Here is a 55,845-nt window from a genome sequence, read left to right as displayed (position 1 = left end):
CTTCGCGGGGTTGTCCTGCTTCCAGACACCCCTGCAGCCTCTCCCTCCCGACACATGGGGCCCCGCGGCCTTGTCACCTCCCACCCCTGCAGGAGGTCTCCACGGGCAGGCCCCACCGCTGAGTGCTGGGGAGGTAGGTGCCCTCGAGGACACACGCCCCACAGGGCACCGGGGAGGAGCACCACTTAACCTGCACTCGATCCACAAATAAAAACCACACGCACTTTTGGCAGACACGTCTTTTATTCAGGAATACGTCTTGCCTCCTGGTTCCAGCTCCGCCGGGAGCGATGCCGTGACCGGAAGCACTCTTGCTGAACACCCAGTGGGAGAACGGAGGAGCACCCCCCCGCCCCGCCTCTCTCAGAGCGTCCCCTGTGCACGGTCACGGCCCCGGTAGGAGAGGGCGAGCCCTCCGGCGTGATCACCCCTGCAGGTGCGCGCTTCCCACTGAGGGGCCAGGGGGCCTACTTTCCGTAGCCACACATCTCTATTTACTCTAATCATATTGTAGAAATCGGCTCTTCCACGCTAAGATTTACAATAAAAATAAAATAATTTGCTCTGTAAACTATAGTAGAAAGTTTGAAGTGTCTTAAAAACAATCTTCCGTACAACGGAAAAAGGCTTCTGTGTTCTGTTCTGGGTGACAGGGGACCCAAGTGGGCGGAGAGAAGCTGCATTGGCGTGTTGCTGGAGACACGGCGGAAGCACTTCTGGAACACGGAGACTTGGAAAGAGGACAGAGCCACTTTCTTCCCCTCGGGCTTGACGTCCAACTCTCCTCTCCCCGCGGGCTCTTCCAAGATGCTCAGGGCTGTTCTGCCGTTGCCTGGTCCTTGGCGGCGGCAACCAGCTCTGCGAGGGCGGGGAAGCTCTTTATGTCCTTTGTTGCCAGGCCCATCTTTTGTATCTGCAAAGGCCACGAGAGCGAATAAAGGCCCCTCGGTTTCAGCTGAATGCAAACAAAAGACCCTTATAAAGGACACTCAGAATATCCACCCCCAGCCTCTACGAGCCCAGAAAAAGGGCGCTCCCCAAAGACTGGCGGAGAATTTTTCCCTTCACAGCAAAGGACTGACTCATGGTCAAGATTCACTTTTTGGGATTAAACACTTAGCATTCTAAGGAGCCAGAATGTTCATTTATCTCAGTCCGTCACACCAGGCTCTTACCAGCATAAGAGCCTCTTTTGTGCACTGCAAAAGAAAATTCACACAAAAAGAAGAATAAAGTGGACTATTTTTTAAGTGGAGAGTTTTCAAAAAAGCATTGGCCTGAGCTCTTCATTTCTTCACACGCCACCAACAACCTTTTCTCAGAATCTGATGAACTGCAGATGCCGTGGCAGAGCGAGCACCGTGGATTACTGTGGTAACCGAGTCGTGGCATACCGTGTTCCCGCTTTTGTTAACAGCAGCAACAAACACCACACACACACGCACAGGAAAATCTGGACAGATCTACACCAAGTATATAGCATCTGTTGGCACGCTGCCGCTCATTCTGGGGACAGTGCCATTTCTGTTCGTCCCCCTGCTGCTACTCCCCCCACCCGTCCCCTCCTTTCTTTGGCTTCTTTGTTCTTCATTTTGCTATAACAAATTGTCTTGCTTATAAAAAGACTCTAAGTTTCTCTTGTGAAATAAAGAAACAGGGCAATGGACTTCTGCCAGATGGTATCTCTAAATTCGCCTCAAAGCAGCAAAATGTGGATCTCCAGTGATGATCCTGATGTGCAAGAGTCCTCAGTGAGCTAGAAAGCCAAGCATCTCCTGATGGAGATTTCAGGATCTCACTTCTTTTCCTCTAGCAAAAGACCTTCCTGGAGGACCTGCGCTATACAGCGAACCTAAACAGTTTAGAAAGCCAGCTTCTCAAGGGCGAGGAGTTTCAAGATCCTTGAGCAAGTCACCTCAGTATGAACAGAGGCCTGGCACAGAACCCGTATCTGCCTCCTAAGTGACATTATGTACAGTAATACTCATCCATCTGCTCTGACTCTAAAACCTGTGTTTGATGGAAAACAGAAAACTCAGCCAGGGAAGCCAAGAAGTTAGGCTCAGACGATTTCTCGAGGGCCACAATGAGAAATCCATGGGCTAATGCTTTTCTAGTTATTCTAACCACCCGATTACGTCTTGGGCACTTTCCAGGAGGTGGACAAATAGGACACCATCTCCGTCTGTGAGCTCACACTCGAGTGGGCCTCATGAACACAAGCGCCCCTGAGCCAAGCAGAGGTTGTCAGACCTCAACTGTCAATTTTTAGTATTTGGTTATCCTTTTCCTTCGGGTATTCTGGGGCCCTGACCCACTCTTCCAGCCCCAGGAGTGGATACCCCCCACCCCCTCGGCAACACGTGTGGGCTCAGGTGAGCCGCCAAGAGACCGCTGGGCCCGCAGAACTCTCGTCAGATGCACCAGGCTGATGATGGCTTGGGGCTTACCTGCTCTCCCAAGTACTCCACATCCAAGGCCAACTGCAGCCTGATTTTGTCATCATCGCTCATGCCGCCGCCACTGGGACCGACGGGGTTGGCGGGACTGCTTTTCCTGGCTTGCTTCAGCCTTTTCAGGCTCTCCTCCATTTTCCTCACCGAGCTCAGAACGTCTGACACGGTTTCGTAATACCTGGGGCATGAGACACACTCACTGGTGAGACTGAGGTGTTTGTGTGTATCCCCAAACAGGTGAACTGGCTTTGTGGACCAAAACAAGAGACTTTTAAGACAAAAATTCATTCCCAATTAAAAAAAAAACAGCCATGGTTAATTTTATCAATGTTTTTTAAGACTGAAAAGAAATAGGTTTTTTTTTTCTTAAGATTTATTTATTTTTGACACAGAGAGAGAACGAGCGCGCACAAGCAGGGGGAGGGGCAAAGGGAGAGGGAGAAGCAGGCTTCCCGCTGAACAGGGAGCCTGATGTGGGACTTGATCCAGGACCTCGGGATCACGACCTGAGACGAAGGCAGGTACTTAACTGACTGAGCCACCCAGGAGCCCCCAAAGGGCGGGTCTTGACTCTCTAGCACTGCATTCCCTCAGAACTGAAGAAATATGTACATGGACTTTGTGTACAATTTTACTCCCAAACACTAAGAGGAAATTGTGAGCCAAATGGTCTTTCTTACTTGAAGGATGAGCATCTGGAGCTCATTTCCCCAAGTGCAAGTAACAGATTCATTTATAGTCAGTTCTAGAAATAGTTCATCTTTTAAAGAATGGAAGCATTTAAATTTTTAAATAAAACTAATTACCTTCACAATATTCTCAATAAAATTTGCAAATTATAAATGAGTTGCATTTCAAAACTTTGTTTACAAGCTGGTTACTTGGCACTTGGAATGTATTTGCCCACAAAAGCAATACTGTAACTCATTGTTATGTTCTAAATTAACCCACAAATGTCACTTAATTCAGAAGCAACTGAAATAAATCAAATACTATTGCAAAATAAACAAAATTCAATAATAAAATTGAATAATATACTTTTGACATAACTCAATGCTGGCATTTGGGGAAGAGTTGATTAAATGAGAAACGAGGAGACACTGAACCACAGGGATGTTGAAGACCTCCTTATACTTTCAAGGGCTGCAGGGTTTTAGACATGAACACTTATCCACTGTAATGCTACTTCAGAATGTATGCTTTCTCTTCTAGACCGCAGTGGTCTCACCGGTACGAGCCTTTGATTACGTGGTGTGATCAGAGCCATTTCGGTCACAGCTGAGGAGAGAAAGGATCTTCAAAGAAAAAGTAAGCCTGGACTTGCAGAAAGACGCCTGCAGGAGGCGCATCACGGACAGCAAGGCCCGGCCGTGCCCAGAGAGGTACAGGACCAGTGTGAGCCCCGGGGAAGCCGGGAGGCGGTCTAGGTGGAGGCAGGCGGCCCGACGTGCTCTGGGTGCAGGGCGAGTGGAGTGAGCACAGCTCCACCATCAACGCAGACGGAAGGACTGAGTGCCTACGCCCGACTCGTCCAGTGACACACTTATTTGATGGGCTCACCACCTTGTCCACATGCAACCCTCCGGTGGCCTCAGTGGTCTCTGACTCAGGGCTTGTCTAAGAACACCTGGAATAACCTACTTCTCAGGTACTTACTTATGAGTGCTCTCAGAAAGTGCGCCTTCTAGCCACTGCTGAATTATTGCCCGTTTGAGCTTATCCTTGTGCCCACTCTGAAGCTGGTAAAATGGCTTCAGAGCACTGTCCACATAAGAGGAGGCTGTTGTTGGCACCTCCTGGAATAATGACGGTAGGGGTTAAAAAAATAAACAGAGTAAGTTACTCAAACTTCAAAGAGATGCTACTGATGTACTGGTTTTGAGACACGTACAAACTCCCTCCCTCCCCAAAAGCACTAATGTTGTCTACAGAAAGATACCTGGAGAACAGGAGGGGGTCAAATGGAGTAAAGCAAGGGAAAATCATGTTTAGAGCCAGAGACGGAGAGAGAAAGAGAACAAGCACTGAAGTATGCACCAGGGCGGACGGGGTGTGTTCTAGACTGTGCATTTCTAGATGCATTTCTAGAGCTGTGTTCTAGACTGTGCATTTCTAACGAGCTCCCACCAGGTGATGCTAATGCTGCAGGTCGACAGACCGAGAAGCAAGGATTTAGGGTGAGTAATTTGGCTTTCCTTAGTTTTAGTTTCTTCATCTGCAAACAAGGACACTGGCATTCACTTTATAGAAGAACAAATGAGAGTATCTGACCGACAAGCACCTGGTAAATATATTAACATCGTATTGAACAGACAGGGAAAGTTGGTAGGTTACTAAAAGAAAATTAATGTATTTGGGAATATAAAATAGGTCTCTCTCTCCCACTTTGAAGTGGGAGTTTCAAGTCAGACCAGAAAGAGAAAATCAGGAGACAAAGTACTCTTGCTGGAAGCAGCAATCCTATCGCACACCCCAGATTTTAAAAGGTGAAGAATAACCACAAAGGAGATTTGCTCCAGCTCAGTTCAGCCCTCACTGCCTCCAGAACACCGAGTCGGATGGGAAGGGCAACACAAGACGCCCACGCTTCGCACACACAGAGGCTGCCCTAAACCAGGGACGTGTGGCAGAAGCTCCAGGGACATTCCAAAACAGCACAACGTCTTAGGAAATTTTCATAGTTCTTGAAAATAATTTTAGTAGTAAACTGCCTAACATCCAACTCTACAATTGTGAAAAAAGAAAATTCGATGGAAAATTAAGTGACACGTAGCAAGAAGGAAACGAGCATATAAATGCCTGAAAATAAGAGTTCAGGAGGGGAAACTAAACCACTGGTCAAAACGAAGTCCCCAAATTGCCATTCTCTAAAGTGTGACAACAGGAGAATTCCACTTTGAACACCAGTGTGCGTGCATGCTTTTCCATCTCATAAATGCCTTCCATATTCTTAATGCAGCTTTTTATCAAGTTAAAGAACAGGAGAAAGCAGGTACTTGCTAGGACAATATGAAGGGAACAAAGGTAAATTCAATTTTTTTCAAATATAAGATACAAAGACCAAAAGAGTATAGGAGTTAAAGATATTTTATGAAAATGCTTTCTTTTGAAACAACTATCTTTCCTTAAGGCCAAAGGAATCCAGACAAGTCTGTACCGTCTGAGTCCAATTCCCAAAGCAGCTGACCATAACCATCCACCCGTGGGATCCCCTTCTCACAAACAGAGATTCCTTGGATGAGGCTGATTAGGTCGGCCTCAGGCTATCCCTTGGGAACCTCTCTCTGGGTCTTGCTCAACCACTCCCTCCCTCAGTGGCTTTCCTACTATATATTTCCCCACCTCAAAATTCTTTTCAGTGAGTGGTGCTGACCTTATTGGTTCTTCGGTAAAGCCTAGGGACCTCCAGGGCACTTTTCAGGTAACTGAAGCAAGACTCACTTAAGTCTTGGATGATCCTGTTACTCAAAGCAGGAACACAGGCTGCCAGAGACATCTGGGAGTCCTCCAGGGCTGCTGTTGAGACATAAAGATTGAATGTAACCACTTACTCAGGCCCAGATGTGAATCTTAATTTAGACAGTGTCATAGTATTTAGAGAGTGTACGACAATAAATCAAATCAAATCATTAGAATTAAACAAAATATCTCAGAGAAGTTAAGATCTCAGAACAGAATATAGAAACAACCAAGGATTTACAACTAAGAAGAAAAGGCTAAATATATCCTACAGTCTCTAAAGTTTTATTTTAAATTATTTCTTACCCAAAGATTTGCTGAGTCTAAAGATTGATTTTTACCTGAGATAGAAGAAAAATTCTTAAAGCCAATCATTTCAAGTTTTGGCTTGATTGTTTCCAAGAGTTCTGGAAGCTGAAATAAATATGCACTTTATATATTCAGTTACTTTTTATAAATCAAAGGAAGAGGCAATTCTATTTGCATCTATAAACTCTAAAATATTGTTAATAAATGATGAAACTAAACTCAGAACTTTCTGTCATTTTCATCAGAAGAAAGTAAAACTCCTAACGCTTTCACAGTAACATAAGCCAACAACATGGCAAACAGCCAGGGCACAGCTATTAACAGGCCCAGGGAATATGAAAACCATTACCAAAACAAGCTTACAATGAAGACCATGTTTTTGCTCAAAACACATATTTGTTCAAGCACCACAAAATATTTAAACGGGAGGAAAGCAGAATTATGTACTAGAGCACTGAAACACAAATTCGGCCCACAAAGCCCTCTTAATTAATGATAAAGGCCCCAAACATGGACCCCTATCCAGGGAAAACAGAGGGAGAAGTTTTAACAGTTGAGCACTTTCAAAGTACAGCTGACGAAGTATGTGGTCAAGTGGGGTGGAGACAATTAAGCTCCAACCCGTTAGCGATCATGGCGCACGGAATACACAGAGCTATCGAACTGTGGAGCGTGGCTCGCTCGGGGCTCGTGACAGCGCCACCGGAAAGGAGGCAGAGGCCCCAGGTTCACACAGTTCACGACACGACTGGTAAGCAAGAAGGAAGAGAGCCCACCTGTGGGGGGGGGAGGACACTAGAGAGACACCTCGGAGGGCAGACGAACACGTTCTCTCGAGGCACCCTCGGGCCCCACGATTCTAAGCCCCACGAGGCCAAATGGCACCAGATCTTTGCACGCACTGCTTTCTGTGGCAACACTGAAGCGAGCACCTGGGATTCTTCCGGGACACAGGCCTACCTGCTCCTGAAGCTTGTCCAGGTCTGCGACCACATATACAAGTTGCGTACTGGAAATGGAGACCACAGGCTTTGTTTCCGAAGGGGCACTTCCTTGGTCTTCACCATTTCCTTGGGTAACTGAAGGGTCTTTGCTACCAGTTACCAAAGGCTTTTTAATATCCTTGGCACTTTCATTAGAGATGGGCCTGAGTAAAAGCTGAAAAACCATTTCAATGATTATTTTTCCACTAGCAATCTCTCTGAGCTTTTGTTTTTGTGGGTCAACAACTCACCTAAAGTGATAGCTATCTACAAAGTATTCACTACTACCAATGGAAGCACAACAAGGAGAAACGAGGTCAAGCTACAAACCCGCATGTATTTATCCTCCTTAAACCTGTGTCTAACTTCTGGTGATAAAAAGTAACTGGCAAAAATAAAATAGGTCCCTAAACTGAACGAAAATTAATTTCTGGAACATCACAATTAAAAAAAAATTCATTAACTCTATTAGGTAAATCATTTACCAAGTGTGCTTGGGAACTTTATCATTATAATTAGTAAGGATAAAAAAACCAAAATCTAAGCCTCATTATGCTTCAAATAATACAAATGAAAAGTGTTACTTGTATCATGTATTGTTACAAGGGAAAAACCAGAGAGAAGTACCCTGGCATCAAGAAAAAAATGGAATAATGAATGTTCAAGGCAAAATAATTTATTAGAGACATAAGAATTACTGGCTGGTAAGAATGCATCAGGCAGCCGACTTAGACCTAACTGAAGAATCTCACCAACCCCTCTGTGCTGCCAGAACCGACTGCACAGTGGTCTTCAGAAACAGCCTGATGGGCAGGGTGGTCTGCTAAGACCCTTCTGAGCAGAGGAAGGCAAAAGGGAAAAAGGAAACTAGCTTCCACTGAACTCCCAGGATCTGCCAGACATTTTTGTCAACAATTGGTTGGTCAACAAATATCTCTTTATTCCTCACAACCACATATAGAAGCTGTTTTCCCATTTTACAGATGAAGAATTTGGGACTCCTAGGGCTAATTTTCCCAAGGTCACAAAATATAAAAGTGGCAGAACCTCAGTTTGATTCTGACTAAAGCCTGTGCTCCTTCCATTAGAACACTCAGCAACACGACGACATGCTCATCTTCTACTCCAGCTAGGACTGTATTCCTTCCCATACATGAGGCTTCTTCGTGCTGTCCTTCTGAGAGCCAACACATGCCTACACCTCTTTTCATACTCATCACACACAATGAACCAGCTGCATGTCTGTCACCTGAGACTGTCCAGGAGGCAGGGCCTCTCTGAGACCGAGATGCTGGTGTGGGGCCTGCCTGCGTGCTCAGCACTGAGCTGTATGAACGCTTTATACACAATACCTAATAAATTTTCATAGGCATGTAGATAGTCAATATATTCAACTACCTGACAAGGAAGAAAGTAGGATATTTTGAAATGAAAGAAAGGTTCATTAATTTTCCTACCTTTTAATCTCGACAATTGTATTTTTTAAACTTCCAAATATGATTAAAATGCGTGTATTTTTATTTCTACGCCTTTTCATTAAAATGAGCATCTTTGTTTTAATTTGGAGGCACCTCAAAGATTCTGGCTTTGAGGAGGGAAAACGAGCTCGCTTTCCCACAAGACGAAGCGCTGAGTATGGGATCGTGAACAGCCGTAAAGGCAAAGGGAAAAGGAAACCACCACTGGCTACGAACTGGAGAAATGTGCCTACTGTCGTCCTCCAGGTTAACCTCTCATGACAACAGGGCCTTGTAAAATGTGAGCACGTTCAGCGCCGGGTGTCGGGCACTCCTGACAGCTCGGGTCGGGAGGAACGGCGCGGCCAGCCCTCACCTCACTGACGAACACGGAGTACCGAGCCAGGACCTGCAGCGTGAGCCTCCACAGACGAGGCACCAGCACCGGCAAGAACATCTCGTCTGACCAGCACCTCTGCAGGCTGCCCCACGTCCTGTGCGAAGCCAAGAGGCAAAACGAACTGCCGGCTGCAAGAGGACACAGACACGGAAAGAATCGCAGGCAACTCAGGGCTCAATTCGAGTATTTTCAACGTGTAATTCAGGAGTGAAGAAAGTGGCCATAATCCAGCCACACTACCACAGCTTCCGTGGCAACGCGTTTTCTGATTTTACACAATTCCCCCTCCCAGGTGTTTGATAATTATTAAACACAGACAGCATTCAGAAATCATCAGTTAATAGGTATTTTATACCACATCAATAAACGTAAGCAGGGAGTGGCGGTCACTTGCGAGGGTTTCGACTTTGGTTTTGAATTTGTCCTGTTTCATTTGTCTGCTCTTCTGTTCCACTACCTGAACACACTACTCATATACAGGAAGTCAATTACATATGACCATGTTTGGCAAAGACAGGTGAAGACCAACTCTGAGGCTAAAACCGCACAGTCCACGCTGACTTAGCCACCCAGAAACGAGCAGAAGTCTCCCGGGGCAGCCTAGAGATCTGTGTGGCTACAGAAACAGCCGTACAGTATGTGAGTGGCCACCGGGAATGACTACATGACATGAGATTAATGAGGCTGTTGAGGAAAGCTAGCATGTCTGGAACCCACCAACCACTGTCACCTGCTCACTATCCAGGCCAAGGGCTCTGGAGGCCTGGGGCAGGAAGCCCAGCTGTGAATCATCCCCCAGGAGGGAAGGGCCATCCTGATGTTTTACCCCTGCCTGGGATGAAAGCAGATGGAAGCCAGTTTGCTATACAAAGAGCTGATCACCAGGGGCTAATCCCCCTGCCATGTTCTATTCAGAAACAAAAATAAGGTCTGTTTCCTATATTCTTAAAGCATTTTGTTGTTGTTGTTGTTTTGTTTTTTGTTTTTTTTTTAAATTTTATTTTAGGGACGGCTGGGTGGCTCAGTCGGTTAAGAATCTGCCTTCAGCTCAGGTCATGATCCTGGGGTCCTGGGATTGAGTCCTAAATTGGGCTCCTTGCTCAGCAGGGAGCCTTCTCCTCCCTCTCCCTCTGCCTCTCCCCCTGCTTGTGCTCACTCTGTCCCTCTCTCTGACAAATAAATAAATAAAATATTAAAAAAAAATTTTTTTTAATTTTAATTCCAGTGTAGTTAACATACAGTGTTGTATTGGTTTCAGGCGTACAATAGTGATTCAACAACTCTGTACATTACTCAGTGCTCATCATGTAAGTGTCCTCTTAATCCTCATCACCTATTTCCCTCTTCCCCCCTCCCCTCTGTGACCATCAGTTTGTTGTCTATGGTTAAGAGTCTGTTTCTTGGTTTGTCTCTTTTGTTCCCTTTGCTCGCTTGTTTTGTTTCTTAAATTCCACATGAATGAAATCATATGGTGTCTGTCTTTCTCTGACTGACTTAATTCACTTAGCATAATACTCTCTAGGTCCATCCAGGTCCTTGCAAATGGCAAGATTTCCTTCTTTTTTACTGCTGCAACAACATCCCATTATTTCTACCACGTCTACAAAGAATGAAGCTCTATAAAAATCTGATTTCTTTTAGCCTCTTTAAAAAAAAAAGAGGTTGAGTTAGGTCTTTAAGGTCTAACCTACTATATGACAGGACAAGGTGCAAGTACCCTCAGAATGGGACGGTCTAGGTGACTGGCTGAGCTTCAGTCACTGAGTGACATCCTGCCATTGATCACTTTCAGGAAGTTACCTGGAGCGTCCTCCAGTACATCTGTAAGTGCTGCTTCTAAGGATCCTGCGATTTCTCTGAATCTGAGACAAAAACAAGAGCACAGGTTAGGGTTTATGTAGCTGCTAGATGCCCTTCCCTACCTGTTCTCCCTCCTTCCCGAGGACCAGGGACTTCCTCCACCGGCTTGTCCCTTAGTCTGACGCTCTTAGTGATGCCCAACCAGCCCTGGAATGCCTATTCTCCCAAACGTTTTTTTTTTAACTGAACAAGGAATACATTTCTCTTGATTCAGGCGCTATTATGGAGGGTTTCTCTGTTATTTGCAGCTGACTGGAATCACGACTAACCCCGTGTTTTTCAAACTAAACAAACTGCCCATTAAGCCGCCATCAAGAAGCCACGCCCGGCAAGTCCCACCTGCCTGGCCTCGTGCCGTCCCCTTGTGGCCACGAGACTGTGGGTATCTCCACTCCGTCTCCATTCGCGCTATCACAGCAGAATAAATGTCCCCAAACTAAGGAACAGGGAGGCTGTATTCTGTATCTTTGTTTGCAAGCTTGAGAAAAGCCACTGCGGGTAGCCAGTTAGCACGACAACGGCTGGCCGCTCGCGCTCTGCGGCGCCCGCCCTGCTTCCGGTCAGTTCTCCTGTGTCTCAGCTGGCCCGCCGGCCATCGCGACCTCCTGTCCCCGACTCCTGTTTTAATAACTGATGCGGGCACATGTTTAGGACTTTGTGACAGGAAAGTGTGTATTTTTTAAACTAGCTGCTCAGGGAGCATTCTGGTTCCTGGCAGTGTAACTCCCCCCGTCGTACCTTTCCCAGTATGCTCCTGTCACCTGCCAGTTCCCTACGGCAATCGACTCTGACACACGCTCAGGATTAATTCACCTAATTGAGCAGTTTGGTTTGTTTACAGTACGTGTGTGCTTTTTAAAAGCAGTTCAGAGACGGAGCTGAAGGAAACTGTCTGAAGGGTGAAAAGAACAGCACGTCAGACGGAGAGCCAGCAGCTGTGCCCTCCACGAACGTGCGACATGGCCCAGGGCCAAAGACCCCGAGGCCGCCCTGCACCACTGGAGCTGGCCGGTCCCTGCAGCTTCCTGGAGGCTAGCGGAAGGAACCCTCCCTCCCACTGCCCAGGGAAGCCTGCAGAAGGCTCATCTCCCCGAGCTGCCGATGAGGGGCACGGAGGGGGAAACGTGTGACAGGCAGAAAGGTGGGGCAAGAGAAGGGAGCCCAGGAGGCGAGCCCGAGAATGGCAGCTAAAGGGTGCGGTGTGACCCTGCGTCCAGTGAAGGGGGAAGGGGTGCTCTGCAGCGGGGAGAGCACACCGGCCCCAGGTCTCAGCCTCAGGCCCCTCAAATCACTTTTTCCAAAATCTATACAAAATACAGAGTAAGCTCTGACGGGGAAAAGGCCTGAGAGCTAACCCGGCACTGTGTACAGCTAGGAAAACCCAGAAGCCAGCTCCACAGTCCCGAGTAAGGAAATGGTTACATAATGTGTGGCACATTCATTCTAGAATGTGGTATGGAAAGAGGTCGGCTTGAAGCTACACAGCAATAAGAGCAAATATAATTTAGTAGTAAGGAAAGACAGAGGACACAAAATGATGTGTACATTTATGCTAACAACGAGAACGCACCAGAGAAGGTGTGAGAAGGTACCAGAACCAAACACAGCAGGACCCCTGGCATCTCGCTGCCTTCACACAGCCCTTTGCCTGTGCGACCAAGTGGGAAGACCCGTGAAAGTACAACTGCCCAGGCCACTTGACAGAGCTGTGCCTCCCCAGCCAGGAGCCCAGCACCAGCCCCTCGTGCAGCTTTGCTGGGCAGCTAACTTCCAGGATTGAAGGGACAGGTTACAGTTCTTTTTGCAAAACAGCAAAAAGTGAGAGGTCACTTTGGTGAAACTTGAGAAGCCGTGCTGTAGTTTGCACGTGGACATGTGATGCCATTCTGCTCTTACCAGAATATTTGTAACAAGGGCAAACCCCAAATAAAACGTTTCTAAATTCTTAAATTTGGGTTTGGGGAGGGTCTCTGGACATATTCCTCCATGCATGCTACAGGTCTGCAAGCATCCAAAAAGCTCTTATATAAAATCGATGCGGCAATGAGACACCCCCTCTGCTCAGCAGGATCAGAAACGTCGCAGGCCGCATCTCTACACATCTCTACTTTGTGTACACGCACACTTGAGGGTAAAGGGAAAGTGTGTCAATGCTGTAGAGACTCCACGTCATTAAGGAGGAGATATACTATGTTCAGCCTGTACCAAATACAGTATATACCGTGAACGTTCTGGGAGTATGTAATGTTCTAGAAAGATTTCAATTAAAAAGGATCTACAACTTCGCCTCTGGCATTTAAGGGGCTAACACCAGTTTCTAGGTAGCCACTGGCTCATGACAATTTGACACGATTTGGGTCATATTTTCATTTATTTTCTTCCTATGAGAAACTAAGTCCTAAAGCTACTTTGCAATACACCTTTAAGAATGAGTGAAAGGCAGCCCCAGCAGGGTATAAGGAACAGTATGGGGGTACAAGTGTGCTCCCAGAAGGTGCTGGCTGGGAGTGCTACCTTTTTTCCTAAGATGATGGGGATGCAGGCCTATGGTCAGACCAGGAGCATAAACCTGTTCCCAAGAGTGGTGCAATATGAATATTTCTCCCTATAAACATGTCAAAGCATACCACCACACTGGCTTTTAGCTTCCTTTAAGTGACCCTGAAGGGAATCAGATAACAATACAACTCTGACCCTAGTCATGTTTGTGGAACTTTCTGTCATCCCTCAGAGTAAACAATTCGATACCTGGTAAAAATCAACAGAACAGTCCTACAAAGTATTACTTGAATTTATTTTTAAAATGGAAAAACAAACATACCGAATACAAGCTCCACACTTTGTAACTCAAACGTCATTTTTAAAAATTTCACAAATTTTAAGTAAGACAGTTTACAAAGAAAAGTTAACCAATCCCTTTGAATGCTTAATGTTAAAATCTGGTGAAGGTACAAAATCTTTCAGGGACTGGCTGACTTTCAACATAGTTTCAGCTCAGTTGCCAGCCCCGTGAGAAGCAACTGAAGGCAGGCTGTGCTGTTGCTGTGGGGCCCAGCCTGGCTCGGCCCCGAGCTTGGCTGAAACAGCCCCCGGATCTCCAGGAGGGCGGGTCCAGGAGGTGGGGTGACAGTGCCAGATCGACACGTGTGGGGTCACGGGATCTGGGGGAACGACTAGAAAGAGAGTTTGGAGGCAGTAGCCAGGACGATGTGATGTGATGTACTGGGCGTCTAAAGCAATCTAACTTAAAACACGGACTACAGAAGAAATGGTAAAACGCAGACATCTCTTCCCTACTGCAGTCTTATACTGTGACATAATGCTTCACTATTTTAAATTCTGCCCCTGAATCAAAAGGGCTTCTTGCCCTGGCTTGATCTTGATTATCCTGTAACTACTTCCAGTGTGGTCCATGAATACCTTAGATGAACAAATCCTTTATTTCCTACTCAGAGACAAGCTACGCAGTGATGTGACCTTGGCAAATTAAGCATAAAACACAGTGTAGATGAGAAAGGACATCTCCCTAACGTTCTGATAACTGTGATTTCATTATCAGAAGATGATTATATACATTCTCAATCACGGCAAGCGATTATAATCAAGGTACCGAATCCTTAATATATTTCCCTGTGATTTTCCCTCAGAACTCTAGGGAAAAGGACTGCATCATAATGAAAGCACTTAGCGATTTAAACAAAAAGCCTACGACTCTTTACAGACCATTCTATCTAAAACACTCTAGTTAATGTCATTCTGTGAAGGAACTTACCATGACCTCATTCAAGAAACTCTGCTAAAATGCCTGATCTCATCTATTTTTCTAGCAGAACATACGTTGCTAAGAGTTTATCCCAAATTTCCCCAAATAGTTTATAGAGGCCTTATTTACGTAAGTGCTATCATCATGACATCTGTTAGAAGCATCACCATTTTCCAGAACAGAGAGAACAAATATCAAAGATTATAAAGAAAAGCCAAAATAATAACTAGGATTCTCATAAACTGATTGATGGAACCAGATATAAAGCATACTTAAAGCTGCGCTTCTCCCTACTCTCTCTGGGGGAAGGAACTGTCCAGAGAAGCCAACAACAGATGTGGGCCGGTCCGCTGTTTGACAGAGGCAGGTGGTGAGAACGGGAAAAGGGAAGGAGTGTGCTGCTCCAGAAACCCTCCTGTCTGCCTCTGTGTGATGGATGAGGACATACTAGTCGTGTGCGTGGAGCTGGGGGGGATGGAGCTGGGCCTGATGTCCACCTCAGTCCGAGGCTGGTGTTCTCAGCCCTCTAATTACGAAATTATTTTTCTGTCGTGCAAGCCAGAACTTTGGCAATCAAGACACTTCTTGCATGTTTCCATTTTAGATTCTGCTTCCCAAGGAGTGGTACAATGATCTCAAAGAAAGGGCTGTTAAGTGGAGCAACACCCTGAATTGGTATTCAAATTCCACTTCAGAAGACTGGAGGTGGGTGGAGGAAATAAATTACTGACCTTATTTGAAAATAAACAGGTAAATTCCACTTATTATTGAAGCTGTGATAGGCAGGATGTGCTCTTAATCTTCTCACACTGGCCTGTGATCCACATTGCCGTTCAAATGCTCTCACAAAATCCATACTTATGGTGTATTTCTAAAGTAAGAACAAACAGGTGGAATTTTCACTGTAAGCAAACTAACCAGGGAAGGGAACATACAGGGAAAGCTGTAATCAAGATAAAGAAGGTGAACACTTTGACTCCATTTCCAGAGCTGATAGGGACCTGAAGAGATCGTCCTTCCCAGGTCCTGACTTGAAGATCAGGTCATGCCCAAAGTGGTTCAGTGACCTGCTCAAGGTCTTACGTGACAAGCCCACCTGGAAACCCCGTGCTCTGTAAACGACAGCTCTCTCATAGTCTAGGGAATCCCTAACCTAGTCCCTTGGAACTGGAACAGACTGTAGATTAAAGTGCTATCATTTTCACTGCTGCTCCAGAAGAAGGAGAAGTAGAACATTTTTAAAAGGAAAGAATCAAACCAGGTGAGCAGATGGAACTGCACGAAAGCTGACGGGGGGGCTCACACCACCATGAAGAGCAGCGGCTGAAACTTACTCAGCATTCCTCACCTGTGTGCTGTGCTTAAAACTGTACTATTTAATTTCACCCACAAAACTACCCTACCAGGTAACTACTGCTAGTATTTTAAGGATGACGTTTCCTCTTCTGTTTAGGCTCAGAGAGAACTTACCCAAAGACAAAGCTAACAGAGGACACAGAACTGTGGTCAGTGAGTAGAGCAAAACCGCAGATACTGTGAAATGCGCATTCCCTTGTGGGTAACTCTAGGCCCTGAGGGCCCAGGCTCTAAGGAGAACCTGTGTGGACCTTCCATATACTTCTTAATTAAGAGGGGCTCAATTCTGGCTCACCAAACCATTCACCTAAATATGCTGAAGTCTGTGCTTAGGCCAGAATTGTAGTGCACTCAATACTACACGTTTTTAATTTCTTTCAATTGGTCTGAGCAACACTTACAGAATCCCCTGAGTGTGGTCTAGGCGTGTGGGGTTGAGACAAAAGTATTATTCATCCTTTTGGGATAAAACGTATTCTACCTCTGCACATGATGGGATGCTAAATCCTTTAGCATACACTGATCACCTTCAGTTCTAAAATTCTAGGACTGTTCCATGTAAAATCTTGATCACAAATCCTGACACAAAAAACTTGTCACATTAATGGTTTTTTGTGTGTCCATGCTTTATTTTGCATTTTTTAGCAAAAGGCTGGACTCTGGATCTCTAGTCACAGACTTAAAGAATCAAATACAAAAATGTTTCTCTCTTCACAAGAAGCATGTCACAGCAATGCTGAAAGCTGAAAGCATTTTTTGAAAGAAACTGACAGATGCTATGCTTGCTCGAAATAAACCCACCAACATTAAGTACTGGTTTAGAATTCTAAAATCAAAGTGCTATGAGAAAATGTCATTTCTGAGCTGAAACATCTCCTGAGCCTAATGTGATCAGTACAATTCTCTTGAGTACAGCAAAACGTAAAGGGTCTTAAATGGTTCATGCCTAAGACCGCTATTTCAGTCTGCTTACAGTACCTATTTTTAAAAGCCCTATTTTTTAAAATCATAAAAATCACTGTCGCACAATTTACTGAAAGTAACACCAAGTGATCACATTGTTCAGCATACTGTTAACATCATACAATGAGTCAAGAGAAGAGGTAAGTGGTATTTCTGGAATAATAAAGCTCCAAATTTGTTGTCTTACCTGTTTTTGAAGTCCACCAGGCCCCAGGTTCACCACACTTCCTGTCTGCCTCTCTACACTTTAAAAATTAATAAGGATTTTGCAATCCAATCAATACCTTTTGTTTTCCTTAAAAATTATATAGTACAGATCTGCAAACCTAACTTTTCATGGAAAACAACTAAGAGGAGACTGGTTTTTAATGGTCTTTAGGATCTTTTTTTTAAAGTGAGAAAATAACATGTATCTAGTCACAACGGTGTTTAGACTGGATTTTACTACACATTCTCAAATTAAAATATTTATTCCCAAAAGTATCAGAGACTATTACTTGGAGGAAGTAATTTTTAAGTAAATGCTCACTCACGAACTCAAATTTTTATTTTTTAAAAAACCACAGAACCAAGACTGCAGAAAACATGATTAGTCTCAAGCCTCTGGTTAATATCTTCAAGAATCAAGATGATGGAGGAAAAGGTACCTCGTGAAATGCATCAGGATTCCCAGGATTAAAAAGAGAAGGCAATTTTTCTTCTAATCCTCGTACTATCTCTGGCCAGACAGAGTTCACCAAAAAATCATATCCAGGAACGGTATTGCCTTTTTCACTGTAGGACAAGAGCAAAATCTCAGTCAGATACACTATGCTCTTTGATTTACAAAGGGCGAAATTCTATTGTGGTGTTTTTACTAAAAGTTCCTCAGCCTAAAACTTATTTCGACCTTTACAAAAAACTCTGTCAATTAGCTGGTTTATAGCCCCACACTTCTATTTTACTCCTTGATCCCAGTCTCACCTTGAAGCCAGTATGTCCTCTGTATCCTAACTCTTCTATTTATCATCCAGGAGAACAAGCTGGTGTCAAATTGCTTTGGCACGATTCCTCCCCTAATTAGGCCACCATATTTACACTCTATCTTGGAAAAGAAGTAGTCTAATAACACAAGAAAAGCAATCTTTGTGTTCAATCTTAATACTGCTAAGCCCTAAAGCGTTGTAAATTATGCTAATTTACCAATCACTAACAGCTTTGTGAAGATGAAGCTATCTCCAAGATCACCTTCAGTTCTAAAATTCTAGGACTGTTCCATGTAAAATCTTGATCACAAATCCTGATACAAAAAACTTGTCACATTAATGTTTTTTTGTGTGTCCATGCTTTATTTTGCATTTTTTAGCAAAAGGCTGGACTCTGGATTTCAGTCACAGGCTTCGATGAGAAGCAACGCTGAGATAAAGCATCCACTTGGGAGCCAGAGTGCCTGGGTTCAAATCGTGGGCCCTTTGACCTCTATGTTTTGTTGTCTTCGTCTTTAGATGGACATGATAGGATACGGATCATAGGATCATCATATGGGTTAGTATCTATAAAGCATTTAGGCTGGGGCCTAGCATACAGTAAGTGCTATGTTAGTAATGCTTGCATACATAAGTAAATAAGGCAGATTCCTTAAGTTTCTACTGAACTTAAAGACACATAAATATCTTCGAAGCAAATACCACCTCGATGACTACCCACACTGATTGTTGTATATTGCTTAATATGCTCTATTTTAAGATAATTTTCTTTAACAATGGTCAGCAATTCAGTGTATGTTCTTATTTTAGAAAAACTGGGAGTTCTGTGGCTAAGTTGTGATAGCAAGTTGGGATTTACTATGCTGGTATTAAAAATAAACAGAAAAATGCTTTCATAATTTTCCTGCTTAGCAAAAATTATCAGGAAAGATAAGTTATCAAGGAAGCTATACTTCACTTCCAGAAAGGGATATCAAATAATCTTACTATAGTTCAGTATTGATAAGAAATCACCGGTGGGTTGGAGGAGGGCTGGGGAGGGCAAAGAAGATGCCTACTTCCCACATACCCAATGCCACACTTCACGGTAGTATATATACTTTCCCTCATACTAAGAACTAGCTCTATTAAGGTATCTAGAGAAGGAAAGAATAACATTAAGGATTTTAAAACTACAGATGCACACAGTATAAGCAATATTAAATGACAAGATCTCCTCATCCCCCAAGTTAAATATCACTTAAAGCCCCAAAGAGAAAATTTACATCCTCAAGATTAACAGCTGAAACAGATGGCAAATATGAAAAGTGAATCCTTATTCTTCGGAAGATAAATTCTGCATGCTGCTGGTGCCAGATTATAAAGGGCACATACAGATGCGACACGGGGAAAAAGAAAAGAATGGACAAGGGAAGCACCGAGCCGAGCGTGTGGAAACCTGAAGGCAGGAGCTAAAGCAAGGGGTGATCGGGGGAGGCATAATCAGGGTGCTTAAGGCAAATGACGACCTACCAAGGCACAATTTAGATTTCTCAATGGGGTGCCTGGGTGGCTCCGTCAGTTAAGCATCTGACTTTGGCTCAAGTCATGATATCGGGGTCCTGGGATCAAGCCCTGCATTGGGTTCCCTGCTCAGCGGGGAGTCTGCTTCTCCCTCTCCCTCCGCTCATGTTCTCGTTCTCTCTCTCTCTCTCCCCTCCCTCTCACATAAATAAATAAAATCTTTAAATAAAAAAAAAATAGATTCCCCAAATTTCTGAGGCTTCTACGTGAATTCTGCCACACTGAAAACTGTGGAAGAACTTGCAAAGCTTTGAAACTTGACATTTCAGGACCAAGACTAGCCCTGTCAAATCTAATGACTGATTGTTTCCTAACTGTGGCTTCTTTAATTTTACATCATGACTTTTTTTTTTAAGATTTTATTTGAGAGCAAGAGAGCACAAGCCAGGGGTTGGGGCAGAGGGCAGAGGGAGCAGCAGACTCCCCGCTGAGCATGGAGCCCGACACAGGGCTTGATCCCAGGACCCTGAGATCCCGACCTGAGCAGAAGGCCGATGCTCTACCAACAACCACCCAGGTGTCCCTACATCATGACTTCTAAATTCTTATGTGAGATCCAAATCCACAAAATCTTCATGATTACTAAATGCAAGTGGCAAAACCAGGCTTTCTCTAAAATCATGTAGTAGAAATAGGGTACTTCAATGGTCAGGTGGCATATTTATTACCTCAGATTTTTCTTTTCAAAGAACAAAAATTCAAGACCAAATATATTGCTTGCTTACTTCATAAAGATTAGGGACCTCATGAGCCTTTCTAATGCTGAAAACAGATTAGTTCTTCCACTTTGCAGACACCGGGTAGTTGCTCTCTTGAAGATGCTGTGCCAGGTGTGGGCAGTGCAGGAGGGGAGCACAAGCTAAGCCTATGGACATCAGTCCTCAACAGAGGTAAAAGCCAATGTGCCCTGGAATCCAGAGGATGTGCTTAATGCTGCACACCAGGATAAAAGGATGGTGTCTTGAAAGAAGTGGTATCTCAGGCACGCCTGGGTGGCTCAGTAGGTTAAGCTTCTGCCTTCGGCTCAGGTCGTGATCCCGGGGTCCTGGGATTGAGCCCCATATTGGGCTCCCTGCTCAGTGAGGACCCTGCTTTTCCCTCTGCCCCTCCCTCTGCCTATGTTTTCGCTCTAATAAATAAATAAATAATCTAAAAAAGAAAAAAAGGAGTGGTATCTGAGCTGGAGCTTCATGTGGAGTGACAGGTCAACAGAAAGACAAAGGGAATGGGAAGGGCAGGAGACAATGAGGGAAAACACAGAAGCACACAATACAGATGTTCCTCGACTTACGACAGTTAGCTCCCAATAAATCCATTGTTTTTTTGGTTTTTTTAAAGATTTTATTTTATTTATTTATTTGAGAGAGAGAGAGCACAAGAGGGGGTAGGGTCAGAGGGAGAAGCAGACTCCACACCGAGCAGGGAGCCCAATGCGGGACTCGATCCCAGGACTCCGGGACCATGACCCAAGCCGAACACAGTCGCCTAACCAACTGAGCCACCCAGGCGCACCCAATAAACCCACTGTTAAGTTGGAAATCTCATAAGCTGAAAATGCATTTAATACACCGAACCTACCGAACATCAGAGCTCAGCCCAGCCTACCTTAAATGTGCTCAGAGCACTTACAGTATTGTACAGTTGGGCAAAATCATCTAACACAAAACCTATTTCACAGTAAAGTATCTGATATCTCATGTAATTTACTGAACACTGCACTGAAAGCAAGAAACAGGATGGTTTAAGTGTGTTGGTTGCTGATCCTCGTGACTGCGTGGCTGCCTGGGAGCTGCGCTCGCCGCCCCTGCCCAGCATCACGAGAGAGGATCCTACTGCAGATCGCTAGCCCGGGAAAAGATCCACAGTCAAAATTTGAAGTACAGTTTTTACTGAATGCATATCACTTTCACACCATTGTAAAAAGTCAAAAAACCATAAGTGGAACCAATGTGAAGGCAGGGATCTTCTGTACAAGGTGTGTTAGGGAAGATCAAGTGCTACTGTCTGGCCAGGAACCATAGTGGTGTGGGGGAAAGTTTCACAGTAGAAAGTTTTACAGTGGAGAACCACCGAGGACCAGAGCATCAAGGGCCTCACAGGCTGCGCAAGGAAGAGTGGATGTTCCTCTATGAGCGATGAGAAGCCACGAAAGACTTAGGAAGGCAGCTGAGTTCTGGGCAGATGGGATAGCCAAGGGTTGCAATGAAGAAGGACAGGTGGAGCCGGGGAGACCAGGTGGGGAGAGCCTGCTATCCTGGACAAAAGACGACGACAAAGGTCTGGACTGGTGATGGTTGAAGGTAATGGGGTATTCAGGAAACAGAACTGGAAAGCCATGGAAATGAAGTAAGAGAGGGAGGGAAAACCGAACATGACTTTAATCACAATCAGTATAAAACTTGTTGAATTAAACTGAATTGGTATTTCTAGACAGATGATGACATCAGAATAATGGAAGGAAACGAATCTTGATTTCGAACCTGATGAAGGAGAAAGTGTAGAGAAGGGAAAAGTAGAGGCTCTGGAGTCTGAGAAATGTAACCTTCAAGATTCATCCCACTGTTAGTTTCCTTCCCTGTAAACCCAGGCTAGCGATACCCGCCTCACGGCACTGGTAACAAACAGGAAAGTGCCCACATTCCCAGTTCAGACAAGACAGCCAATGATCAGCAGCCCACTAGGAGCTAACGGGTGGTTACTAAACGGAGCTGAGGTGCAAGCACAGCAGTTTCCATCACCTTGAGATGGTTCCTCCTGTGACTTCTCGAAGAAGGCGGCAGTGGTGAGGAACAAACTCCAGGAGCTTATCATACATGATCTGAAGGCCGTTCGGATGAGACTCGACAATCTGCTCTACGATCACCTATTGGAAGGAAGAGCATTTTTTTTAAAGCACCTAAAAGAGAAGTATGAACTGCACACTACAGAGAAAAGAATAAAGAAAACCTTACAAATACGCGTCCTCATTCCTCCTCCCCACCTGACATGCTTTCTATACAGGGGGTAACAGCTGCACTAAAATCTAGGTCCTGGGAGCAGGGGACACAGTTCTGACCCTGGGGGACACAAAGGCTGGGTGACAGAGACTGGCCTGAAGCTGAAATACCACACACAATCTGCTTCCCTTCTGAGCTTGAAAGCAAAACACTGTGTCCCCAGACAACAGCTCTGTATCGTCTTCACCTTGACCATCTCCAGATTAGGGAAAGGGTTGAGACAGAGAGTGATGGAAGAAAACACATTTTATTTTGCTTTAGTGTTTTATTTTTTGTGGTAAGGTTGAGTTCCAGGAGGTGAATGACAAGCATACAAACTTAAAATACAAACGTGGCCATGGTTCATTTAACATGCCACTGAAACTTAAAGTACTTCCCTAATTTAGCACATTCGATTCAGTTCAATGAAAAAGGCGTAAGTTAGTAACTAAAATATTTTCACTTAGTGATAAAGAATAACATAATCTTTTTCACCCCCTAGAGATGGCTATGAAATATAATAGGATACACACAAAGAATTGACAGATCATTTATTTTTAGTAATCCTAATGAAGCTGAGAGGATTACTGAAATTAATCCTTCAATTTCACTTTCATCAATGGGATTCACTGTCCCGTTTTAAAACTGGAAGCCTTTCATCCTGAAGTCATGGTGGGTAGCTTTGTACTCACTGGACAGAAAGAACACTCCCACTGGCAGGTGACTGGAAGAAAGTCCTCAAACACTGAGGACTGGCTTCATGACTTCTATCAGCTTGAACCAGATGAAACTGACACTCTCTAAGTCGGAAATTGTGGAGTGCTGGCAACTCCATACGGAGCAACCTATACTCTGGCTGCTCAGGGGCAGGATATCCTTACTCCCTGTATTTACCTATATCCTCGTAGGTCAAGGACAATGGGTAACCAAGTTCCGTGTTTAAGGTACTACCCTGCTAACTTGCCCATAAAAGCCCTTCATCTTTGAATATTCCCTCCCTCCCACCCTCCTGGCCTGGCAAACTCCTCCACAGTTTTCAAGACTTAGGCCAAATCTATTCTGTGAAGACATCTCCCCTCACAGACTTTCCATGCTCACAGGGATGTCTTCCAGGTCCTCCAGCAGGCACGTGTGCCGCAGTGGGGTCATCTGCCTAACTGTTCTATTCGACCCCAGCAGTGCAAACATGCTTTTCAGCAATTTCATTGACATATAATTTACAGAACTTAAAACTGACCTGAAAATGTTCCGATCCATACCTTCTTCCTAGGCAAGACCCCCACCCCTAAGAAATTAAGACGATCCCCGAGCTCTGGCATCACTAGAAGATACCAGAGCGCATGCCTGATTCCTGCCATGCTGACGATAACCAACAGGGACCAACCCTTTCTTCCAACCGGAAGTGCAGTACCCAGGAGAATCTTCACAGACAGATCCCTGATCTATCTCTCTCACACCCAGGGAAGAATGGAAGTCAGAACAGACGATCTGTGAGTGTCTGCTGCATGAAGAACATGAGGTGCACACACCTCATCCATGTATGGTTTCACCAGTACTTGACCAACTAATGCCTCTGCGTCCCGCGTCTTGTCAATCGTGGCGTAGGTCCGTAAGCAGTGCCGTATTATATCAACATTGGAAGTCTGAAGACCTTCTAACAGCAGGCCTTCCAGGCTCTGCTGTAACATGGCCGTAATGCCAGCTATACGCTGCAAGAACAAAGAGACAAGTCAAGAAAGCTCCAGGGAGAACAGTTTCTAAAAATTCAAACATATATATATATGATATATATATATATATATAAAGCGAACCTCTTATTCTACCAGAATATATGTAAGATTAAAATAGTAACATTTCCTGGAGAGTAGCAACGAATCTCTTCTCCCCACGATTTCTTTGTAAGTAAATCTTTGCTTCATCAAAGGAACGTTTAGACAATTACCGAAGGACAAAAAGTTATTTTCCTCTTAAGCCACAGAGTAATTCGGACAAGGGTGCATTTAAACCCAGTCAAGGGCTTTGGATAAATGAACTCTGACTACATCATATAATGTGTCAAGTTCCATGGAATTCACAATTAATTTTACTCGTATAGTTTGGAGAATAAGCTTGTGTCTTTACACAAAATCTACATAGCGTGACACGTTGGAAGCAGGGTCCCAAGCAACAGAAACTGAAAGAAAAAATTCAAAGCTAGCTTCAAAATCCTGTAGAGCAGCAATTATCAGGGGCGATGCTGGGTTAAACCAAAATCATCCAGGAAATTCGCAAACAGCAAACTGAAAATCTAAATCAACACTTACCGGTCTTACTTTGTCCAGAAGAGGCATGCCTTTGCTCTGAACAGCATGAAACTGTAGCTGGTTAAATTCTGTGGCAATTCTCTCCAAAATCTGTCCAGTCCAAAGTGGGCTAGTAGAGACAATTGTAGAAATGTAGTTCCCGAAGTTGTTTAATTTCTGAGAGACCACATCACCCGGTTAGCAACGGTGAGACTTTAGCGCCCCCTGTGCTGTAACTTTCTTCACAGTGTTTTTCCAGGGCCCCCCTTACGGAGCTAACGCACCTGCACCCGCGTGCCATCAATTTTCAGGACAAGCTATATGTGCAGCAGGTTCCAGGTGCGGGGGGGGAGGGGTCGTTCCGTAGAAGCATGGACGCTGCCCGACCCCGGCCACAGGAGCTGTTCTAGGTCAGTGTGGGTCCAACTGTGTGTTTCCACCACGTTCCTCAGGCTCTCCAATTCGTGACCTTCTTCATCTCTAGCCCCCTTCTCTCTCTCTGGCCCTATCCTATCATTCATACATGAATCCTCTTCTTCTCCGCCTGCCTCATTCTCCCTCCCTCTAAAACACCTCTAATTCTTCTGAAGTACCAACCACTGTTTTCTCCTCAATCAAATAAAACTGGCCCTCTAGCAGCAATAAATGAAATACCTCAGAATAGCTGACTTTAATTTTACATTTACCGAACAGTGGAAAGAGCAAGCTCTATGCTCTGGGTGCTAGTGAGAAAACACTCATTGTGAATCTGCCACCAAGTGTAATGAATGCACTTCCCTCCCACCCCACAAACACATTATTATAAAGTGTCAACACTGCTCAAAAGGAAGCTAAAGAGGGCACATACTGCATGGAGCACTGGGTGTTATACGCAAACAATGAATCATGGAACACTACATCAAAAACTAATGATGTAATGTATGGTGATTAACATAACATAATAAAATAAAAAAAAAAGGAAGCTGAATAGTGAAAGAAAAAAAAAAACTATAAAGCCTCCAAAGCACCTCTGGGCTTTTCTGAGGCACCCTACATCTGATGATGAGCAGTGAGGTAGTAAGGGGAAGACCTGCATCATAAGGAAACACAGAATGTATGGAGCCCAGCGGCGGTGCACCCAGTCCTGAAGCATCCGAACTAGTGTGTAGGGAAAGCAAGCGCCTGGCTCAACTGAGCCCGAAGCCTAATCCCTAACTCTACTGACTAACCTCGTGTGCATTTCATATTGATCCTTATCTCAATGTTTCTTGGCCTGGCAAGCATGATGTATTTACTACGCACCGAGGCCACTCCGGCTTTTCCTTACTCTAGGGCTCAGAGCTGCTCTTCTCAAGAAAAAAAATCCTCAAAGGTAATTCTGAGCAAGAGCCAGCAGAACGTCTATCAAAGACAGCACTGCAAGGGGACATGGTTATGGGAACAGAGATCACTGAGGTGTTTCTACCAGAGGAGCCCAGCAGGAATGGCAAACATGGGAACAACACTGGAAGGCAGGCTTCCCAGGGGCCGAACGAGGACACGGCTGGAGGGGTCGTGAGCACTGCCGAGGGCCGTAGCAAAGTGGGGCAGCTGGAGACACACAGGGCCCCCCGGACTGCTCAGAACAGACGCTCACCGAGTCTCTACCAAGTGTGCGGGGCCAGGGGCAGAAGCACGAGTGCAACGGGCTGAAGACACAAACACGGCAGGGACTGACCACTTAGTTACACGCCTTGATATGAAAGGAGGCAGAGACCTCGGACCCGAGAATCGCTTCCTTTGGGATGTCTCCGTTCTTAATCTACATCATCAGAGGTGTGGAGCCTATGGTCTCTAAAGTCCCTTCCAAATCAAAAACCTTAATTCCTAAAATTAAGAAATGCAACATGCCTTTAAAGGATGACCAAGCCTTTGAACTATGGGCCCATTCAATTTGGATTTGGTTGGTTGGTTTTGCAGCAGTTTATCCAATATTACTCATGGAAAAATATTACAGCTATCAATGTGATTTTAAGAAAAGCCCGTTAGACCGAAATTTGACCCGTATGAGGGCCTGTGTATGCCAGGTACGGCTGAGTGTATCTCAGTGGTCGAGACAAGCCTGCAGGTGGAGTGACTGTTAGCTTTACATTACAGAGGACACAGGGCACCGGGCGACCTTGACTCACGTGGCCCAGCTGCTACATGCAGGACAAGCCTGTGTTCTCCCCACTGCACCATACTGCATCCCACTGGCCTTAACACGATCTAATAACTCATTTTCTGAGTCACTCATCTACGTGGCTGATCGGAAATTCACACCAGGAAGGGAATAAGACAGTCACAGTATAACAAAGAGAGCCATCATCTTTGTCTCATTTCATACGCTTTTTCTTTCCTGTTTATAAATTTCAACTAAACGTGTCGTATACTGTTTCATAATGATATAATGTTGATAATGTTGTAATACTCTGGGCATGTCTACAAAAAAAAATCTAAGAAAGATGAATGGGACACCTTGAAGATCAACAGGATTTTGCTAGTCCTCAGGGAAGGTAATTCCAAATATAAAAATTTTCCACTGGAAGCACACTGCCTCTGACCCCCTGAAAGGTGACGTGTTGGGAACTGTGGCCTATAACCAAAGGGTTTATAGGGACATATTATAAACTTTACCATTTTATGCGCTCCACTCTCCTGGAGCTACATACAAAAACACTAAGGCACAGACCTGGATTTTCTTCTTGTTCAGAAATGAATTCTAACTAAAAAAAAACCCCAAATTAGACTGGATGTCAAGTATTAATTTTTGTGCTACTTAGTAAAAAAAATGCTTACCTGCTTGCTTCTAGTGCAGAGGTTTCTTTAGAACTTTGAGAATTTAAGATTTTTTCAATTTTTTCAACTGATCGAATAACTTGTATAAGCCTCAACACACACATCTATAAAAATAAAAATTAAGCAAACAAAAAAAGTTACCATCTTTAACCTTAATCATCTTTATTTCCCATGCTAAATGCAGGAAAATATAAAACCAAAAGTCAACTCTGAATATATAGAGCATCCTACATTTTGGATATTTCTACAAAACACGGAATTCTCAAGAATGCAAATCTTAATTCTGGCTTTCTAGAACAGCCTATTTCAATATTCTATTGCAAGTTTATAGAAAAAAAAAAAAACCCTAGACTTTTGCTTTCTCATATTCTGTACTCTTATTTCTTCTTTTTCCCATCCTGAATCTCTCTATGAGCACTCCATTTCTTTTCTATTTTTTTTTATTTGAGAGACAGAGTGTGTGTGCACGTGCGGGGCGAGGGGCAGACGGAGAGAGAGAATCTCAAGCAGACATCCTGCTGGGCACAGAGCCCAGTGTGGGGCTCGATCTCACGACCCTGAGATCATGACCTGAGCCGAAATCAAGAGTTGGACATTTAACCAACTGAGCCACCCAGGCACCCCTCCATTTATTTTCATATAGCCCTTTATTCATGTTTTAATTTTAGCTTCTGATCATATTTACCCTCTCAGTCTACATGTGCATATACCTATATGCAAGCGTCAATTCATTAAAGACCTTTTACACTACAAATATTACCAAAGAGGTTGAGGGACATTATGAAAACTCTCATCCTTAAAAGAACAAAAAAATACGAAGTCATCCATTCAACAAATAGGTACTGAACACCCCCTGGGAGCTGGACATTCTTCCTGACAGTGGGGACATTAAGTGAATAAAACAAGAAAAATGCCCTGCTCTCATGAAGCTTATCATTTTGTCTGGAAAAGCACTACATGAGTTCTTTGGACAAAAGCTGAGAGGAGTCTAAAGGAGAATTAAACAGAAGGTCTCTCAAATAGGCTTCTCCCCCTTGAGATTTTAACAAATATGCTAATAAATACACATAGAAAACACTGTATAGAGCAGCAGGCTAGAGTTAGAAGTCTGGGATCCCAATGCCCACTGTGCCCTTACATCATTATGATCATGAATAAAATCGGGGACACATGAATAAAATAGGCGATGGGCACTAAGGAGCACGCTCCTGGGGGTGAGCACCATGGATGTACGGAGCTGTGCCTGTCTTGCACACCTGAAACTAACACAGCACAAACTAACACACCTGAAACTAACACAACTAAGGAATTAGAAAAAATAAAAGAAAAGTTAACACCCGAACATAAAGAAAACAAAATCAGAAAATAAAATGAAAACCCAGGACCACTGAACAATAAAGGCAATGCATGCAGAGGTATATGTAAAGGAGGGAAACAAAAAAAGAAACAAACATGGCAGAATGAGAGAGCAACATACTGCTTTTTCTAAAACAACAAACCTGCAGAATGCTGAGTTTACTTTAGAAAGCCCACTTCTATCCTACTCTCTAAAACAGGCATATTTTCTTTACAGGGGCGCTGAAAATTTATATGGTGGTTAAATTGTCAAATGCTTCACCGACAACAGTTATTACTGTTTCTTGTTCTGGAAAAAGTGAGTGATCTTGAGACCACGTGGGTAACTCTAAAATTCTTATTATTTCAAGTAGATAATGTGACATTATAACGCGTACAACGCACATGCACAAGAGCTTTGGAAAAAAGTTGAATAGTGTTGACAAGTATGAGGAGACGAGAGGCATGCAGCGTAAGAAATCTAATGGAGGATACCTTTTTCTTCCTTATGTCCTCTTGTTTACACATTCGTTCATCTACTGCCCGAATTCCTTCACTGACAGAGGACCTGAGACTCTTTAAAAGAACAATAAAGCAAATGAATTGTAGAAATTGTTTTGTCACATTATCAAGTTTATAAATCTCATTCAATTCCACAGAACTTAATACCTGCACACCAGTACTATGCAGATACTGACAAAAATACGAAATACCAGACAATCGCTATTGAGGGTACTCATGATTTGGGGGCAAAATGACACAAAGTCAGGGTCGCACGGGCAGAAAAACAATAATACATATAGAGTGAAAGTCATGGAGGGGTCAGGGTGGAGAATGGATAATCTGAAGCAAGGTACAGGAGAGTCTCGAAATGGGATGGGGCTCAAAGCGGACTCTGAAAGCCTGTTTGCTGCCGAGGTCAGGAAGGGAAGTTGAGAAGATGTAAGTGCATACGCAATTCAGGGTCAGGGTCGGACGGGCACACAGCCATGTGCACTGCAGGCTTCCTTCTGGAGAGAAGTACAAATAGGAAGGGAGGATCAACTTAGGAGGACTTCACTCAGATGAGGTCTTTAGATTCTGCACATTTTGGAGAACTAAAGAATGTTGAAGCACTGATGCATCATGACGAAATGTTGTTTTGGAAATATTAGGAATCAAAAAATAAGAACAGAAGGCCAGAAAAAGGGAGAAAGCGCATAGGTGGAGAAACATGTCCAGAAGCTAATGAATGAAGGCAAGTATAAATAATTAGGAATTAGGGCCAAAACAAAGGTTAATGGAAACAACTAGAATAAAGTGGACATATCACAAAACTTCTACAGGAAGGTGAATTAATTCATTCCATCAACATTAGGAAATACCTCCTGGACGTCAGTATTGTGGTAGCCCATGGGGATACAGTGAAGAAGAGAGAAACAGTCGTATCCCTCAGTGGTCTTAGAATCTCACAAAGTAGCTTCATGAGTTGGGACCAGAAAGGCAGGTCAGGCCTGTGGCTATAAAGACAGGCCGTGGAAAAGGGATGGGATACGGTGCTGGCAGGGGGCGAGGCTGGAGGGGAGCCTGTGCGAGCCGCGCAGCAGTCAGCAGAGCAAATCTGCCTCTAGGGAGGGGGTTTCGAGAGGCCAAAGGAAGGCTGGGCTCAGGAAACAGCACCGCTACAAGGCTGCGGGAGGAAGAGGCACACCAAGAAGGAGGCGGGAGAGCCACACAGCAGCTGGTGTGGAATCCAACAGCGGACCACAAAAATCACTCTTCTGTCCCAAGGACAAGTACCTTAATAAGATTTTGTAAAATTCAAACAAGACATAAACAATGGCAAGTATTGGCTGGCTCAAGGCACAGCTCAAGATTTACCTCTTTCACAAATTCTTTCCTGCCCACCCCTCCCATGGGGCTTCTCAGCACCGACATTTCTGTTACTCTGCATTTTCTCGGCTCTAACCATGCACGGTGTCTTCCCTTAAATTATCTTCTACTTATATTCTCTCCTTAGGTTGCAGGCACTGTCTTAGGGGCTAGATGCACAAGGCCACTCAAGCTAGAGGAGACACACAAGGAAGGATGGTGTCGTGCACCAAGTTTACGACAGTGCATCAGAACGGACGGCGGCTGAAAGTCAGGGCACCAGACACGGATGGGGGGAGGTGGGGAGGACAGGGCAGCACAGTTTTCCGTTGGAAGTGATGCCAAAACTCCCCCTCCACTGTTCAGCCAGGCGGAGTTCCTATTCCCAATGGCTTAGAGGTGGGGAGTCTCATTCCCACAGCAGAGATTTTCTGAGCAAAACATTAAAATGTAATATTTATTAGGTATTACATTATATTTATATTATCCTTCAGCTACATTAGGGATTACATAGCTTTCGTATACCAGTCTAGGAACCTAACCGCATGTAAATTACCCGGGGGGAGGGGCGGGGAGGGGGAGGGAGTGGGAGGGGAATACTTACAAGATTAAAAATTGTTAAAATACAAGTCATTCATAAGTTGGAAACCACTTACATATGAGCAAAGTGGCATAATAAGCTGAATTTGGAAATACGCTTCCTCTCCCCTGACATTTTAAGGCTGTCTACTCTGAGAATCTGTCTTCTTCAAATCGAACATATTTTTCAGGTTGTAATAGCATATGCAAAAATAGAAAATCATTTACAACTTTTCTGAAGGTGAATACTATAATCATGAACCATTAAAAAACAACCACCACCACCACCAACCTAACAGATGAAAGGAATTCTTGGAGAAAAGCCAACAAGGCCAACATGTTTCACAGTAGATTGTTTTATATCATTTGGGGACTTACCAGAACTTCTTCCCGTAACTGTCCCAAAGGCACAGAAAGCTGATTGAGGGCTTTGTCCATGCCGACCTAAAGGCAAAATCAGGTTGGCACAAACACATCACAATCAGGAGTAATAGTGACGTATCTGTTTAATGATCAAAGCAGTACCAGGCTTAAGTTATTTTTTTGGTACAACCATATTTTGCTAAGTAACTAGCTAAACAACAGAAATGTTATTTTGCCATTAACGTTGCTCACAGAATATGAAAAAAATCGGTTGATACACATGAAACTATAAAAATAAGGGAAGTCATGATAAATGAAAGCCTCCTTAGGAACAATTTGCCTTTAGATAACATTTTAAATGAATGTGAAAAATTTTCACGGAAGGTGAACAGCTCTCTGTCTGTAATTTATGATACTCAGGCAGCTGATGTGAAAGTCTGATGGGCTATGTCTCTCCTAAACATTATTATAACCCTTGAGAAAAATTCAAATTAAAAAGAACAGAAATGAAATTTTCTAGGTTTCTAATCCTACTGGAACTTTTATCTTAGTGGTATATTTCCCCAAAGCAACTATACCTCATTAATTTTAATGCTTCTTGAAATTCCCATGGAGCTGCTACTTTCTGTGCTTCTCTGGACAGATTTAAAACAAAATGAAACATCAACAAGGAGACTTTTCTGCCAGGTAGTAAAACTCAACATTTCTAAATGGTTTTTACAAACAACTGATATGCTCATTACAAATCATTCTTACGTTTTTATAAAACCAAACCTTCTAAATATCAATATTGGCCAATGTTCCCTCAACCTAGCTCTGGCTAATACATATACCTGGGAGTAAATTAAACATTTCTTTAAGAGTAGTTGATATTTGCTCCTGCAAATTAGTCTAAACCAAGGAAGATTTCAGGGTAATCACTTAGCAACTAACAAAACAACCACTCAGTTATTATTATCCTTTACTTCTCACTATTGACTTAAGAATTCAAAACATAATTAAGCTAAAGCAGCCTTAAATGAATAAAAACTAAAACCAAAAAAATGTATTCTAAAAAGTTTAGTTATTTTATTAATGAGATTGGCAATGTCTTCAAGTTTCTGGCGGGGGGGGCGGGCATCAACTGAAAGGTTTCTAAAAACACTGTGCACTTTAAATAAGTATGAATGAGAAAGTGTGTCTGTGTGTGTGTAGGACTTGTGAATTTCAGTTTACCAAGTTTGTGGAAAGGTTGACAAAATCTGCATAATCCTTGTTGATGAGCTCGACCATGGCTGTTTTAAGAAGTTTATAGTAGAGTTCCAGATCTCCTCTCAGTTCCTCCAGCTGGACACGCTTCCTACAGTCAGACACAAAATGATCGACATCGAAATCTTCCTGAAAATCAAACCAGAAAAAAAAAATGATTGCACTGATATCACATTTCCCATATAAAAATAAAATCAGAGAAAGAATAAGAGAGAAACGCCATTCTATTCATTTAAGAAGCTATATTACTGCAGGGGAAAAGTACCTCTGAGTACACACAGGGACATCAGGGGGTCTGCTCACTTCATAAGGGTTCAGGAAATGGGACCCCTAACCAAAAGCCTTCTCTCCTGTTGCCTAAATTCTACAAGGCATTTTATTTTTTCTTAATTATACATTTCAAACAGGCTCTTCTCAAAACAGAAACAGCTTTTTCTTAATTTTAAAAGTAACAAATGTTCAGTGTCAAACTTTCAACCAACAAAGAATTAATTATATAAAAGAGAGTAAAAAAAAAATCACCCACTCTCTGATGGTCTACAGTTAAGCACTATTAATGTTTTTTTCCCACTATTTAACATTGTGATTCACATCCTTCCAGACTTTGTTTTGGTTTTTCTCTTTATTTTTTATTTTTATTTTTTAAAGATTTTATTTGTTTGAGAGGGAGGGTGGGGGGAGAGAGACAAGAGATTGAAAGAACAAGTGGGAGAAGGGGCAGAGGGAGAAGCAGATTCCCCGCTGAGTCCAGAGCCCAATACAGGGCTTGATCCCAGGACCCTGAAATCATGACCTTAACCGAAGACAGACACTTAACCGACTGAGCCACCCAGGTTCCCTGGTCTTTCTCTTTAAAATATAAATTACTTTTTAAAAAATTGAGATACAATGGACACATGTTAGTTTCAGGTGTACAACATAACAATTCCATATTTTTATCTATTGTGAAATCATCACCATAAGACTAGTTAACATCCATCACCACACATTTTTGTTTTTGTGCTAAGAACTCTTTATAAGTTTTAGCAACTTTCAAATATACAATAATATACAGTGTTATTTGCTACAGTCACATGATGTACATTACATCCCCAGAACTCATCTTATTAACTGGAAGTTTATACCATTTGACCCCTTCATCCATTCCCTCCACACCCCCACCGCCTCTAGCAACCACCAATCTGTTCTCCATGACTTCGTTTTGTTTTATAGATTCCACATAGAAGGGAGATCATACAGTATTTGTCTTTCTCTGTCTGATTTATTTCACTTAGCTATATAATATCCTCAAGGTCCATCCATGTTGTTATAAATGGCAAGACTTCCTTTTTATGGTTGAATAATACTCCATTGTATACACACATGACATTTTCTTTATCCATCGACCCATCGGTGGACACTTAAGTTATTTCCAAGTCTTGGCTGTTGTAAATACTGCAATACTCACTCCCCTGAATATAACTCTTGCTGGCCACTGGAGCCAAGTGATCTAGAAGTACTCCCTAGGTAGCAAATGCAAAACTTGGGGCATCATATGAGCATACAAGCTCCTTTCCAGGAGATACCAGCGAGCAGGAGCGAGGGAGAGGGAGAGTGCAAAGACGGCACCTGCCGGCTCCATCTTTGGAGAATACCTTACTAGGCCCCCAGATGCATGTTAAATTAGATGCCTGTCCCTCAGGGCTTAGAGATAAGCAAATGAGCCTCTTTTACAGAAAGGCTGAACACTGCTTCTGTGCTGAGTTCTGAGGTGGTTGAGTCCACTCACGCAACTGCTTTAAGAACTGTTTCTCGGTTTGCTATAGCCTTGTGGGTCTCATGCATGCAAGCCCTGATGGCTGTCAAAGCTAGATGTTGTGGGGTCTTGTCTCTCAGATGCACGTCTTAAAAGTTGGGGCATCAGATGTGGGGTTCAAACCCTTTGCTCCTCAGGGAGAAGCTTGGGGTTGTGAGTACCCTCCCAATCGTGGGTCGCTGTGCCAGGGGTGGGGTATATGGCAGGATTGAATCTCACTTCAATGTAGGTTTTTTTCTTATTCACCTAATGTGTAGGACTCACTCAGCTAGTTTGAGGGTTTTTTTCCAGAGGAAAATTTTCCATATGGAGCTATAGATTCAGTGTATCCGTCGGAAGAGATGAGTTCAAGATCCTCCTATGCCACCATCTTGAATGGAAACCCCAGACCTTCTCTATGTGTGTACACACACGTATGTACACACACACACACACACACACACACACACAGAAGCTTAATACTCATGCTCTTCTAAACTGCTATTTTCCATCTAAAAATACAACTTCAATGTCTTTTCATAAAACACATTTCTATTAATATTTTATGTGGATGTTGAGTGTTCCATTGAGCAGATGTTCCAAATCTTGCATAATCAATTTCCAAGTATTGGTCTCACAGGATTAGCTATGCTCTGTTTCCCCTCTGGAACACTGTGATGCCCCTGGTAGGCTAATATGCTTAGAGGCAGCAAATTACTATCTACTTCACCCATGACTTTGCTACTCATTGAGCTGTTTAGTCGACAAGAATCAGACGTGATGATTCCCAAACTAGTTAAGGCCACTTACACTTACTTCATAATTATATAATTTTATTAAACACTATGTAAACCAACAAAATATGAGTGCAAAAAGATCACTGTTCTTATGAAAACTAAGGCAGGTACTTTGGAAAGACCTGATACAAAGAAATCAATAAGAAAATTTGTGCTAAATTAGGTATAGGTGAGATGACCATGTACCAGGTAGGGAGGGGGTGATCACAGGATTCTCATTCAATTCAGTTAAAGAAACTGAAACTGAATGCAAAAAAGACAACATAGAAATCTTTTTCTTAAAGATTGTATTTATTTACTTGAGACAGAGAGAGAGAGCATGAGCAGGGGCAGAGGGAGAGGGAGAAGCAGACCCTGCTGAGCAGGGAGCCTGATGTGGGACTCGATCCCTGAACCCTGAGATCATGACCTGAGCTGAATGCAGATGCTTAACCGACTGAGCCATCCAGGCGCCCCAACAACTTAGAAATCTAATCAGCAGACCAGCTGTCAGAGAATAGAGCCTGGCACTACTTCAACGGAAAATAAATGTACGTGTGTATATATATATATATATACTTTTTTTTCAAATAAAATGCTAAGAACTATATGCACCATTCCTTAAAGAATACTTGTTTAAACTGACTTTCTTAATCAACCAAACGCCAATCCTGATAGTGTCAGAGAAGAGGACTTCATACTAAACCATAATTTCACAGTCATCTACTGAAAACCACCTGCTCTTAAACTGGGGCCAGAATTAGCCTGGACTTTTGTCTCCTGAGACCATCTCAGACAACACCTTACATCATAGTTACGTAGCACATTAGAGAAAGAACATGGGAGCAGGACTCAGCTCATAATCCTGGCCGTGCTACTCACCAGCTGTATGCCTTTAGGTTGATCACTCTGCCAGCCTCAGTTATATATTCCTTGAAGTTCTGAACTTCATGATGGCATTCTAAATTGTGTAACTCAGCCCTACTGAACAAATGCTATTAGTTAATATTAGTATTCAACTTACCATTTATGTATTTGTTCTCAGATAAACAAATGCTGCATAACACAAGACTAAATAACTCGGAACATCTGTGAATACTGGGTTAAGGCAGCTTTTGCTATGACAACAAGCAAGCCCAAACTCACAGTGCCGTAATACAGACACATCTCACTTACCAGGAATGGTTTTACCATAGTGTAGATTTACCAAGTATTTAAAAAGAAAGTATTTACAACCCATACGTTTATGGTCAATTGATTTTTCACAAGGATGCCAAGACCATTTAATGGGGGCAAAAAAACAGTCTTTTCAAGTGCCTCCTACTGGGACAAGTGAATATCTATATGCAAAAGAATGAATTTGGAACACCAACTTCACACACACACACACAAAAATGTAACTCAAAATGGATCAAAGATTTAAATATGAGAGTAAAAGCTGTAACACTCTTAGAGAAAACGGGTGAAAGTCTGTGTGACTTTGGGTTGGGCAAAGCTTTCTTAAATATGATACAAAAAGCATTAAGAAATAATAGATAAACTGAACTTGATCAAAATAAAAACTTGTGTGTGTCAAAGGTCAGTACTGAGAGAATGAAAAGACAACTCACAGAATGGGAGAAAGTGTCTGCAGATCGTTTATCTGACAAGGATCAAATAACCAGAAAATGCAAAGAATTCTTACAACTCAACAATAAAAAGACAAATAACCTAATTCAAAAACAAGCAAAAGACTTTTGAAGAGACATTTCTCCAAAGAAGATACACAGATGGTCAACAGCACATGTAAAGATGTTCAACATCATTAGTCACTGGCGAAATGCGAAATCAAAACCACACTGAGATACCACTTCACACCCACTAGGATGGCTACAGTAAAATAAGAAAAAGAAAAAAAAAAGATGATAAGTGCTGGCAAGAAGGCAGAGAAGCTGGAACCCTCCTATACTGCCGGTGAGAATGTAAAATGGTCCAGCTAATGCGGAACACAGTTCGGCAGTTCCTCAAACAGTTCCACATACAATTACCCAGCAATCCTACATCTAGCGGTATACCCGATAGAACTAACAACAGATGTTCACACCACGACCTGTACATGAATATTCACAGCAGCATTGTTCATAACAGCCAAAGAGGATAAACCCAACGTCCATCAATTGATGAACGGATACTTAAAATGTGGAAGAGCCTCTTACACAGCCATAAAAAGGAATAAAGTACTGTTACATGCTACAACATGAGTGAACGCTGAAAACGTTCTACTCTAAGATTAAAGGAAGCCAGAAGCAAAAGGTCATGTATTATATGATTCCATTTATACGGTATGTTCCAGAATAGGCAAATCCATAAAAACAGAAAGTAGATTCATGACTGCCAGGGAATAAGGGGAGGGGAGAACTGGAACTAATAGGTTGTGATGGAAGTGTTCTGGAATTAGACAGTGGTGACATATGCACCACATACATAGTAAATATACTAAAAACCAGTGAAGAATACACTTTAAAATGGTAAATGTTATGCTTTTGAATTTTATCTCAATGAAAAATGAAACAACTTAAATATCAACAAGTTAAATGGTCAGATACATTAAAAAATCTAAAGTAACACTAATCACAAGAACACTGGAGGAGCTATATGAATTTCAGACAAAGCAGATTTCAGAGCAAGGAAAATTATCAGGCATAAAAAGGAGCATTACATAATGATAAAGATATCAACTGACCAAGAAGACACAATAATCCTTAATGCATATATGCCTAATCAATGAAGGTTAGACAAAACCAAACAGAATTGCAGGGAGAAATAAACAAATCCATCATCATGGCTGGTGACTTCAACACTTCTCCATCAGTAATGGGCAGATCTAGCAGTAGGGCAATAAGGATCTGACAGATCCAGATATTCAGTCAAGACATAGCTCACTCAACACTACCATCAGTTATCAAGACATAGCTCACTCAACACAACATACAACGGACATCCACAGACAACTTAATCCAGTAACAGTGGAATACACATTCTTCTCAAGCTCATATGGAACATTCATCAAGACAGAATAATTCTGGGCCACAAAACACAACAAATTTTTAAAAATAAAAATTATACAAAGTATGTTCTCAGACTACAATGAAATTAAAAATCAGTAACAGAAAGATAGCTGAAAAAGTCCAAAATACATGGAGATTAAATGACATACTTCTAAATATCACATGAGACAAGTCTCAAGCACAATAAGAAGGTATTTTGAACTAAGTGAAAAAATACAACATAGCAAAATGTGTGGGATGCTGCTTAAAGGGAAAATATAGTTTTGAATGCAAATATTAGAAAAGAAAAAAGACTGAAAGTCAATAATCTAAGCTTCCATTTTAGGCAACAAAAAAAACCAAATTAAATCTAAAGTAAGTAGAAAAAAAAATTAGAGCAGAAATCAATGTAAATAAAACCAGGAAATTTTTTAAAAATCAATAAACCCAAAGTCTGGTTCTTTGAAAATATCAATAAAATAAACAAACCCTTAGCCAGGTGAACAAAGAAAAAAAAGTAGAAGACATAAGTTACTAATATCAGATGAAAGAAGGGCTACCACTACCAATACCAATCACTGGTAAATTCAACCAAACATTTATGGAAGAAATACTATACAACTCTCTACAATTTCTTCCAGAAAGTAAAACTAGAAGGAATACTTCCTACCTCGTTCTAGGAAACCACCATTACCCTAATACCAAAACCAATACTGCACGAAAAGAAACTACAAACTAGTATCTCTCATGAACACAGATACAAAAATCTTCAACAAAAATTAGCAAATAAAAACAAACAGTATATTAAAAAATTATACACCAAGATCATGTAGGATTTATTCCAGATATGCAAGTGTGGGTCAACATTAGAAAATCAATGTGATCCATCCCATCAACAGAAAAATCACATGATCATATCAATGGAGGGAGAAAAAAACATTTAACAAAAATCACACCCCTTCATTATAAACCCTCAGGAAACTAGGAAAAGAAAGAGGACTTCCTCAACTTGATAAACAACTTCTACAAAAAACCCACAGCTAACATCGTATTAATACTGAGAAAATAGAAGATGGGGAACAAGGCAAGGATGTCCCTCTTACTACTACTATTATTCAACACTGTACTGGAAATCCAAACTCATGAAATAAGGTAAGAAAAGGAAATAAAAGGCGCACAACTTGGGAAAGAATAAAACTGTTCACAGATGACATGACTGTCTACAGAAAATACAAAGACTTCACACACATACCCTCCTGAAACTAGTCAAGTGATTATAGCAAGTTGCAGGATACACAGTTAATATGTAAAAGTCAACTGCTTTCCAATGACATATCAGATAAAGGGCTAGTATCCAAAATTTATAAAGAACTTACCAAACTCAATGTCCAAAAAAACAAAAAATCCAATCAAGAAATGGGCAGAAGACATGAACAGACCAAAGAAGACATCCAAATGGCCAACAGACACATGAAAAAATGCTCAACATCACTCGGCATCAGGGAAATACAAATCAAAACCACAATGAAATACCACCTCACATTAGTCAGAATGGCTAAAATTAACAACTCGGTAATAACAGATGTTGGCGAGTACACAGAGAAAGGGGAACCCTCTTACACTGTTGGTGGGAATGCAAGCTGGTGTAGCCACTCTGGAAAACAGTATGGATGTTCCTCAAAAAGTTAAAAATAGAACGACCCTACGACCCAGCAATTGCACTACTAGGTGTTTACCCAAAGGATACAAACACAGTGATTTGAAGGGGCACATGCACCCCAATGTTTATAGCAGCAATGTCCGCAATAGTCAAACTTTGGAAAGAGTCCAGATGTCCATCAACAGATGAATGGATAAAAAAGACACACACACACACACACACACACACACACACACACGAATACTACTCAGCCATCAAAAATAATGAAATCTTGCCATTTGTAACAAAATGGAAACTAGAGGGAGAAAGACAAATACCATATGATTTCAGTCACATGTGGAATTTAAGAAACAACAGAGGAATATAAGGGAAGGGAAGGAAAAACAAAAACACATGGGGAGGCAAATCACAAGAGACCCTTAACTACAGGAAACAAACTGAAGGTTGCTGGAGGAGAGGGGAAGGAGGGAGTAACTGGGTGATGGGTATTAAGAAGGGCACTTGTTGGGATGAGCACTGGGTGTTGTATGCAACCGATGAATCACTAAATTCTACCCCTGAAACTAATACTACACTATATGTTAACTAAATTGAATTTAAATAAAAAATTTTTAAAAAGTCAAATGCTTTCGTATATACCAGCAATGTACAAGTGGAACTTGAAATTAAAAACACAAGACCATTTACATTAGCAGACAAAAAAAATTTAAATACTTAGGTACAAATCTAACAAAACATGCAAAAGACCTATATGAGAAAAAGTACAAAATTCTGATGAAAGATAGCAAGGAAAGTAAGATCTAAAATGGAAAGACAGTCCATAATCTTGGATAAGAACACTCAATACTGTTAAGAGGTCGGTTCTTCCCAAATTGCTCTACAGTGCAGTACAATCCCAATCAAAACGCCAGGAAGTTCTTCTGTGGATATCAACAAGTTGATTCTACAGTTTGAATGGGGGGACGCCTGGGTGGCTCAGTCACGCGTCTGCCTTCGGCTCAGGTCATGATCCCAGGGTCCTGGGATCGAGCCCCGCATCGGGCTCCCTGCTCAGCGGGGAGCCTGTTTCTTCCTCTCCCCCTCTGCCTGCCGCTACCCCTGCTTGTGCTCGCGCTCTCTGTCAAATAACTAAATACTTTTTTTTTTTTTTTAAAGAAAAAGGTCTGAAAAGATGCTCAACATTGTATGTCATTAGGGAAATGCAAATTTAAACGAGATACTATTACATATCAGTGAGAATGTCAAAAATCCAAAACAGTAACAGTACCAAATGCTAGCAAGGATGTGGGGCAACAGGAACTCTCATTCACTGTTGGTCAGAAGGCAAAATGGTAGACATTTTGTAAGACAGCTTGGCAGTTTCTCACATAACTGAACACACTCTCACCATAAGATCCAATAATTGTGCTCCTTGGTATTTACCCAAAAGAGCTTAAAACTTATGTCCACATAAAAACCTGCACACAGATGTTTACAGCAGCTTTATTCTCTAAGTGCCAAAACTTGGAAGCAATCCAAATTTCCTTCAGTAGGTGAATAGATACTCTGTGCCACATCCACAAAATGGATTATTCAGCAATTAAAAAAGATGAATTATTAAGCCACAAGACCTGGAAGAACCTTAAATGCATATTGCTAAGTGAAAAACCAGTCTGATTCCAACTATATGGCATTCTGGAAAAGGTAAAAATTAACCAGCATTTTTATTTTTTATTTATATTTTTAAGTCACCTCTACACCCAATGGGGGGGGGGGCTGGAACTCACAACCCCGAGATCAAGAGTCAGATGCCCTAGTGACTGAGCCAGCCAGGTACCCCTGAAAGGGAAAAATTAGACAGTAAAAAGATCCGGGGTTACAGGGGTGAGGGAGGAGGGTGCAAACAGAGGAGAAGAAATGAATAGGTGAGGTACAGGGGTTTTCAAGGCAGTGAAACTAGGTTGTAAGATACTGAAAGTAGGTAAGTAACACTACACATTTGTCAAAACCCACAGAACTATAGACAGAAGAGTAAACCATGGACTTTAGTTAATATTTTATCAATACTGGTTCATCAGTTGTAACAAATGTACCACAACAATGTAAGACATTAATAGGAGATACTGAAATTAGAAGAAAAATAGCTTCTCTTTGTACTCAGGGTTATTTCCTATTTGAACCCAGGTAAAGTACAAATCCCCCAAAAGGCCAGAAGTTGTGAGATCACAAGAGGTGTTGGAATACAGGAAAAGAAATCAGCAAACCAGACAAGTTGCAGGCAATTTAAGTACCATTAACTATCAGAGAAGCAGTGACATCACTCAAAATTAAAACCAAATAGAGTTTAAAAGTTTAGCTACTTTACTAACTAGTTGCATTCAGGGATGGCAAACAAAGACGAATTCAAAATAATTTGGGAATTAATCATTTAAAACTTAACAAAAATCCAAATATTAGTATTTTTAACACTACGAAAACTACATAGAATTTTGGAAAGATCAAAGTTCTCTAAGCCGCCAAGAAGTAAAACACTCCCCGCCAAATACATGGACTTATAAAATCACTGCATACTATCTCCACAACAGAACCAGAATCCCCCTGGCACCATCACGCTGTATCTGTAATTATGCGAAGTACTAAGAGGGCACATGAAATTTATGATCTCTGCCCTAAAACATGTCCCATTTCATTGAGACAAAAAAACAAAATAGTCAAGCATTAACCTGCACACTACATAGGGGTTGAAAGACATAAAAAGTTAGTGTGAGCTCGTGTGTGTGTGTGTTTCCAACCATTCTTGAAGACCAATGGACAAAAGAGATGAGTAAATGTCCCTGTATATCCCTTAAATATTACGTAAGTATTTATCATGCAACTCCAGCTCTGCTTTAAGACCTGGGGACACAGTCATGAAAAGGAAAGACAAGGTCTCTGCTCTTAAGGAGCATATATTCTAATGCAGAAATGAGAAAAGAAACATGTAAGCAAATAAACATGATATTAATGAATAGTGATCAAAGCTAAAAAGAAAACAGGACACCATAAAGGTGAGTGACAAAGGGGATGTACTTTAACTTGGATGACCAGGAAAGACACTTATAGAACAATGATATCTGAGTTGAGATTCAAATGACACAAAGGAGCTAGCCGTGGGAAGTGTGGGGAAGAATGCCCCTGCCTGAGGGATCAGCATGTGTGCAAAAATGTCCCTGGAGCTCTTCCCTCCCGCCCCTGCCCTCAAATCTCTCACCCAGGTAGGTGGTGACATAATCTAGGACTTGTGTCTCCCAAAACTCATTCTAAATCTTTATTTGGCGACTAAATTATTCAAGCTTGAGAAATTAAAAAACATATGCTAATGAGTTCTTCCCACCATCTACAGAGAGATCATCTTAAAAGTATCATGAAATAGTAACACTGAAATTCTAAGGTACTTCTAACATTTTAATCAATTTTGTATCTAACTCCTTTGCTGAATTTATATACCTTTTGACATACTTATGAAGAGACAAAGAAAACCTATATTCTGTAAATTTATTCATCCATCTAACAAATATTTGAGCACCTAATTACACTCTGTTCCAGCTGATTTCTTCTCTTTATCTCTCCTTTTCCCCTCAATTTAACACCAATCATAATCTACACAGGCTTTTAGTTTGCTTTCCCAATTTAATTTCTTGAGCTATTAAGTGGAATTATCCACTTCCAGAGTTCTCAACACTGGTTGCACATTAGAATCACCTGAGGAACTTTAAAACAAAAAGCCCAAGGGGCACTTGGCTGGTTCAGTCAGTGGAGTGTGCAGCTCTTGATCTCGAGGTTGTGAGTTCAAGTCCCACGTTGTGTGTAGAGATTACTTAAAAATAAAATCTTAAAAAAAAAAAAAGAAAAAGCCCAAGCCCTAGTTTGTGATTAATTTGTTTAAATGTTTCAAGAAATTTGATGCTAAATGCTATAAGACTAGTTAAATAACAAAAAGATATATTTACATAATGCTTCTTGCTCTCAAATTTTGAACAAAGAAATTACTAATAATCAGTAACTCAGTAAGCCAACATTTTATTCAGATGGTAAGTTTTATAATATTACGAAGAGTGAATTAGGAAATCAAAAGCAAGGAGAAACAAGTGTGGCATGAACATGGGGAAGCAAAAGAAAACAAGAAAGTATGTGACCATGAAGCAAATGCTTAGCTCCGAGATCAGAGGCTTAAAGAGAAGGACAGATTAAAACCTAAAAAGAAAGAAAAGATCCCAGCTCACTCAAGGAAAGAGAAGTCCCCCAACACCCTTCCTGTTTCTTCCTCCAATATAAACACACAGCTGGGCCACCTTACCACATCCTGGTTAATACCGACTTTATCAACTTTTCCATTAAAGCCAAACTTGACCTGGTACAGTCAATGATGGACGGTCTGTATGCCAAGTGTATCTGTTGTATAACTGCCTGTGTAATGGTTGAAACTGAGAAACTGGGTAAAAGTATCCACTGGCTCTAAGGATTGCCAAGGATCCAAGATTCAATTACCACATACACACAAGGGAACCTACACAGATGACTGCTTAGTACAGAAGTAATTCAGAGTAATTCAGTTACATTGTGGCATCAGTTGACCCAGATCCAGAAGATCCCTGGAGTTCCCATCATGGACATTTCTAACTATAGGTACAACACTGAGTGAATGCCTGATGATGATGGAGCCCCTCGGTTCTAATTCTTAATAGAGTTCCTCAGCCTTCCTTTACCGACTTTTTCTGTTGCCAGTTCATACAAGCAATATGCTATCGCATGAATTATTCTACTTAACCATCTCCTGTTAGGAGCTATGGTTAAATACACTCACTTTTTGATGTTCTGAAACTGATATTTTTGTATCACTTTAAATTTTGTTGCATCTTTTTATAAATCAGATGATCGCTCACATAAAAAAAAAAAAAAGAAAGGAAAATCAAAAGCGTGGACAACAAAAAAACACTTCTTTTTGCCGGAACCTCTTCTTACCAAGTGCCAATCAGATAACCTTTGTCTGGTGTTACATTTCCTCTATCAACAAGGAAAGTATTTCACATAAGAAAATTTCTCTATAAAATGAGATGTAGCCTTACATTCCACGTTTGGCTAATTCGAATTTTATTATGATGTCTGTCTCAAACCGACGCGGAAGAGAATGGGATCTTGTCATCAAGACGTGGCATCAAACTAAGCACCTACAGGGTAAGCACTCAGCTCCTGTGACACAAAGGGGGCTCCCGGGGGTGGGGGACCCTGGGCAACAGCGGCTGACCTGCCTGCCCGCTGCCATCTGCCACCGTCACTCTTCCCTCTTCCTCCTGTCAGCCACCGTCTCTGGCTGCCATCAACAAGGTCCACCTCAAACAGCCACCTCAAACAGCCACCTTTCCCGTTTACTGTAGCTAAGCCACAGGCCGAGAGTCCAGATCACCAGCTCTGTCGAAATTTCTTCTACGGTAGGAGGCGCCCTGTTGGTGAAATGCAGGCACGAAGGCATACGGACATTGTGCCATCTTGTGGGCTGTTCTTAATATTCTGATTATCCCGCTTCCCCAAGTTCCCACCTGCGGCCTCTGGAAAGGAACATGTTACAGTATGATTCCCAAGGACTGATGCACAGGGGTCAGGAGATCAGGCCTGTGATTCGCGCCAACTAGCTGTGCGACTTTAGAGGAAGTCATGACACCTCAGACCTCAGTTTCCTTATCTATAAACCAGAAAAATGGACTACCGTCTTTTTTTCACAGAAGAGCCCGCAAAGATCATGTAGATAAGCACCACCTCATTACACTAACAAGCAAATAGAAGCCCGGAGGCGAGTGACTTGCCCTAAGTCACACACAGGCGGACGCAGAGCTGAAGGCGGGACCCACAGCCACAGGTCACAGCTAATCACCCGCACAATACAAAGAGATCTGAGCAGCTAGTCATTTTTTCCCCTTTTCCATTTTGTCCGTTATTAGAATGCATGCTCCTTGAGAACAAGGACATGCCGGACACACTTCCTGTTTCAAAATTCCCAATTCACCCAATTAGAAAAGGGAGGAGCCTCGATGACTTACTCCCCACCGGTTCTTTAACCTATGGTACATGCTTACAGTCACCATAAGGAGGGCTCCCGATTTCACTTCTCATGAAAAAGGTATTGTGTGCCTACCCAGGGTGCCAATGAAGCTGGGGGTTCAGGACAGGAGCTGATGCAGAGACGTTCAAAGGAGGCAGACTCTGGCTCAGCACAGAAACAAACTGTCTACTAATAAAACGACCCCACAGGGGACTGAGTCTCTTTGAAATATGTTCAAATGTGTTGGAAAATATTTTTTCAAGAGCCAGTGGACTGACTAGTCACCTGTTACCTACAAGAGTGCCCTGCCTGCAGTGTAGACCACGAGCCAGAAAAAGACAAGGAAGGTGCAAGGAGACTGGGTAAGAAGCCTCTATGGCAGGATGGTGAGAGAGCACTGTGAAGGTAGGAGAACAGATGGAGAGAAGTAGATGGATTCAAGAGGTATTTAGGAAGCGAAATCTACAGGACTTGGTAACAGACTAGATTTTGGAAATGTGACAGAGGAGTTGACTTCCAGTTTCCCAACTCCCAACTAGATGGATGGTGAAAGTGTTTACTGAGATAGGCAATAGAACAAGAAAGCTGGTTTTCAGGGGAGGAGGTGCTCATGAATTCAGTCTTGAACATGATGAGTTTGAGAGGCCACAGACATATCCAAGAAGAAATGTCAGCAAGTTCAATATATAGGATTGGTGCTCAGGAGGCATTTGGGCCAGAGATAGGAATCTGCCTCACCTGCCTATAGGTGGTCATGAAGCTGCATGAAGGGTCATCTAGGGAAAGGAGAGAGCACATGGCTGAGCCCATACCCAGCCATTAAATGGCTACCAGGAGGAGCATGATTATGCATAGAAGACACACCAGAGAGGTATGAAGAAAATCAGAAAGCAATGCAGAGCATTTGGTCTACTGAGAGGTCAAGTAAGGAGACAGAAAAAGGTCTGCTGGACTGACTTACACCTAGTTAACTTTGGTAAGAACTTTTTAGTGGAACGGTGGGGGCTTAAAAGTGGAAGGTGAGAAAGTAAAGTCAACCCTTGAGCACTGGCTACAATGTGCAAGAATGACAGGGCAATATCTAGAGGCGGGAGGGTCAAGTGGAAGAGGCTAAAATAGGAGCGTGTGTGCAAGCCGATGGGAAGGAGTGCAGGTGAGAGGATCCTCACAGGGTCCTGGAAAGGCAGGAGGGCATGGACTCCCGAGCGAGGGTGGAGACTTAACCTGAGGAGGAAGGAGAGCCCCTCCACGTACCAGGCGAGGAGGAGAAGGGTACAAATACAAGAATGGGACTGTGATCGGCAGAATGAAGGAGCTCCTGTATGACGGTTGCTATTTTTTCCGTACAACTGGAGATGAAGTCGTATGTTGAGATGGAAGGGGAAGGCTATGTAGGATGTCAACAGCACACCCATGTAAATGGGTCTACTTTATCTCTGTTATGCCACTTTCTCTCCCCTACTACCAATACCTTATGTCCTATTCATCTTAGATGGCTGTCAACCCTAAGGATTTCTGTATTTCTAAGCTGACAAAGTCTGATGTTGCCACCGCCTCTGCCCCAGGTGACTCTTCCCCATCTGCCACTCCTGCATCTTGATCACCTCCATCTTTCACATACCTTTCCCCTCCTCTGTATATCTCATTAGATCTCATAAAAACCATTAACATGACTTTTTAAGTAGTCTCCTGCCACCAGTCAGCTCCAATGCACCAGATATGACCATGAAACTTCCTTTCAACCTGACTGTAACTCCACAATGAATACTGACTGCATCAGCTTAGACCCCCCTCACGGGAGCGTCCAGGGTACAACTGGAAGCCCCACCCCACCTACCTTTCTACCTTCCCAGTCTCATTCCAAAACGCGCTGAATGAGACATATAGGTAGAACTATAACCCTGACAGCAAGCTCTCCACTCATCATTGCTGCCATGAAACTGTAACTTATAAAATATCTCTCTGAAGGAAACACAAAGTGCAAATAACCTTTATCTCCAGGTCCCACCCAGAAAATCAATAACATTTTACACAGAACAGCCGTTCTATGTATATTTCTTCTCTGTATGAAGTGGTCAGGTTCAGGAGCACTACAAATTGTCTGCTACATTCAGAAGTTTAAGAGCCATGAAAGAACATGGAGTTGCTAGCATTCTAGCCACTTTCCCAGTTTGCTCTCTCCCTACCTCTAAGTCCTACTTTACAACTTCTATTTTGAGATTTCTATTTTCTGAAGCTGCTTTGACCAAAGGCATTCCGTCAGCTCACAGTGAGAAAATGGGGCTAGTAAGTCTGAGAAAATGCTGGTGTTAGGCCCAAAGGAAGCCTGAAGAAGTCCAAAGATGGACAAGCTACAGAGATTTCTGTGCTTTGAGATTAAGTCTCTGTGTGTGCCTTTTCTTCTTCCTATGACCTCTCCTCATCATGTATCCTTAGTTAACAAAAGGTTTCTGGATCAGTGAATTCACTCTGTACTCTTTCAGACATTCCATTCAAGTTACACCTTTTATTACAGTGGTTTAGTAGAAACATCTCTGCACAAGAACAAGAGTATAATATTCCTCTGTCTAGACAGTCCTACACGTTAGAAATGATATGGCCGCACTGCGGAGGATCCAGGTATAAACACTTTTTTAAAGCCAGAGTTTGGGAGATGTGACCTGAATGCAAATATCAAAAAGGGACTAGCTGGTTAACCCAAAAAAGAAAGAAACACAGTATGACTTGAAGTCATCAAAAAATAAGAAATTTAAACTCCCTCTTTCAAAATTTTAGGTGCCTACAGAGCCAAAACGTATTAACTTTTTAACACTGAAACCAGCTACTAAATCCCAATCCTTAGAAATTAAACATATATTTTTTGATAGTTTAAGTACAGACCCAGAGGGATACACAAAATAGATAAAGTTCCTCCGAGCTCTGATTCAAATCTTGGACATTTTCAAGGCTATGCCTGATGAACCTTTATTGTCAAAATGTTTTCAGTTTAAATTTCTATTCTGTAAGTTTATGTGCTACAGTTATCTGCAGACCAGCTTCGAGTTGACCTTATGAAGAGAAGTAGGGCAACTTTAGAAAAGGAGCTTGGTTTGCTTTGTAGTACCGCAACAGAATCAGTAAGGATAGTACAGTCTTTCAAATTTGTCATTCCAGGAGCTTTAGACGAAAGTTAGGCAAAAACTTTAGGTTAAGTGCCTTTTTCACCCGACCCGATTCCTGGGTAAGTACATGCGTTCAGAAATGTGCTCAACACACACTCGCTGAGCTTTGAGGTGCAAGGCACTGGGAGGCTTCTTGTCAGGCCAGGGGACCGGCGGTCTGACTGTTCCGCACGGTAACAGAATCGGGTCCTAACAGGGGCTTTCACGTTTAGCTCAAAACCACTTGCCCTGAACTTTCAGGCCTTTTCACTCAATGTGCACGATTTCACCGAAGTGCTTTCTCCAGGCTGCACCTACCAAACCTGAGGTCAAGAGACTCACTGCGAAGTGCAGCGAGGTCCCCGCCGAGGGCCCGTCCCGGGCGGGCACGGCCCAGGAAGCCCGCAGGAGAAGCCGGAGGAGAGACCCCGGAGGGCAAAGGAGGGCAGGCCACCCACGGCCCGGCTCCGGGGAGAGGAGCCCTGGCGCGCACCTTCATGAACTCGTCCTTGTCGAAGCAGAGCGTGTCCGGCCCCTTGGGCAGGTTCATCCTACTTTTCTCCATCCCGCTGGCCGCCGCCTCTCAGCGCCGAGACTCGAGCGAGGAGGAAAAGCAGGAGGCGGCGCTCCCCGACGCTGCTGCCGCAGCCACTGCCAGTTTCCACGGCACAGAAGGCACCGCTTCCGCCAACATGGCAGCGCCCGCGCCGCGGCCAATGAGCGAGGACGCCGCGGGCCCGCCTCCGCCTGCCGTCGCCAAGAGAGGCGCGCGGACCGCCGCCGCTGAGCCAGCAGGTGGTGCTGCCCCCGTGCGGCGGAGGGCGGCACTACGGCCTCGCGCACGTTGCTGCCGGGCCGCCCAGATGCTGGCGAGGCCGGGTGAGCCCGGGAGGGGACGGGCGGGGAGGGTCAGGGGCGCTGCCTCCCAACCCCACCATTTCCATCGGAAAATCGGCCTGCGAGGCTCTGCCAGTGTCTTCTCCCCGAGATTGTTCCGTGGGAAGCATAGCCGTGGCGGGATGCTGGCCCTTTGGTTCTGAGGCCGGTCTTCCAGAGTTGGGCACATCACCGTGTCAGTCCTCCGGTCCCCGTGTGCCGCCGCCGCTGCCGCCCGGGCGCTGAGGCCTCCGTGGGAGCCTGGCCTCCGCCCTTAGCCCCGGCCCCCACGGGCGACCGTAGCTTCTCCTCCCCTGGGCTCGGTCCCAGCGATCTGTAGGGAGGACGGTGGGCAGCTGGGCAGCTCCCTGCTCCACTTCGGGCTCAGCTCCAGGGTGGCCAGCCTCTGAGCACAAGTTTGGGTCCTCAAGGCTCTTAAAGGATCGCCTCGCTACCGGCTGACAAAACACAGCCGACAAATAGATGTGCGTGCATGTTAATTTCTAATCTAAGCCGGGAATAGGCGAAATTGTGTTTGTGGCCAGCGTTGGTGCATTCGCCACATCTCCCCCCAATTTCTGAGACTCCCTCCTCCTCCCCCCATCCATCCCACATTTATTTTGAAATTTTCTTTCTTCTTCCCTTGCTCTCCCATTGTCCTCCCCTTTAGTGTGAATGCCATGGTCAAATGATGATGATTCATTTCTCCTTTTTTTTTTTTTTCTCCTTGAGAATCTGACAACTCAAACCACAAATCTCACTTCTCACTCTTCACCCGCAGCCTTGCTGTAATAAACCAGGCCTAGGCTGCTCCTCCCAATGCTGTGTTCTCCTAGAGATAACATTACCCTAATCGTCCTTATAAAGAGATGGAACAGTGGGAGACAATATCTTATAATGAGAGTCTTGTATTCAAGTCACTCCAAACCGGAAACTGGTCACTTTTTAAAAACGTAGGTATAGAATCTGAAACAATATATTCCTTAGCAGTGGGCCTGGCAAGCCTTGTTGAAGAAAATACTCCCAGCCAATACCCAGAGAATATGAAAGACAGGATGAGAGCTGGAATCTTATCTGGAGAAGCAGAATAAATTGCCAGAGGAACAATTATGAAAAGTACACTCTATGCCCTGTTATGTTCGTTTGGATATAGGGAATGAAAGCCTCATTATTTGGTCTTTGTTTACACTTATTATGAAAATTTTCAAACATACACAAAAGTGTGGAGAGCACAAGGATCCCGGCCCTTCCATGTACTCATCACTCTGCTTCCCCAATCCTCTGTTTCATATGCCCTCCTCCTACCACTGCCCCTGCAGGGCCACCCTGTTTTTTTTTTTTTTTTTTTGGAGGGAGGAGGTCTGGAATATATTTTAAAGTAAATCCCAAACATCACATCATTCCCTGCTCCCCAAATACCTTGGTTTACGCATCAAAGAAGAAGAAGGAGGAAGAGGAGGAGGGGAAGAAGGAGAAGGAGGAGGGATGAAGAAGAAAAGATTTCTGTACAGGCCCACAATGCCAAAATCAACAGGTCTAATAAGCTATTCCGATTGGCTCTGAGAGGCATGACTTTTAGCCCAGGGCCACACTGTTATTAAGTGACAAGTGCAAACTCAGGCAGCGCAAACTGCAACGCCCACACTCCTCACCAAGGCACCAAGAGAGGGGGCGAGGATGTGGGGCAGACCAAACAAAGATGTCTGGGACCCCCTGCCTGCCCTAAAGTCTAGCTGAGCTAGTAGTTGAACTGTTTCTTACCTTAATTGTAATTCCCTTCTGAAATTATTGCCGGGCCTTTGGTAAAGACATGAGCCTGAACTTGTGCAGCCTGGAGTGCTAATCCTGGGGATGCTGAAGGGAATAGGCACTAACAAAGAATGAAAATCTCTGCTGCCTGCTCTCCTCCCAGAAATCAGTAGGGAACAGCCAAGGGTCAGTAGGGAACAGCCAAGACCCCAAACAGTGGGCTGCCACTTGGAGCCACAGACTGTGGCAGTGGTGCGGCCCACCAAAGCCAGGAGCAACAGGAAAGACCCCAGTTGCTAATGGAACACTCTGGGGAGGACAAAGGAAAGGTGGAGAGTAAGCTGAAACCTGCCCGAAGGACTTTGCCCTCAGCTTCCACTCGGAGCTGACATTCAGTTGGTACACACCATTTCAGCCACGCAAAGTTTGGTGACTAGCCTCTGGCCAGAGCCTGCTGTGTGTCCCCTGCCCTGAGCCCTTCCCAAGATCCCTACCATGGCCGTGGGATCCAGCCATTGGAAGGCTAACACGTGGCTCAGCAGGGGTCCTCTGGCCAGCTTTCGGTTGGTTAGTTGTCTGTGCTGTTAAAGATTTGTCTACTGTTAAATGTCTGACTCTCATCTTTGGTGATGACACCTGTTTCATAGGAAACAGGAGCTGGAAGATTAAATTAAAAAGTAGATAAAAAGCTCTTCATCAGTGCCAGACATAATCAGCAGTCAGTATATCCTAATCTCTCCCCTCTTCTCTGACCTGTACTTTCCTTAATGAGGAATGACACTTTAAGTTGACATTTTTTATCTTCAAGGCTCTCTCTCTATTCCCTAACTTGTCTCTCTTGCCTTCATTTCATCCTAAAGCTTGTGCCCACGACTTCATTTCTAAGTAAATATTAACCCCCTTTGACTTTGACTCTCTGGAAAATTCTCAGTTCCCTATTTTCACTGGCATCATGACAGGTCCTCATTTCTCCTTCCCACTCTTCTCTATTTATAGTTTTCACATTTTTGCCAGGTTTGCTACAGAACACTCAAAAATTGCAAAGAGAAATATTGTGCTCCGGAAATTCACACGAGCATTTTCTCCAATATCATCCTTATGTTCTTCTGATCCTCTCTTGAACTGTTGGACAGCCAACTCTTCTACCAGCAACCAGAGTCATCCTTGTTCGCTACTGTGGGAACAGAGGGTTTCCATTTTGACCTGCAGGCTGAGCCTATACTATAGTCTGGTGGTCCTTGGGTGCCAGGATAGCAGGTGTGGGGCGGGAGAGACACGGAGGATAAGCATCATGGTAGAGGCCTCCATTCGACCAGGAAAGCTCACAATGAGCCAACAGGACCATTTCAACATCTTCTGTATTTTCGTTATACCCTGTTTCATTCCAGAGTGGATTTGAGGTCATTTGGTTTGATTCTTAAATATTTCCCATTCCAACTAGAAAACAGAGTCATCCTAGGGGCTCCCAAATCCTGCCTCATCTCCCTAATCAATTAGTACACTAAATCGGGTATGATGGTGCTGGAACATCCTTCCATGTCTGTTTTATAACAGACTAACATTTTATTAGTTTTTTTTTTCAAACTAATAAGAATGATAGGGATAACTTTTTTTTTAAGCATTATAGGGAAAAATCATGAAAGACTTTGAAATGAACCTAAAAGATTATAGTGTCTTCCAAGGGAAAACAGGTGTTGTCTCATGTACCCTTCTGGGCTAACTGATTCTGTGGGATATTCTGTGCCTTTCTTGTCTTTGAGCTATTTTGCAACTCCATAGATCATACATAATTGATATGGATGCAGATGATCTTGTCTAGAAATATGCAAATGAATTTTGTCCACTGGAAGTCCAGTTGACCCCCTTTCCTTTGGTAGAAGTCAATTTTGCATCCATTTGCATTCTATTTGCATACCTATTTGCATCTATCAAAGCAAATTCATTTAAGTATTACTGAGTGTATATGTGTCTGCTCTTGAGATTCTCTCTTGAAGTGGTGGTAACATCTTAGTGGTTCCCTTGTTAATGAATGAATTAAATAAAATCTCTACAAGTGTTCATCTTATATTTGTAAAAAGGTCATTATTTAATCTTTTCAAGACAATGATACATTAGCAGCATGTCAAATAATAAATTGTGATAGGATTCTGGTAAATGCAAAGTGCAGAGAAATCAAATCAGAGCGGATTTTAGAATTACCTTCTGTGTGGCCAGGCTATGCCAGAGGGGTAGAATGCATGAAGCTCAAAGACCTGGCATCTGCTCCTGAGCAGTTACAACCATCTGTGTTGACATTGGCATGCCTGACAAATGTATATGACTTTCCCATCGGTGTTTCTCGGGGTTCAGTTAACCTTTCTCTTCCATGCTACTCTCCCCTGCAGTGATATCAACTGGGCCCTTGGTTTCAGCTCCCATTCCCTAGCCAACACTTCTCCCATCGATTCACCACCATCTGTTTCTTTCCTCCCCACCAGACCCGTGTAACCGACCACCTACTTGTGCTATTTCACTGTGATGTTCCACCCGTGCCTCAAAACTCAGCATGTTCTAAACTTGATTCACCATCTTTTCTGAAAGACTGGCTTAACCTCCTTCATTTTGTTTCTTTGGAAATGGCTCCACCAATGCCAGAGGCATGGACTAGAAACCCAGGAATCAATCATACAACTGAGCCAACCTGCTGTACTTTAAAACACTTGACCACAAACCTCCAGTGGGTACTCAACACTGACTTCAAACTCCCTTGTCTCTCCAGTGGGTTTGCTTTCCCTCTAATGGATGACCATTTCACACCTTCAAGACTTGCCTCAACACCCTCCACCCCCACCTCCTCTGAACAATGCCCCTTCACTCTCAGTTCCTGTCCTACGGTCACACTTCAAGAAAATAAAAGCCACTTGTGCAGGAATTCCCTTATCTTACCGCCATCAAATCAAATCTATACCTGCATTTGTATCCATTTTTACTTGTTTTTAAACATTTACTCAAAAAATATTTAGTAAGTACCTACTATGTACTACATACTGCCCTGAGTGTTTGTAAATCTGTGGTGAACAACACAGAAAAGTCCCTGGCGTCATGGAATTTACATGGTAATTGGAGAAATGTACAAGAAACACAGAAAGAGCTGAAGATAGAGCAGGGTTATTGAGAAGAGCAGGGAGAGAATATCCTAGGGGAATATGGGCCCCTGCTCTAACCCACCCACCTGGGTCCCCTTCCTTGTGCTTAGGATTCACTCCCTCCAGCCCTCACCAGGACTCCACTCCCAGGGTTAACATCAAGGTCTTTTCTAATGGATCCTTCCAGTCAGCATACAAATGACCTTTGTCTTAAAAATAAAAGAAAAAGAAAAAAAAACAAAGACTTCCTTTGACCTTATATCTTCCTACAACAACCTCTGTATTTCTTTCCCCACCTCATTCCCAGCATAACTTGTAAAATATTTGTCTACAGCTGTGGGTACCCTATTAGCATACCATGTCCGCAAGGATACTTGAAAAATCTCTAAAGAATCCTTGTGTGAAGATCATTTTAAGGGAGTCTATTTCCAAATCCAAACTCCATGTATGCTCTGTAGTATAGGTGATATGCCCAAGGATGGGTCTGATATCACGATACTCCTCTCGCTTCCTGGAAGAACAGCACAATCCTCCCAAATCTTATTACAGCATAGGTATCATGGGCTGATATACCAAAGTTGAAATACCAGTTTTGTTTCAAATAACGTCCTTCTGTGGGTAATCTTGGGGCTCCACCTTCGGGGCTTCCTTTCCTTAATAAGGGTGAAGGTTAGCATTGGAAAGGGTATTTGGGCAGATGT

General features: G+C 43.1%; 1 protein-coding gene and 1 pseudogene across 4 annotated transcripts; one reads left to right on the top strand and one right to left on the bottom strand.

Annotated features, from left to right (window-relative positions):
* Window positions 1-224: 224 nt before the first annotated feature.
* Window positions 225-50,093, bottom strand: COG2 (component of oligomeric golgi complex 2). Of its 4 annotated transcripts, none has more exons than XM_036106966.2 (18): window positions 49,888-50,093; window positions 32,931-33,092; window positions 31,731-31,796; window positions 29,418-29,498; window positions 27,588-27,691; window positions 24,813-24,921; window positions 24,039-24,218; window positions 22,273-22,397; window positions 17,654-17,780; window positions 15,419-15,558; window positions 10,865-10,926; window positions 9,041-9,192; window positions 7,185-7,382; window positions 6,257-6,329; window positions 5,830-5,969; window positions 4,113-4,252; window positions 2,451-2,634; window positions 225-955 (listed from the first exon to the last, which is right to left on the bottom strand). In XM_036106966.2, the coding sequence occupies exons 1-18, from the start codon at window positions 49,957-49,959 to the stop codon at window positions 812-814; spliced, it is 2,259 nt and encodes a 752-aa protein (XP_035962859.1). In that variant the 5' UTR covers window positions 49,960-50,093; the 3' UTR covers window positions 225-811. The 4 variants fall into 4 exon arrangements, with proteins under 4 accessions (XP_035962859.1, XP_035962858.1, XP_035962860.1 ...); XM_036106965.2 differs by having other exon boundaries at window positions 5,830-5,972; window positions 49,888-50,092; XM_036106967.2 differs by having other exon boundaries at window positions 225-913; window positions 5,830-5,972; window positions 49,888-50,091.
* On the top strand, window positions 44,319-44,892 carry LOC118544990 (rRNA-processing protein FCF1 homolog pseudogene; annotated as a pseudogene).
* Window positions 50,094-55,845: the final 5,752 nt, after the last annotated feature.

The sequence above is a fragment of the Halichoerus grypus genome, chromosome 7 (genome assembly GCF_964656455.1).
Source record: "Halichoerus grypus chromosome 7, mHalGry1.hap1.1, whole genome shotgun sequence".
NCBI classification, from domain to species: Eukaryota; Metazoa; Chordata; class Mammalia; order Carnivora; family Phocidae; genus Halichoerus; species Halichoerus grypus.
The sequence above is the reverse complement of the archived record's forward strand: the minus strand, read 5'-3'. Positions and strand labels throughout refer to the sequence as shown.

Excerpts from the sequence above, each read along its gene's own strand:
- COG2 (XM_036106965.2), bottom strand. The coding sequence starts at position 49,959 with ATGGAGAAAAGTAGGATGAACCTGCCCAAGGGGCCGGACACGCTCTGC. Across the intron at positions 27,692-29,417 it reads AGGACATAAGGAAGAAAAAG|ATGTGTGTGTTGAGGCTTAT; the intron begins GTATCCTCCATT and ends TTATTTTTATAG. Across the intron at positions 9,193-10,864 it reads TGTACTGGAGGACGCTCCAG|CCGGCAGTTCGTTTTGCCTC; the intron begins GTAACTTCCTGA and ends GTCCTCTTGCAG.